This window comes from Borostomias antarcticus, assembly GCF_949987555.1.
Source record: "Borostomias antarcticus genome assembly, chromosome: 6".
NCBI lineage: Eukaryota > Metazoa > Chordata > Actinopteri > Stomiiformes > Stomiidae > Borostomias > Borostomias antarcticus.
This window is the reverse complement of record NC_140239.1, coordinates 2,417,112-2,487,111: the sequence shown is the minus strand read 5'-3', so window position 1 is coordinate 2,487,111 and position 70,000 is coordinate 2,417,112. Positions and strand designations below refer to the sequence as shown.

Sequence of the window (70,000 nt, the reverse complement as noted above, 5' to 3'; positions counted from 1 at the left end):
AGATCTGGTCCAGCGACAGACACCCAGATAGTATTATTCTTACAAGTACAAAATGTATGTATATTATATATGTTGTTTTTGTTATCAATACCTTAAATCTGATTGATGAAAACAACCGTTTAGCGGCCGAAAATAGATTTTGAGAAACTGCATTCTCGGTGCCCCGATCACCGTCATTACATGGATATACTGGCTCGCGCTGGATTTTAAATTTCTTCTACAGGCCTCCGAACTACACAAAAGTGATCTCGGTGAGTCAAACTTCTTATAATATGTCGTAAATAAGGTCCAGGTTGTCAAAAACGAGCATTGCCCTTTAATAGGCTACATTTTGCAATGTGGAGAAATGCGGAGCACATTTGCCATTATCAGGTACATGAATGTGTTTTTTATTTTATTTGGATTATTAGGCCCACAATAAAGATGATTATGATAAAATAAAATGTTGTACCTAATGGAAGTGCATGCAATTAAATCATCATTTGGATGGATGGATGGGCCTGAAAAGGGCTTCATTTCAGGCAAACTTTAGATCGGAGTGGAACCGGCCTAGCAGCCTACATAAAAATACAAAATTAATATATCCTGATAAAATACTATAACGAATAATTTATGCTATTTATGCCGAATAACAAAAGTTAAAGTTAAACAATAACAAAAGTTAGTTACTTTGGAAATATGCCTTTGAGGAAGGAAAAAAGATGCCCAAAACCTTTGGTGGAAAAGAATGTTGTAGGCTATGTCAGTCGACCACCATTTTCTTTGGTTTTAGACAGCCCTAACTATTTCACTCATGTTAATATTATTCAAATATAAATTTCCTTTGGGTGAATTTTGGAACTTCCAGAGGCGCCTGGAATCCCTAGTGTTCCGTGTCTTTCTCCAGACTGACCTGTCCGGTAATGTGACGGCTTCTGTTCTGTCACAACACACCCTTCCCGGATTATACTAGGTTCCTTTCCCCTGACACGGGAACTTGGCTATGCAGATTTCCTGTAAAATCCCATTCATACAGACTCTCTAACAGGTAAATTCCCTAGAGTTTAATGAGAACCCTTATGTCTGAATGGGGTTTTACAGAGCACACACCCATACTACACAGCAGGAGCAGCTTCTGGGTTAAGTGCCTTGCTCAAGGGCAATGGTCACAAGGGCGATGATCACATGGACTAATTAAACCAGAAGTTTTATCAGCAGTCATTTATTTTAATTGTTTCAATGATTTTGATATTTGTATAATATCAGGACATACTGTTTATCTGGTCAGACTGTGGAGGTGCTTGTAGGTTCCAGTTCAAGTTTCATTTTCTCGGAAGCGATTGTTTACAAGTGTTTCCTACGGGCTGGTGAATTCCCCTCAGGACTTCTCTGTCTCACTACTGCCTGTCTTTTACAGTAAACGAATAAAAGTAGACAGACAAGAAATACTGCAGGCGAGAAGAGCGTTTTGGCATGTGGCCAGTGTGTAGCAATATTGAATGTAGCGTAAGAGTGATGAGGTTATAGACCCCTAGGGGCCAATAGGGAGACCTATCCGAAATCCAGCTGCACTCTGGGAAACTCCACCGGATGCTTACTGACCTTAAGGGGTCAACATTGAGACACTTTCTGCAACTTTATGTTTGTATTGTAAACAGATAAAAAACCAGACCAGGTCCAGCCTGGCTTATGTGCTTGTTTCTGTTCATGACTGGTAGGACGGACACTAGTCATGCCACTGAAATAGCTGTGAATTGAAATGACTTTAAATAATGTCTGATAAATTAAGATAGGTCTTGTCGCCTGGACACATCAGTTCCAATGCTTCCAATGCTAATCCAGCACAAAAAAAACAAAAGAGTGAAAAGATGAACATGTGGAGGTTTGTGGTATAGTCCCATAAAATCATCCCCATCGGGTCTTGAACCCTGATCTCCAAGGTGGGAGTCCAATGCTTTCACCGCTACTCTACTTGTGCAGTGGAGATCGGCGGGTTGATTTTGGTGTCCTTGATTTTGGTGTGCTGAGACTACTGCCTCTTGTGGTGCCAACAGAGAAATGCAGGTCAAGATTCAACGGAGTGATAACCGGACAAACGCTATCCTAGGTGTGCTGGCTTACAGCCATGCACAAAAAATGCAGCCTTATATTATGAAACAAGTTTAGGATTACCAAGTACGCCTTGTAGATTACCAAGTGCCCCTTGTAACTGTGCAACTCTTCAAATGTCTTATTGTGGCAGTGTAGATTGTCATTAAATTGAATAGCTTTGCTACACTGCCTATAGTGCAGAAGCAGCGTTCAGTTTTTATGCTCCACATATCTGGAACAAACGTTCAGGAAACTGCTTTTAAATCAAGACTGAAGACTTTTCTTTTTGCCACTGCTTTTTATTAAATCAAATAATAATTAATTCATACACTGCACTGTAACTTTTATTCCTGTATTTTATTTTTCCTGCATTTTGTTTTAATTGTCCTTTTTTGCATTTCGTTTTATATGACCTTTTATGTGTTGCACTTTGTCTTAATGCTTTTAATGTCTCATGTAAAGCACTTTGAATTGCTTTGTTGCTGAAATGTGCTACAAATAAACTTGCACTGCCTGAGGATCTTTCATCTCTGGGCTGACGGTGAATGCTCAGCCCAATGCTACATGCCTCATTGCTTTTGTCTTCTGCAATGTTTATGGAAAAAGGCTAATTGAAAGGTCTTAAAATCGGTCTAAAGGAGTCTTTCATTATACTGTACACCACAAGTTCACATCCCCTAAGGAAACACTGGTTATCACCCGTTCATTATTTTGTCTGCAATCAGTAATTTAGTGACACCAACAGCATTTTTGTGTCATATTGAGAATAGAATCAGTAAAGCAGCAATACAGACTAGAATAGATAATAAAATGATTTTATTGTAAAACGTCACTTGAAATAACACTATATGGATGGTTTACATACACAGACAAACCATTAAAAAAACATTTGCTGAATAAACATTTGATAAAAGCATAAAAGCAAATCAAGAATCAATATTAGCATATCTGGACCTTATAGTTATTGCACATCCGAACACACAATGTCTACTCAGTGTATGAATTACACAATCTACCACACATCCAATCATCGACCCAAATAAATACATTGTTTTGTATAAACAACAAGTTTACCATATATAACAATTCCACTGGCATGGAATATATTAATTACAATGTACACTATGTGCTTGGGCTTTGTTTTTAAGATACCAGAGAAATTGAAATGAGTTTGACGTTTTCATTGTTGATTGTGTTTGGTGTTCCTGCTGGGTAATCTTGTTCCCGTAGATCTTGGAGCCATCATCCCTTCCGATGTTCTCTCCAGCTCTGTTCTCAACCAGCGTTTCTTCCTGGGAGATAAGGAGAGAGGAGGACAGCCATTCATACCAACAACTCTACATTACAGGGGTGGCTGTAGCTCAGTTGGTAGAGCGGGTCGTTCAATGATCGAAGGGTCAGTGGTTCGAATCCCAGCTCCGACTGTCCACATGTCGAAGTGTCCTTGAGCAAGACACCTAACCCCAAATTGCTCCCAATGAGCAGGTTAGCACCTTGCATGGCAGCTACCGCCATTGGTGTGTGAATGAGAGGCCGTTGTAAAGCGCTTTGAGTGCCGCTAAGGTGGAAAAGCGCTATATAAGTGCAGTCCATTTACATTTGGTGTCAAGGCACAGTGCCAAGGTGAGTAATAAACGTCAGCTCTGGGTTTCGAGTGAAAGATGTGAGCAGAAAAAAAAAAAGGCTCACGACAAGACACTTTTAAGGTTGGATTGAAGGTGATTGTATGAACGTTTGCTACGGGTTTGTGGGTGCTTATGCTTACCTCATTTACTTGGGAGATGCAGGCCTTCGGAGTGCGTTTCGCTCCATGCGGTTGATGTAGTCAGCCACCCACTTGCTCTGGTTGGGGTGCGGAGTGCACAGTTTCACCCCCGTCTTAGTCGTGAACCTATAAAGACATAAGCGATCGATTAGACCTGACAAAACTATTGAATTCAGGTCAATGTCACACAAAGTTGTTTACTAAGTAACCAGGTTATGCTCTCGAGTGCTGGCAGAGAAACACTATTCTCTGGAACGTTCTAGACCAGTGATGAGGTGAGTACAGATATTTGGGACTGCGGTATGCTAGCCCCTCTTGGATGTCACAATATCTTTAACATGATCCTTGTGTGGTGTTAATGTCGAATGGCTGAAGATTGACACTCACACTGTGGCGTCGATGTCACAGCCGGCCTTCGTGGTCTGGAGGTGGTAGGCGACGATCTTGTATCTCCGGGGGAAGGGCTTGTCCGTGGTGACCAGGCAGCAGTCCACTGGCACTTCGGAGAAAGCTGGAGAAGAGAAGGAGGGTGAAATATGAGGATATTTGGAGATTGAAAGAAACAGTAGAACATTGTAGGGGTGAGACAAGAGGGAGGGAAAGAGAGTGAAAATATGGTCACAGAGGAGAGAGAGAGAGATTTCCCGGGACCGTCATCAGGAATGATTAATGTTCCAATATTATCTTTGTGTCTAGTGTATTTTAAAGGCCAATTTACAAGAAATCAACTGTATCTCTGGAAGAGTTTTCCCTAGTTGCGGTTTCACATTGGTCATAGGGGAAGTGATTGACAGGCACAGGTTTTTAGTGAGAGTTTCCTCTGAAGCCAAGGTCCTGGCCCCTTCCTTCTGGCAGTTTCTATTTCTGATTCGTTTTAGAAAATGTCTCTTCTCTTTCTGCCCTTGATATCTCTGCAACTTTCAGTTGCACTCTGGATCCTGTTTTCCCATGGTCAGTGAGCAACTCAACCACAGTATTGTACAGTAACTCATTGACGAATCAGAAAACTGTACATACAGTCCAGCCTAGGTCAAAGAGTGAAATAGTGCCTGGAGTGTTAGGTGTGTGTGTGTGTGTGTCTTACCTGCTGCATAGCCCAAGCAGATTGTCGTGATGAAGAGAAGTGCAGCAACTCGAGATGCCATTCTGCCTTTGTGTGTGTTGAGTTTTAAGCCAGTTGTTCCAGGTGTGTGTGTGTGAGGAGGATGATCTGAACTCCGGTGGTGAGGCCTATATATAGGCCCAAGTACACACCCCTGGGCCCACAGGTAACTTTCACTTTCCGTCTGAGTGGGTGAAAGGGAAAGTCTCCTCCTCCATCCGGTAAACTTGAGCAATTATGTCTAACACTCCCCAGACATCAATCAATCAGTGTTCACCCACATCCACTCTCTTTCTCAATCCCTCATCTCTCACCAACGCGCTGGTCGAACTCAGACAACGGTGGGCAGGCCGGTCCACCTCCAGTGGCCTGCATATCTCTCCTCATGATTAAACATTCACGATTCCTTCATTTGTCACATGCAGCCTAATGTCCAGTCACAGTGAAATGTTGCTGCCGGCTCCAAGGTTATGGTCATTACAGATGAACTCCAATACTCAATTTATAAATGACACAATAAAGACCATTTCTATACAGTATGTAGATAAGATCAGATAAGTAGGGTAGCCTACCTATGTTTCGCAATGCGTTTTTTTGCTGTCCGATTTCACATCAGCCCATTTCTTTTTTTATTTCAGCAATTGTGCGCCCTTCTCCTGATACTATCTGCACGGGTGATCGCGTCCCATGCTTCATTCTTTTGTGTTGCTTTCTAGCCACTGCTGACACTACTGAATATGACCGCCCGTCTATTGTTGACCTCCTCCAGCAGTAGGCTACCTCCACTTTAGCACTGCTGAAGCTTTTTCTTCTTTTGGCCGGCGCCCCATCAGATTTATGCTTTGACATGATCACTATCCTGCAGAATTGTCTCACTGTTTCGCAGCACCTGTGCCAGTGGTGGCATGTCCTTATATGGAGCTTCCGGGCGGCGTTCACGCATGTTCAGTTCAAGTCAAGTAACCCAAGTCAAGTAACACTTTATTGTCTTTACAGAGATTTTGCTTGGGCTACCCGCGCTGACAGCCAAACATTTAACATCAAAACAGACAGAGACATACAATAAATAAAAAGTGTATAATACAGCAGCAGGAATAAGTCCAATCATATGAACAGTGGACAGTGAACAGTTTGAGAAGAGAAGGCAGGTCCAGCTTTCCTTAGAAACGTTCTTAGGAAGACATTTAAGAACAGAACTTAAGAAGATATTGGTGAATGAGGCCCATTGTGCTTAGAGATAGCATTACGTCATAGGTTGTGCAATGCCTTACCCGTGAAGACAGAATTATCTGGAATATTTACAGTGTCAGATATATCTGGTGACTCAGTGTGCTACTAACCGTTTTCTGCATCCCCTAGTGCCTCTCTCTCTCCCTCCTATCCTCTAACCAGGTCCAGTGTCAGCTGCGGAGCTGTGGATATCGTAATATTTAGTACACACACACACACGTACACACAGACACACATCAGTCCACATCTGGCTTAGGCCTGGACCTGATGCTCTTAGCCTTTCTTGCTCTGAAAATTTAATTTAATGTAATTTATTGTTCTTTAAATGTTCTTAGCCATTAGACAAATATATTCCAGGAGCTTGCCCCAGGTTGCCTGTTTCAATATCTGTGTGGTCTGTATGGCTCTATGTGCTACTAACCCTGTTCTGCCTTCCCTCGGCCTTCCCTCTCCCTAGTGCCTCTCTCTCTCCCTCCTATCTTCTAACCAGGTCCAGTGGATGCCCCACTGTCACCAGCAGACCTCCCGGAGTCCGATAGATACCCCCGTGTCTGCTGTGGATGTCGTAGCATGTCCGTAGAATGTTCTCTCTCCTATGATGCTTTAAGCCTCTCTTACTCTGAAATGTAATTTAATGTAATGTATTGCTTTATAAATGTTCTTAGCCGGTAGACAAACATACTCCTGGAGCTTGCTCCATCGCCTTGTTGAGAGGGGTCAGGGAAATCTTTTTACAGCTCACTTATCTGGCCCCCGGGTGATACTGTTTTTTTGCTTCCCTCTGGAATATGTAGGGGTGGGTCGTATGCCCACCTCCCTTGTTCTCTGTAAAGCGCATAGTGTTGCCTCTGGGTATGAAATGCGCTATACTAATAAAGCTTTGATTGATTGATTGATTGATTGATTGATTGAACCTCTTAACAATGTGCTAGTAGAAGCACCTAGGGCATACAGAAATTACAGCTGTGAGTCTGTTTGAGTAAGTCTTGATCAGCTTTGCACATCTGTACGCGGCAATTATCGCCCATTCTTCTTTGCAAAATTGCTCCATCAAGTTGGATGGAGCCATTTTTAAGTCTTGCCACAGATTCTCACTTGAATTGAGGTTAGGGTTAGAAGAAAATTGATTGTACAAGAGCTTATTTTAGAGTTTCACAGCAAAGGGGTGAGTACTTATGCGATCAATTATTTCCTGATTTCTAATGAATTGTCTCTTATTATAGAGTATGTTGTGTTTATCAGTGACAAAAAACAACAAGTTAAATCCATGTGAAAAAGCCCAAGGGCAAAGAAACCATACAGTCAGTCAACACTCAAAAAACTCCCTTAGTACTATCAACTGCTGAAATTCCACATTTCCCTCAGGGGTGTGATTAAAGTAGCTTATCTAGTACAGGTGGTGTTTGTTGCTGAATGGTTGGATGGTGATGGTGCATAGCTGGCTTTGATATCCTGGATTTAGACAGGACCCACACAGCCAGAACACGAGAGACTGTATATTATGTCAACCATGCATTCAGGGGGAGACTCCCTTAAAGGAGTACACGCTGTCTCTCATAGGGGCTTGTGGGTCACATGGTTTCTGCATGGCTCCTTTAATGACTGACTTCTGATGGGTATGAAAGAGCTCAGGTCTGATCATGCCCATCAATGTGTGTGTGTGTGTGTGTGTGTGTGTGTGTGTGTGTGTGTGGAGTCATGTGATTTACTGGAAATCGGGCAGAATTTCCTCGGTAGTCTCTACTGTTCACCAGAAGCTGTATATCTGTACCAGGCTGGACATCTTCAGTGCAAACAGAGTCAGTGGACCATCCTTGTGTGGACGTACGGTAGAGATGGAATAGATATTACCATCATTATCATGGATGGGTGATAATTGAAATAGTGTATTTGTGATTGAGGTGATTAATCATATTATACAGATTTTTTTTAAATAGACTATCTAATTAATAGATATTTAATTAGATACTTAATTATATCTATCTATTAATAGATATTTAATAGAATACCTAATAAATCTAGGATCCAGGTTCCATAGACAACCTCTTGATCCCGTCTCTTATAATACATGTATTTGTGAAGAGTAAGTGAACTGAGAGAACTGTACATACCATCAGCAAACCCAGATAGCAAGTGGATCTGGGCCATATACAGGCCAGATCTGGCCCTTGTGGCTTAGTTCCGGCCCATATATGGCCCAGAATCATTACACATCCGCTTGCTATCTGGGAAGCCTTCTAAAAGAACCAGTTACACCAGTCCAGTCCCAGTACTAGAACAAGGAGACTTTGTTTGTTTGTTTGTTTGTTGTTTGTTTGTTTGTTTGTGTGTTTGTTTTACACATAAACATGATGTGTTTCCGGACAAGAACCCGGTTTAGGGTAAGGATGTGGTTTTCTTGTTATTGTCTATTGTAGGGGTGTGTGTGTGTGTGTGTGTGTGTGTGTGTGTGTGTGTGTGTGTGTGTGTGTGTGTGTGTGTGTGTGTGTGTGCGTGTGTGTGCGTGTGTGTGCGTGTGTGTGTAACACACAAACATATTGGGAGGGAAAAAAAACTTTCTCAGACAGTTTATTTGTTTTTCGTCATTGTTTATGTCATCGTTTCATTATCAAACCCTTACAGTAATCTGTCTGGCATGGCATGACATGCCCAAGATATTCCAATAGAGTGCCAAGTCTCAACTGTGCCAATTGTGCTTCTGTTCTGGCATCACTTAACCAAGAACATTGTTTGACACTAGGGTTTATCTTATGTCCTGTCCTGTCCTGATACTTTCAAGCTAGGTTATTTTGTAAAATTGTTTTCACCAAATATTCAAGCTCTCTGTTTTGTACGGAAGAGCATTAGGGCCAACAGCTGAGTTGTTGTTTTTTAAGCTTCTGAGTTTAAAGTCAGAAATTCTGACTTTTTTCTCGGAAGTTATTTCTGACCTTTTTCTCAGAAATTCCGAGTTTTTTTCTCAGAAATTCTGACTTTAATCTCAGAAGTTATTTCTGACTTTTTTCTCAGAAATTCTGCCTTTAAAGTCAGAAATTCTGATTTAAACTCAAAAGCTTAAAAAAACAATAAACTCAGTTGTTGGCCCTAATGCTCTTTCGTAGTTTTGCATAGTTGCTGCTGACTCGCTGTTGCTGCTAAGTAGCTAATGTGGATAGCTATGACTGAAAGCCTAGATAGAGGTGAGTTCAGCCCCGGCAAAACATAGCAAGAAATACTAAGAAATGTCTGTCCATTCTCAAACCTCAGTCTTGAAACAAAATTCCTGGAACCCATGAAAGCATCAGTCTTTGTATTAGTGGATAATACAACACATTAAACAGTACACTTGACTACTCACTTAATGGCTGCACGTGGAACTGATGCATAATGTGTTATGCATAGAATTAGAATAAAAGGCCTTTCATATTCACCTTTTCTGGCTCCCGGGTGAAACTGTTTTTTTTGCTTCCCTCTGGAATATGTAGGGGTGGGACCTATGCCCCACCCTCCTATTGTTCTCTGTAAAGCGCATTGTGTTGCCTCTGTGGATGAAATGTGCTATACAAATAAAGTTTGATTTGATTTTATATGTATCTCTATGGTGGGTTGATACTTCCATGATACTGCTGCAGACGTTTCTCTTTCCCACTGTAGTCGCTGTGCTCGGACAGACTTAAACGGTTCTTATCTCACTATCACCAAACACTGAGGTTATTGCGGTTTTGTGGCTTGTATACTTGACAAATCCGCCTAATTGACTCTAATATAATCATTGGAGCATTGAACAGAAATGAGACCACTGCGCCATCTATTGGTTACCATATGATAGGTCTACTGAAATTTGAGGAAAACAATAATTTACTGCACATAAAATGACCCAGCTTGTTTCCTGAGATTGTCTATGATAATTACATTTAATATGGATAGCTTAGTATGCAGCCTCAACATTTTATTCCCCATAATGTTGTACAGCATGTTACATGGATCACCAGCAAATTATTTTTTTTATGAACAGCGCCCAATAGCACCATCTGGTGGTCGTGGCAGCACTGTGACTTTGAACTGAGGAATGAATAGCATCGACCGCAGTAGTCTCCCTGTCTCTTGAAATTATATCTCGACCAGTGGAGGCCTTTCATTGGCTTAGGGTTACCTCCCGACCTTGTTTTAGTAAGAGAGGGCAGGAGGTTGGTGGAAGGTCGTCAGCGGCAGTCGTCTGATTCGCTCACCAACCTCCTCAACACCCTGTGGGGAGGAGGAGCCAGGTGATGATGTCAGGGAGCATCATAATCAAGAGGGTATTTGAACCTATCTATCTATCTATCTATCTATCTATCTATCTATCTATCTATCTATCTATCTATCTATCTGTCTGTCTGTCTGTCTGTCTGTCTGTCTGTCTGTCTGTCTGTCTGTCTGTACGTACATATATCTATCTGTATATACATGTCTAACTTTCTGTCTGTCTATATCTCAACCATTTATTCCATCTCAGCTGTGTGGAAGTAATGGCAGAGGTTAGTATCTCTTCCACCCTCACCTGCCCACGCTGGCTTCCATCTTGGATCCTCTGACCTGCCAGTGTGACCACCTCTCATTAATACCCATTTAGCAATCTGCAACCTCACCACTAGATGCCTTCAAAAATCACACACTGCACATTTAAATTATGCCCCAAGTTATCTACGAAGTTATGTGACTGACGTTATCTATTAAGTTATGCTTGAAGCTTAATTCACATAATTATGAGTAGATAACATCTTATTGGTGAATGGTACAGTTTCTTCTGCGACTAGGATAGGCTAGGCTTCTCACCAAGGAAGAAATGTTAAAAGAAGAAAGCATAAGATTCACCATTTGTGTTTAATTTTAAATTATATTGTTATTTGTGAATGACATCTTATTGTTTAACATTGTTTTTATTGTTGCTGCTTGTTTTGTAATCTCGGCTACATTGAAAATGAGGGCCTGCCCATCAGTTGTATTCCTGAGAAACTAAATAAAGGTGATGAATGAATGAATGAATGAATGAATGAATGAATGAATTTACAGTACATGTCCAGAGCTACTGTGAGCCAGGATTCCATTGAAGTTTGAATCAAAGACAAGACACATGCATTACATACAAAAGATAAACGCTCAAAAACGGAGCCTGACTATTTTATTGTCCATAATGTTCATCTCTGGTTTGGCATCCTATAAGGAAACCTGCCTGTAATGCCTGCAACATAATTTTGTATTATACTATAAATATTAATTTATAATCATATAATTTTCATTCCAAGTGAGGAGTATAAGACAAAAGCAAGCCATGCAACAGTAAACATGTTGTCCCCCACCCATGATGCTTGTTCTGTTGTGGTAAAGAGTGGAAACATATTTATTTTCTTCTTGAATATGAATATATGAAATGTTTTATGCGTTATTCATGTTATGTGCATAGACATGCAGAGCTCTACACTGAAAAGTAGAAGGGCCCCTATGGACTTTTTTCAAATGTGGAAATCCAGAAAACGGCACAAATGACTCCTCATTTCTGTGGTAAAGATGTAGTGTGCATCAGTCGTGCAGGTTGTGGGGGCGGGATGAGGTCAGCCGGTCTCACTGAAGGTTCCGCTACGACCCTTCGCAAGAGCTACGAGGGTGGCCGGCTGGAACGACGTCATGACAAGTGGTTCCCCTACACTGGAACCCGACATCGCCACTGTTCTCGTGCCCGGTTCCTCCGCTTGGGGCTCGGCTAGGAAGCCGCTGAAGCCTGACAAGACGACTCTGTCCTTGGCGGACAAGAGGTACAAGCTGGCGGCACAAGCCGTTGCTGCCAGCTCATCCATTGCCATGCTAGCCATCTGCATCAGCCAGCTAGCCAAGGAGCAAAACCCCTCTTCCTTGGAAGCGGATCGGAGAGCGAAGATGAACGAAGCTGCAGGAGCCGTCGCTCTGCTGGTGAGAGTCTCCGCCTCCTGCCTGGGAGGAGTGATGGACACATCTGTTGTTCGGAAGCGTCATTTGTGTCTCTCTCTGACCGGTCTGCGTGAAGAAAACTAGGGCGTCTTCCTCAACTCACCAGTAAGCAAGGAGGGGTTGTTTGGTTCGGCTGTGTCTAATATCCTGGAGCAAGACCGGCTCCTCCTCGCTCGTCATCTCGCCTCTCCTCTCCAGCACAAGCAGAAACAACCTGCTGTGGGGTCCCGCTGTGGTCTGTTGCTCCCACACCGGCCTTCAGGACTGCAAGCACGGCCCTGGCTGGCCAATCTTTTGTTACTGGGGCCAGCAAGAGTGTATGCTGCACTCATGTAGCTCCGCTTATGCCAATAGGAGCTAACCCTGTGGGGCGGAGCTCCACGAAATAGAACGATGGTTAGGCTATGCATTGTAACCCCAGTTCTATGAGAGGAGTGGAGCCCCACAGTGAACAGACCCCGCAGTCTAACTTCAGTTTGGAGCAGTTGTGCAGGCAAGCAGTGATGCACTAGACCTGTTTGAACACAGGTACGTGTATGTTTTTTCTTCTTAAGTCAAATGTTGCTGGCTAGGTTTCACAAGCCAATGGGAGCTAGGCCTGTGGGGCTCTGCTCCACTCATAGAACTAGGGTTCCAATGCATAACCATCGTCCTTTTCTGCTCCACTCATAGAACTAGGGTTCCAATGCATAACCATCGTCCTTTTCTGCTCCACTCATAGAACTAGGGTTCCAATGCATAACCATTGTCCTTTTCTGCTCCACTCATAGAACTCGGGTTCCAATGCATAACCATCGTCCTTTTCTGCTCCACTCATAGAACTAGGGTTCCAATGCATAACCATCATCCTTTTCTGCTCCACTCATAGAACTAGGGTTCCAATGCATAACCATCGTCCTTTTCTGCTCCACTCATAGAACTAGGGTTCCAATGCATAACCATCTTCCTTTTCTGCTCCACTCATAGAACTAGGGTTCCAATGCATAACCATCTTCCTTTTCTGCTCCACTCATAGAACTAGGGTTCCAATGCATAACCATCGTCATTTTCTGCTCCACTCATAGAACTAGGGTTCCAATGCATAACCATCTTCCTTTTCTGCTCCACTCATAGAACTAGGGTTCCAATGCATAACCATCGTCCTTTTCTGCTCCACTCATAGAACTAGGGTTCCAATGCATAACCATCGTCCTTTTCTGCTCCACTCATAGAACTCGGGTTCCAATGCATAACCATCGTCCTTTTCTGCTCCACTCATAGAACTCGGGTTCCAATGCATAACCATCTTCCTTTTCTGCTCCACTCATAGAACTAGGGTTCCAATGCATAACCATCGTCCTTTTCTGCTCCACTCATAGAACTCGGGTTCCAATGCATAACCATCTTCCTTTTCTGCTCCACTCATAGAACTCGGGTTCCAATGCATAACCATCGTCCTTTTCTGCTCCACTCATAGAACTCGGGTTCCAATGCATAACCATCTTCCTTTTCTGCTCCACTCATAGAACTAGGGTTCCAATGCATAACCATCGTCCTTTTCTGCTCCACTCATAGAACTCGGGTTCCAATGCATTACCATCGTCCTTTTCTGCTCCACTCATAGAACTCGGGTTCCAATGCATAACCATCTTCCTTTTCTGCTCCACTCATAGAACTCGGGTTCCAACGCATAACCATCTTCCTTTTCTGCTCCACTCATAGAACTAGGGTTCCAATGCATAACCATCGTCCTTTTCTGCTCCACTGATAGAACTAGGGTTCCAATGCATAACCATCGTCCTTTTCTGCTCCACTCATAGAACTAGGGTTCCAATGCATAACCATCGTCCTTTTCTGCTCCACTCATAGAACTCGGGTTCCAATGCATAACCATCTTCCTTTTCTGCTCCACTCATAGAACTCGGGTTCCAACGCATAACCATCTTCCTTTCTAACTCTGCTGCAGCCGCTGTTCAGGTCAGTCAAGGCAGCTGCGCCGTACGCCGCCGCTGTGTATTCTGGGAACACACACATTAGATTCAAGATGGCGGCGAGCAGGAGGCTGCACAAGGTAAATCTTCTCATATCCCTTTTTCATATCTCTATTCACACTAAAGGCCCGTCGGGGACTTCATGTATTGGACGATTCTCGAACCCAGCTCATACAGACATGTGGGTCATGTTTAATATGCATGAGTCGCGTGGTGTAAAAAGGGGCCCCGCTAAAAGCGAGATGTCACTCTTTCGCTTTCTGGCTAGCTACCGTTAGCATGCTAAATATACAGGCTTTCTCGTTAGCATGCTAAAGATACAGGCTTTCTCGCTAGCATGCTAAATATACAGGCTTTCTCTCTAGCTCACGTTAGCATGCTAAATATACAGGCTTTCTCGTTAGCTCACGTTAGCATGCTAAATATACAGGCTTTCTCGTTAGCATGCTAAATATACAGGCTTTCTCGCTAGCTCCCGTTAGCATGCTAAATATACAGGCTTTCTCGTTAGCATGCTAAAGATACAGGCTTTCTCGCTAGCATGCTAAAGATACAGGCTTTCTCGCTAGCTACCGTTAGCATGCTAAATATACAGGCTTTCTCGTTAGCATGCTAAATATACAGGCTTTCTCGTTAGCATGCTAAAGATACAGGCTTTCTCGCTAGCATGCTAAATATACAGGCTTTCTCGCTAGCATGCTAAATATACAGGCTTTCTCGCTAGCTACCGTTAGCATGCTAAATATACAGGCTTTCTCGCTAGCTAGCGTTAGCATGCTAAATATACAGGCTTTCTCGCTAGCTAGCGTTAGCATGCTAAATATACAGGCTTTCTCGTTAGCATGCTAAAGATACAGGCTTTCTCGCTAGCTCTCGTTAGCATGCTAAAGATACAGGCTTTCTCGCTAGCTCTCGTTAGCATGCTAAAGATACAGGCTTTCTCGCTAGCTCTCGTTAGCATGCTAAATATACAGGCTGGGAAGCACCGGCAAACTAGGCCAGATACCGAGCCCGTTCCCGTTATCAAACCGGGCAGTGACCTGGCTAGTCTGTGCTTTTAGGAGATGATATTAAAACAAGTGACAACCTGGTTGCATTAAAACACGGAGCACTAGTTAGTGGTCATTTCAACCTTAATAGCCTTGATAGGCGAGGTTAGCTCAACACGTCCCGCTGTCTCGACCCTTAGCTTCGGTTCATCTCGCTTTCACAAGCTAGGATAGATGGATAGATAGATAGCCGATTAAAACTAACGTTACCCAAAATAATCAACAAACAATCAGCTAGCTACCCGTCTAGACTGGGTTGTGATTAATGTGAACGTTAGCTGGTGTGCTATCTATCTAGTGTGCTATCTATCTAGTGTGCTATCTATCTAGTGTGCTAGCCTCTACTGGTTGTTAGCTAGCTAGGTTGTAGCACTGATTGTGAGGAAGTGCTTTATCTCGTCCTCAGATATAATCTTGGGTTGGCTAACACGTGAGTGAGCTCATTAAATGAGCTAATCTAGCTAGGTGCTTGGGCATGCGGGCTAGCTCTAGAAGTGCGTTAGGGTTAGGGTTAGCCAACCCACTTGAGCCCGGTCGGATGGGGTCATTCAGGATGTAGAGTCAGAGCTAGCTAGGGAGCTATTAGCTGTCGTTTCAGAGCAAACAGAAAGGAAAGGAGGATAGGTGTGAGGAGTTGGGGATCCCATGCTGTGCTCTGATGAATGGTGGACCCATATCAGTAGGTTAATTGGACACTACCCGTGTTAGTGTGTGTTTCCTGGTCCAACTCAGAGGCAGGGCCTATCATTTGATACCATATTGGTTTGACTGGGTGAAAACCGGCCTTTCCTGCTCGACCTTAGACAGCCAGACCTGCCAATTAAGGTGACTCTTGGTTTGCTTCTTTTTTTTTCTTTCTCAGGAACTTGAAGAGATTCGCAAGTCTGGAATGAAGAACTTCCGAAACATTCAAGTTGATGAATCAAACATATTGACATGGCAAGGCCTCATTGTCCCCGTAAGTTCCTCATTGCCATCGACTAAGAAGTCTTTGTGATATTTTGCCTTGAAATGTTGTGGAATTGATCAGCGGCTGTAGCTTGAAAAATAGAAAAAACAATGTTAACTTATTCATATTCAACATCTTCAACAGACGTTTCGTGTGGGTAGTTTGCGGCGCTGATTAACCATGGTTTATTGTGTGAACTTTTAACAGGACAACCCTCCTTACGACAAAGGAGCGTTCAGGATCGAGATCATTTTCCCTGCTGAGTACCCGTTCAAGCCCCCCAAGATCACGTTCAAGACGAAGATCTATCACCCCAACATCGATGAGAAGGGACAAGTGTGCCTGCCTGTCATCAGTGCAGAGAACTGGAAGCCAGCCACCAAAACTGACCAAGGTAGGTAGACCCCTGGCACTCCTCTCGTAGAAGGACTTATGTTTCCTTTGGGTTGCTAGACGTGCCATGGACAATTTTACGTGGTGATGCAGAAGTCAGTAGTACTATGAGTAACACCGCCAAATAATGGTACATCACATTATGCCGACTTATGCCGTGATCATAACAATTGTCACGTCCAGAATTTGAATCACACTGCATCATTGTTTTCGAGTTGTATCCAAAGGCATGCCATGAAGACTTGGGCATAAATGTGTAGTAATTAATTGTGTTATTGAATTGTGTTATGACTAGGCTGTCATGTCCTCCGGGCTGTGATTGACCAGACAAGACTTTTCATAATAAAACCCCAGTGAAAGATGTCCGAACCCACAAACACTTCACATTGTCTCACTAGGTTGTGTGTGACTGTTAACTGTTATGACTGTATAACAGTTTTGGTTGCTCTCAACAGCAAGAAAGCAGGTGTCCAAAGGTGCTGCGTCTCTTGTAGAGGGGGGAGACGTCTAATTTAGCGTCCTAATTTAACTGACCTTATTTTTTTTTCCATCTCGATCTTTCAGTAATTCAGTCCCTCATCGCCCTGGTGAACGACCCCCAGCCGGAGCACCCTCTGAGGGCAGACCTAGCAGAAGAGTACTCAAAGGACCGTAAAAAATTCTTTAAGAACGCAGAAGAGTTTACAAAGAAACATGGAGAAAAGAGGCCAATGGACTGACCCCCTGAGGAGTGCGTAGCCCTCTCTCTCTTTCTCTCTCTCTCTCTGTCTCTCTCCTTCCCCCTCTCCCCTACCCAGCCAAATACCCCCCCCCCCCTCCTCCCGACCCCTTCCTCTCTTAACCCCCCCCAGCCCAACCCATCTCTCCATCCGTCCCTCACACCCAACCACCCCCTCCCCCCCCCCACACACACACCCACGTCATCCTAGCAGCCTAGGAGCAGCCCTACTGAGCGTAGGGGCCGAGTCGCCCGCCGCCTCCCTCCCCTCCTCGGCTCTCTGTGGATCAGGCAGACTCCTCCTCCTGGTCAGACAGGCTCCTCCTCCTGGTGATATAGCTTGAGGCCGTTACTAACTTTCTACTATTTTCTTAAATTAAAAAAACAGAAAAAAGTGATGGAAAAAATGGTTAGAGAATTTCCACGTTAAGATTGCGCACTAAGGATTTAAAAAAAGACGTAGAAGTAAAATGAGACACACAGCGTTTTAATCTGCTGTGTAAAAAGGGGAAACGAATCACTGCTTGAGTATAGTAGATCTCTTGTAGTCCATTTTTTTTGCAAGGAGTTTTCTCACAGAGAAGGAAAAGTTGTGGTTGTTTTATCCCTATATTCATTTTCTTTCCGCTAGTCTCATCATTTAAGCTCTGTCACACCCGAAAAGAAAATGTCTCACTAAAGAAACAAAATGGCAGACTGGCCCTCTCGGTAGCTAGGACCCGGAGGTGTGTGGTGCAATGTTTTTCCTTTTCTGACTACTTCTCTGCTTCTGGAGTTGCACTGTATTCTGTGGAACAAGCCCTCCCTCTCTCAGTTCTCCCTCCCCCCCAAGTCTGTAACCCACTAAGAAGACCAGACTCAAAATGGCAGCCTATACACCAACTCTGTTATCAATTACATTGTTTCATAAAAGATAAAAAAGAAAGGTTAAAATCATGTGTGATTGGTTGAAATCTTTACACTGTTTACGAAATGCTTATGAGATGAAAACTGTCGGACCCCATCTTGGCGTTCTATCCTCCCCTCGTTAGGCATAATGATGTAATGAACTGCATTTGTGAGATGTGCTCCTGATTGGGTTTTGCATCGTAGGCAAAGTTCTGTTCAGTCCCCAAACTCCTCAAGTCCCAGCGCCGAGCGGATGCTTGCTCACCGGTGTAAGTGGCTGTTATCTTGTGGGTTCTTCCCTCGTAACTGAAAAAAAAAAACTATTGGTCCTCCACATTAGCCTACTGGTAAAAGGAGAGACAAGTAGCTCCTATATTGCGCTAACTGAAGTCTGCTACACGTATGCACCTGTCTCCATATAGCACATAGACCTTTGGGCCCTGTCACCTTGCATCATTATCCTTCACCCCCCCCCCCCCCCCCCTCCCTAAACATGGACTTGCCTGGTTGTTAGTGGGAAGGTTGGGAGAGCCACAGTGAAGTCAGTCACCTCACGCAGGTCCTTCAGAAAGCACCTTGTACTCCGCTGGGAGAGGGCTGGCCGCCCTCCCATGTGTGGGACAGGGCCGGGAGACGAGTGTAACCGCTGTATTATTCGGCCCAGTGTTTCATAATAAAGATGGCTACCATTTGGCCTCAATGGGTGGAAGTGGCATTGTGGAGGTGTGGTGTTTGAGAGTGAATGCGTTTGGATATGTTATCCAAGGTTCAGATCCAGGATATCCAAGTCTAAGTTTGTGTGTGTGTGTGTATGGAGGGGGGGCGTTAGTCCAGAAGAGAGACTGATATTTGGCAAATGTAGCCAGACATGGTAAATATTAGGTGTGGTCTTGCTTATGAAGGAGTCACCTACCGAAGTTTATTTTGGTTTAATAATTCTTAAGGATTTATTTAAGTCATGTTGGGTGTCATGATGTCAATCCACCACTAGGTTGCACCACACACAACACAACCATTTAAGAACGTCAGACATCTTGGATTCCTATGCCAAAGGGTTGGTGTACGAGCTTATGCTTAAACCTCTCCTCTGCTTTCAAATCCACTTATAGGGTGTGGCCACCTCGTGGAAAGAATGAGAAGTGGGTGTTCACATCTGCAACCTTTTAGCAACAGAACAAACATGGGGCAAATGCTGGGTGGAACATTTGAACATGGTCAGTGGGTAGGGCAGGGCTCTGCTCTCAAAATACCAGTTACAATACCACATTTGTTCCAATATGTGTTGATGACAATGGCTAGTCATTATTAGTATGCATAGTGTGACTGAGGCAACTCAATTGAGCTTGACAGTCCTACAGTTGGGAACAGTTGTTGGCAGTTTGCCAGTTACATTGTAAAATATGATAAAAATTTGAATGTATTCTATCGTGTGTTACTCAACCATCAAAATAGCTCTTTTATTTATTTAACCTTTATTTAACCAGATAAAAAGCATTGAGATAAAATCTCTTTTACAATACTGACCTGGCCAAGAAGGCAGCAAAGTTTCACATAGAAAGACACAAGGACATATAAAGTACAGAGAACAACACAACTAAATATACAAAAGGTGTAGACCACGTGGGAACAATAAGAAATTAATTATTTTATCACACAGTAGCTCATTAATTAACGACATGTCGACCAACTCGGATGTTATAGGGTCATTAGCTGCAGATGACTTGGTGGTGGTGCACCTGCAGGTCTATAGGGGATGTCTCTGGCCCAGAGAGGTTATCACAGATACCTGCTGAAGATCAGCCACACTTCTCCACGGCCACAGCTCAGCTCCACCAGCTGCCACCGCACAGGTTGGCCTTAGGAATCATTAGCAGAGCTTATCTGACTGCATCTCATTCAGCCAGCTCTGGAAGAGGTAAATAGAAGAGCTATCGCTTCAACAAATAATCTCTGGCACCTGTGTTTGTAGAGTTGTAAATCAAGGACAGAATGCTGAACCAACAATTCTTTCCGGGCAATGGATATTTATTTATATGAATGCAATAATTAAGGCATCAGGCTTGGTCAGTTTTCATTTATTCATAGAACTATTAGCTCTTTTAGTTTTGGATTTTGAACCATTTGACAGACAATCATAGCTTGATCTTCACATATCATTTGAAAGAATGCCATTAACATAGTGTTTCAACACAAACCTTTAAGAAAATAAAATCATTTTTAAGACCTATACATGCACAGTTATATAAACATACAATACATGACACTAAAATAGGTTTTAAATATATTAGAATATCCTCCAAGGACACTATTTTGGCAGCTGTGCTTCGTGTTGACACCTAGATGTGCCGCTGATGTTGAGGTTCTGGAAGGTTCTGGAAGGTTGAGAAAAACAGAGGTGCTCTTTTGTGCTTGGCTCCCTCACCTGAGATGGCTGAGAAAAGTTTTCACCAAAATGTGTCTATATGAACGGCTCAGACACCTACACACTATAGATGTCTATATGAATGGTGCAGATATCTAGACAGTATAGATGTCTATATGAATGGTGCAGATATCTAGACAGTATAGATTATCTATATGAACAGCGCAGACACCTACACACTATAGATGTCTATATGAACGGCGCAGACACCTACACTATAGATGTCTATATGAACGGCTCAGACACCTACACTATAGATTATCTATATGAATGGCTCAGACACCTACACACTATAGATGTCTATATGAACGGCTCAGACACCTACACACTATAGATTATCTATATGAATGGCTCAGACACCTACACACTATAGATGTCTATATGAACGGCACAGACACCTACACACTATAGATGTCTATATGAACGGCTCAGACACCTACACACTATAGATGTCTATATGAACGGCTCAGACACCTACACACTATAGATTATCTATATGAATGGTGCAGATATCTACAGTATAGATGTCTATATGAACGGCACATACACCTACACACTATAGATGTCTATATGAATGGCGCAAAGATCTAGACATTATAGATGTCTATATGAATGGCGCAAAGATCTAGACATTATAGATGTCTATATGAATGGCGCAAAGATCTAGACAGTATAGATGTCTATATGAATGGCACATACACCTACAGTATAGATTATCTATATGAATGGCGCAGATATCTAGACAGTATAGATTATCTATATGAACGGTGCAGATATCTAGACAGTATAGATGTCTTGACGTCGGACTGGTGCAGTTTTGTTTTGGCTAGGGGTCGCCTCCCCGCTGACTACGCTGTGCTGAGATTTCGCTGACCTGATATGTGTGGAGTGGACAGTGGTGGGAGTGGTATAGAGAAGCGCCATCTTTAATCCGTCATGACCATTAGCTGGGTTAGGTGAGAGGAAGTCAGGGTTTGATTCTAATGCTGCTTAAGTGAGGCAGTGTGCAATATGCTTTCCATTAACTGACAGGTTGATGTTCCATAATCGACCGATCAATCGATCTATCGTTTGATCAATATCTTATCTATCTATCTATGTATGTATCTATCTATCATCATTTTAGAACACGCAGTTTGAACTTGAAATAAGCCCTTCTTTGCTTCCTTGTGTCCTTTGTCCTTGACTTCTCTAAAACGTGTGGTGGGATACAACTTTGATGTTTCTCCCCACAAACCTCCAAAGAAGCATTTTGAAAAGGCCAGGGCTGAGTTTCCCAGAGGCATCGTAGCGCTATGTTCATCGTAAGCTATGGCGTTCATCATAGCGCTACGATGAACGTAGCGCTACGATGCCTCTGGGAAACTCAGCCCAGGACAAGAGAGGAGGAGTGGAAAAAATGTACCCAAGAGATAAAACCTTTGTGCTTTGTGGAGACAAGCTGTCGCCACCCATTGGCTTGGAGGTATATGTGCACCAATGAGAAGAGCAGCAGCGACGGCCCCCGACCCCTGGCCACTCCCTCGGTGAACGGATTGGATGAGCCACACAAAGCAAATTCCAAGGGATTAAGGGAGTGGCTACGGGTTAAAAGACCTTTGGCCAATTAGGACTGGTCCTAGATCAGTCCCTTAAACCTAACCTCCTATGCACTTGTGTGAAAATTAGAGGGGATTTCACAGCTATAAGAAACATGGCCATAGCTTTCTGCCATATTGACAACACCAAAAAGTGCATAAGGGACAGCGAGACTCTGGGGTGGATTCCGGATCGTTCCGCGGGGGGACTCAGAGGTCTTTGAAGGCACACAACTGGAATCTCTCCTGGGTGTAAAAGCCCAAGAGGGCGGGGTCCTTCAGGGTGGTCAGCTCGTGCTGCCTGTCGGCCGACTGCGAGAAGTCGTCAGGCCCCTCGCCACACCCGCCCTCCTGGGGGTGACTGGGGTACCCAGGATGCACCATCAGCTCGGCGGTCACGGTGGTGGGGCGCTGCGCCATCGAGGCGCAGCTCCTGTTTTCGCCTCCAGGGGGCAGCAGACCCATCTCCATGGCGTGGCCGAAGGCTCTTTTGAGGTTGGGGACGGACATGTTGTGGCCCATGGTGGTCAGGCCCAAGTAGACATCAGGCCACCTGGAAGACAAGGAAAAGTTAGACTAAAGGTCCTGCTCGAACACAAAATGGATGTTAAATGAGAAATCAACTGCACTTAAATAGCGCTTTTATCCAAAGCGCTTTACAACGGCCTCTCATTCACACATGCACACAGCAATGGCGGCAGCTGCCATGCAAGGTGCTAGCCTGCTCATTGGGAGCAATTTGTCTATACCTTGATGCGTTTTGACAGTTTGAGTTTGTCCGTTTTAGCGCGGTTGGCATGGGTGCGTGCAGGGGCAGTAGTCATGTTGGCGCTTCATAATAAACAGCACATATCAAACCTTTACTGATCTATCTTTGAGATGAAATGGCCTCCCGCTCGTCCATTGGACAGACCCGCTAGGGGGATTCTGCTCAAAATGAAAGGACAAGTTTGACCAGTTTCACTCTGACTTTGCCTCTAGGAACCGACAGGGCCCGTCAGGAATTCAACATGATAACCAGGAAATAGAAGAAAAAAAGAAGTATTTTCCCACTGTAGAATGACCAGACCACGTGTCACAGCGTGCCTCAATAGTCTATTACCGCATCTACAGACAATATGATTTCATTACTCACTCAAGTGAAGACAGTTTTCGAAAGATGAAAGCCTTTTCTCTGGGGTGGCTACAGTTGTAGCCCCCCAACTTTTATATATAAAAATCACATTTTTGCACTTAACTACCACATATTCACCACTATCCACCAGCCTGGCTTCACGACCCTGATCACATGATCTCTCTCCGCGATATAGAAACAGCATGTGAGATCACCATGGTGACCGTGACACGGCTGCATTCAGAAAGAACGAGAAAAAAATTACAAATAAAGTGTTGATGAGGGATGTGCCGGGGTTGAGGTCCGGCCGATGACGTTTGGGAACCGATGTTCCGGGGGTGAACCCTGGATGCCCCCGGCCCAATTTAACCCCTGGTTGTCATGCTATCCGGTGCCAGCGGGTGTGACCAAATGGGACGCGGGGATCAATGCGTGTGCACTGATGACTTGTCACCTCACTTCCTTCCAAAAGTACGTAACAGGGATACAACAACAACACCGATGGCCTCAAGCTGGGTCGCCCGAGCCCCCAGGTGTCTTCTGGGAGTTCTGAGTGTAACTGGACCCGGTTCCTCGGTGTCACATCAAGCCCTGCATTCTAGCGCATGGGGAACAAATGACAAAAGACTGTCACCTGACACCTCGGCTCGAAGAGTTCTAAAAGTGTCACCACCCAGTCTGTTGTTCTCATCTGTGAGCAACGTGGTGACCGACTCACACCTGGGTCAGGTCAGGGAGATCAAATGTTCGAGATGAGTTCAACCCACTCTCTCCCCCCCCCACACACACACACACACACACACACACACACACACACACACACACACACACACACCTGATGCCATGGCGACGGAACACGGGGACCGACTCCAGCGCGTCCTTCTCGACCTGCGTGTAGAAGTCCCGGCGGAGGGGCGACAGCCATGGACACGCGTGCAAGCCCGGCTCCACGGGAACGCGGGTGTACGGGATCCCGAAATCAGACAGGACCTGGGCGAACACCTCCCGCACCTCTGACACACACACACACACACACACACACACACAGACACAGGCACACGCACACGCACACGCACACACAGACACAGGCACACGCACACACACAGACACACACACAGACACACACACATACAGACACAGACACACACACACACAGACACACACACACGCACACACACACAGACACACACACATACAGACACAGACACACACAGACACACACACACACACACACACACACAGACACAGACACAGACACAGTTCAGCTTATGGTCTGAGGCATATTTTCATACAAGGTTTGTCCTCAACTCATTTTGCTGCTGTTACTGGTGCAGCTGTGTCTCTGATAGAAGATAAGAAAAGTTCACTAGTCAAATAAGCACATTACTGGCAGTGTAGTTGGGTTACTATGGGAACCGGTTCAATACCAACATGCACAATGCTTCCTGCAGTTGGGTCGGATCGAAGTCGGATCACGACCTAACCACAAACGAGCAGTACCAGAGTTTGTTTGGGACCGGGCCGAGACCACCTCTTCAACAAGGTCTGGGTGCGGTTGTTTTGCTGCGTACCCGAGCGCCATCACCGTGTTCACACCCGCTCAGACGAACTACACCGAGGGGGAAAACGAACAGGAGTTCGATTCAACCGAACTAATGGAGGCAGCTGTGAAAGCGCCCTAAGCCTGACCCCGATGCGCTTATTCCTAGCTGCATTGTGACATGTGACACCAGTGTGAGCGTGAGTCACCAACATGAGTGAGTCAGAGTCTGTCTAGTCTTGGCTGAGCCGCATCTCAGGCCCACATACTCACACTTACACGGGTATGTGAATGTGAATAAGGGGGGCGCCCCGGTGGCTCGATGGGCTGGGACGCTTACCGCAGCGGCGTGGGTTCGAATCCGGCCCACGCCCTTTGCTGCATGTCTTCCCCTCTCTCTCTCTCGCTCTCTCTCTCCCACCTTTCCTGTCTGTCACCTACACTGTCCTATCATAATAAAGCAGAAATGCCTTAAAAAAAATCTTCAAAAATAAAAATGTGAATAAGGATGTCAGAGGCATTTCAAATGCGAGAGCAAAGTTACACACTTCGCAAAAGCTCTGACCATTACTATTTATGCACGACAATCACACGTTTTCAGGATGATTAAGATTCCGATTCTGTCTGATTTGTCACGTGTAAAAGTACAGTATATAGTACAGTATATAGTACAGTATATAGTACAGTATATAGTACAGTATGCAGTATACAAAATACAGTGAAATGTTGCTGCCGGCTCAATGATGTGCTCACTGGACATAGTGCTGCAGCTGAGCTAACACACACACACACACACACACACACACACACACACACACACACACACACACACACGTGGCCTACCTGGTTGTACATGAACGTGTTGGTGGCCATCCATGTGATAAGGCAGGTGACCCGTCAGCTCTTCAAACAGCATCACCTGGGACCTGAGCTCAAGCTCCACCTGGACACACACACACACACACACACACACACACACACACACACACACACACACACACACACACACACACACACACACACGTTCCATGTTAGGGAAAGACACACACCCTAAGGGCTAACAAACATCCGTGAGACCTTCACACGAGAGTGAGGCAACACAAACGCACACCTGATAAGGGCCTGATACCTGGAGGAGGGGTAGAAAGTCACAGCTATCTCAACTATGAGGGCAGGAATCCCGTGAGTCTACTGGCTGCCGTCTATGTAGCGCTGTGGGAAGTTACCTTGGCGAAGGGGGCGGACTCATACCGATGTGATAAAGTGACGATGTGCAGACGGATGGGTGCTTGGTCTGGTTTAGCTCAGATCTTGTAATGTGATGATAGACGGATGATGAAACGACGGGCCCCCGGGCCCAGACACGTAAAGGGCCCCCACATCCGTTTCATTTATCGCATTTTTGAATTTGCCCAATGAGACGGCACCCGATTTGCAGATGATTTGAGAAAAATCACAAAAGCAGCTTTATTCAGCTCGGTTTTGACTCGAGGGACCTCAACTCTGTGGGGACGACCTGCTTTTAGGATTTCTCCTCAAAAGAGTTGAAGGGCCCATATTGCATGGAGTACTCAGCCCCTCTAAAGTACTATAGATAAACACTCCCTTTAAAACTACAGCTATCATGATGGTTTCTTCCTTGTGACGTCTTCAAAGTGAATGTTTAGGCTATTGCTTCAGTTTTTCAGCAGGATTTTTGAGGCTTTGTTATTGAATGAATGACTAAGCCTTTTGACTATGCGACAAGAAATGCAAATGGCCCCCTGAGCTCTTGGGCCCCGTTCAGTAATATTGGTGCGTTCGTTTATAACTGGGAGGTGGCAAATTGCGACTTGCTACTAGGAATGATTAAATAAAACATTGCATGAACTCGCACTTCCTCGTCGCAAATTCGGATATGTTTCTCAGCCCCCAGTTGCTCGAATGCACTAGATATAACTAGATAACTGTGATATAATGGTATATAGATATAACTAGGTAACTGTGATATAATGGTATATAGATATAACTAGGTAACTGTGATATAATGGTATATAGCTCGAATGCACACAGGTCGGAGGTAGGTATTTTGCCACTTGCGACTTGCCACCTCCGACCACAAACGAACGCACCATATGTCTTTGAATGCGTTATACATATATATATATATATATACGAGTGTCTTCAATAAATGTTGCAGTCCAGTCTCTTGATAATCTAACACATAAATGAGCAAACCTCTGTCTGCCTGTATCTGTCTGTACTGTATATCTGTCTCCATTTTGCTCGGACGCCGTCAGCATTCATACTTGGCAAGGGTACCGGCCAACCAGGTGGTTTGCTTCCCATAACCATCTAGGATCTCTCCACTGGAAACTGTTTGTAAAAGGGCAGCCACTTTCAAAAAAATACTTGGCAGGTGATTGGATGAACCATCTATCACCATCTATCACAATGCTAGCTGTTTGTATTTCCTCTGAGAACACTGATTGGCTAGATCGTTTTCTGATCTGACACAAACGGATCTCTAAGGAGAGTATCCAGACTGAATGTGAACCCGCGAGACTAGGTACTGGCAGGGGTCCCGAGCAGACAGCAACAGGCCGGATTGTTTAATTAGGTAATAAGGGCAGACTAAATGGCCAATCAGTAATAGCACCACGCACTACCTACAGCAGCCAGCAGGTGGCACTATGCACAGGCGAGCAGTAGAGGTCTTCACAGGTTCAAAAACATGGACCTGTTCTGAAATAGACCTTTGGCCTTCTGACCCGAACCCGATCCACATACATTTTCAAAAAACAGAGACCAGTCTAAAATGGACTCAAGGATAATCAGGATATCGATTATGATAATCTGGATCAATATGTATATATGGATGGTAGAGAGTGACATATAATGAGAGAGAGGAAGAGAGAGAGGGAGAGAAAGAGAGAGAGAGAGAGTGAGAGAGAGGGGTAGTGAGAGGGAGAAAGAGGGAGAAAGAGGGAGAGAGAGAGAGTGGGGTAGTGAGAGGGAGAGAGTGAGAGGAGAGTGAGAAAGAGGGGTAGTGAGAGTGAGATAGGGAGAGAGAGTGAGAGAGAGAGTGGGAGAGAGTGAGAGAGAGTGAGATAGGGAGAGAGAGAGAGAGAGAGAGAGAGAGAGAGAGAGAGTGAGAGAGAGGGGTAGTGAGAGGGAGAGAGTGAGAGGCGAGAGGGAGAAAGAGGGGTAGTGAGAGTGAGATAGGGAGAGAGAGAGAGAGTGAGAGTGAGAGAGAAAGTGAGAGTGGGAGAGAGAGGGGTCAGTCTGGTCAGTCATCCAGTCTGCCTGGTCAGTCTCCCCCGGGTCTCTCATAACCGTAGGACCCCGTCTCATTGCCACTTGCAGCATTGATTATCAATCAATCAATCAATCAATCAATCAATCAATCAATCAATCAATCAATCAATCAATCAAAGCTTTATTTGTATAGCGCATTTCATACCCAGAGGCAACACAATGCGCTTTACAGAGAACAATTATCAACATTATCATTATAATAATTATTATTATTAACCAATTCAAGTCAGTTTCATATTTTCAGGGAAGTTCCTCGAACGACCACACCCAAGAGTCACACCCAAAGTTGACATTGCTTGGTTGTCAATGTTGACCGTGATTATTACAAAGAAGTAAGAAGTAATAGGAAGCCTACCTCTGCCATGTTCAGCTGGCCATCCTGTAGTGCCTTGCGGAAACCCATCTTCCCAAGAAAGAAGCCATCCTTATTTAGAAGAGCAGTGGATCCTCGCTTAAGACTGTGGCAGACTGGCACCCCCTCCGAGAGGTTGGCATGGAGACCGATAGGAATGTGATGCCTGCAGTGAGAACGGAAGAATTAGGCCGTTAGATATGATGGATGGGGTCAAATAATTACATGAAAAGGGGTCAAATAATTATATGAAAAGTGTCAGATACCATACTATAAAGTGAGACAACCCTGTAAGGATGTTGGTAACTTGAGGTTTTAAGAAGAGTTGTAGATATTTAAACACATATTTGATCAGTTCTCAAACTTTAACAGCTTGAAATATTAGGCACTTTAAAAGTTCACTAGCCTACTGGGCTTTAGTTGTGTTGATTTTAAAACCTTACAAGTTATAGCCTTCTGTATTAGTCTAAATCCTAGTCATAGGTTGCTGTCTACTGTAGGCTATACATAGGAGCCTAAATTAAACCCCCCCACATGGATCTATATGCCCGGGCCCCTACCTCTTGGCCAGCTCTGTGGGCCCCTACCTCTTGGCCAGCTCTGTGGCGTGTTTCGCTGCGGAGGCGTTAACCAATAGCGACACATTGGAAATCCCCCCAGCTTGGAAACAATCCACTATTCCACGATTCCTCTTCGGACAGTACCCAAAATCATCTCCCGTCACCACCAACTTGACTCTGGGCTGTGGCATTATCGCTGGACGCTGTGAGAAAAAGTGACCAAGCTGGCTGAGTGTGCCAGATAGTGATAACTCACACAGTGTATGCAGATATTATGTTAACATGGGACCTTTGTGGATGGCGTGAGGCCATGTGACATATTACTAGTTTACAGGAACACACTGGACTCATTTCCATACACAACCTACTTCATCGTTTCCTCGTCGTCAGTAAAAAGGAGCCTTTAATTCAGCTATAGTAGAAATGACAGCAACAATCTTGCACATGAGGAATTCAATTGAACGCGACTCGATGCTCGGGGGGGAATCCAAGGGCCTCATTTGTGGTTAGAGAAACTCTTGCTCAGCATAGTTTTATATCGATCTGATTACAGAACAATATAAAGATCGTCCTAATGTTACCTCCGTGGATCATAGCCAAAGGAACAGGAAGATAGGGCTAGGAAAATGATGTAGGCTAGACTACTGGGCTACGATCAAAGTGCAGCGAATTCACAGTCATCCTAAAAAAGCACCTTTTATATCCTAAAATAATAAACAGATGAGATAGATAGATAGATAGATAGATAGATAGATAGGCCTGCTTGTTCACTTGTTGCGACGAATGAAAGAGGCGAGCTCAATTAGAAAGAAAGCGCGATCTGACCCACATCTAATCACCCCGATCAGCCCCTATACAGGCTCTCTATACAGGCTCTCTCACACACCACAGTCTAAACGGGGAACAAACACACTTACCCATGTTTAAAACACGTGTTTGGCCATTTAATGGTGTAAAACCGGGGAGCACGATGAAGAAATGTTCGCTCGGTCCAGATTTCTTCCGGCTGTGCTGCTGGAACGTGCTGCCAGCTGTCTCAGGCTCACCGCGACCTCTTGTGGACATCAGATCATTTCAATCTTACTTTCCCGTTGTAGTGTCTAGCCTACATAATAAGGGACTACTTTATGTTATATAGTAACATGCTGTTGCATGCGCAAGGAGGCGCGGATTGATCTCTCTCTCTGCCTGTTCACCCTGAGTCTCGACCATTAAACATGGTTAAACTGAGTGCTCTTCCCAAGTGTTTGATTAATGTATAGTTAGGCCACATACACAACACCCGTCTAGACCTCTCAAGTAATGGCGCGTTCCAGGCAACCCGTAACTCGTGTTTTTCCGACCTCCTACACGTGAAAATGCTCTGGAATGGCAGTCGAACCCGTAACTTCCCACCCGGCAACTGGGAGTACATCGATCTGTACGAGTTCACGGGTGGGAAGTTACGGGTCTGACTGCCATTCCAGAGCATTTTCACGTGTAGGAGGTCGGAAAAACACGAGTTACGGGTTGCCTGGAACGCGCCATAAGTCTATTAGAACTAGGCTAGAGACGGATCTCCGATTGTCTGGTAGCCAATTGCGACACTACAGCCAGGTAGGTAGGTAGGTATGGGAACAGCCCAAAAAGGCATCCAAACACGCGAGACTGTGATGTAATCGACAAGAATAGCATGGTTCGAATTTTGTCGTAATTCTAATGACGCGGGCAAATGACTCTGTTACGTGAGGGCGTTCTAATTGGATACCATTATTGAACATTGCCGGTTCACAGACCACTGGCATGAGAAAGACAGCAGGGCTCTGTTTATTTGGCTAGTAGGCTACATCTAACGTCAATTAGGCTATGGAGGCCTCGGAAAGCCCGGATGTGGAGGCTATGGAGGCCTCGGAAAGCCCGGATGTGGAGCCCAACAGTTATGACAACTCTCTGCAAGTTGGGCCTACTTCTGACCTGACCGAGTCAGATTGGGACCTCTTTTGGCGCTTGAAATTGATTGAGGAAGAGGAATGGACCGAATCCGACGAAGACATGATCTTTCTCTGTGGGGCCTCAGGATCTTCAACCAAAGCACAGTCGTCGAGCGTTGGTCTGTGTGACCCAATGGCAGCATATCTGAGTGAAGAATTCAAAGCTTTCTTGGAGAAAAGAGGAACACACAAGGAGTTGGAGAGGGTTGTTTCTGGACTTCTACTGAAACTTCTCCAGGCTAAGAGGGCAGACGGAAACACGCTGTTTGTTGTCAAGCCCAATAGCACCCGAGATGAAAACATGTCCGATAAACAGACATCAGTGTCTGCATCAATTGTAGGCCAAGTTGGAGTTCCCCCCGAGAATGATATCTCTCCATCACTCACCGTGCGCTCTTTGATCGTTGTTCTTGACCGAGGTCCATCGACTACTGAGACCACAAGTAAGACCGCTTCTGAGACCACGACAGGGACATGTGATATTCCAGAGAGGGAGTGGTCATTTCACTTGCAAATGGGGCAACAGGAGACGCCATGTAGTCAAGAGAGCCCCCAGGCCAGCCTCTCAGAATGCCTGATACCCGATGATGTCAAGACCGGCCTGCGACCTGATTTTGACAACAGGAGGGTGAGTATAGCCTCTCTCTCTCTCTCTCTCTCTCACACACTCTCTCTCCTCTTCTGGCATAGACCTTGGCACACCACACATAGGCCTACACACACACGCACACACACACACACAGGAGGGTGAGTATAGCCTCTCTCTCTCTTCCTCTTGTTGATTTGTGCAGCAAACGAGTCCAAGACAAATTTCCCTGAGAGGACAATGAAGTCTATTCTATTCTATTCTATTCTCTCTCTCTCTCTCTCTCCTCTTCTGGCATAGACCTTGACACACCACACACACACACACACACACACACACACACGCACACACACACGTGTCAAAGGGACCAGCTGTGACCTGAGAGTAGGGATGAGACAGTATGGATTTTTGCATTACGGTACAGTATCTAGTTACACGGTACGGTTTACGGTATTTCACGGTAGACGGCATTTCACCTCCCCAACACACATAAAAAAAAACAAGTATTTTACTTTGAAGGAACTACAGTGCAACACATGATGGAAAATACACACTATTGTAATTAAGCTCAGTTTATTAATAGCAAGCTTATATTAAATTACAAAATGAAAGGACATGGCCAACATTTTGGGAAATAATTATAGACCCTTTTACAGCCTAGTCAGCACAAGTATGCACGCACATTCTTGAAAGTAGCAGAGGAAGACAGATGAAATCGCCATTATTAAGTGTACGGACTGGACTGAGGACATAATCAAAAATGCCAGCGTTTGCGGTGCCCATTTTATATCAGGTAAGTTATTTTGACTACCTGGTTTCACTGGAATGTCTGGTTGAAATGTCGCCCTTCTCAGTTCCGTTATCGCATTCCGCTCGCTCATGCCAGACAACAGTCCTTTGCTGGTCCATTCACTTAAATAAATCGGTGTCGGCCTAGTTAGGAGAGGCGCTCATATTTACAAGTGTCAGATAAACATGAAACTTCACTTACCTAATCAAAAGTGTCTATTTTAACAAATGCTGGGTTGAAGCTTCAAAGCACCGCCACCACCACAGAAGAAGACTACCTCGGAAAAATAATTTCACTCGGACAGAACGCGTCTAAATAAGTTATTTATTGGTAGCGCCGAGGCTTGTTAAACAAGCCAGCCAACACACATAAGCCAGGCTTGACCTGGCCTGGTTTTGTATTGGTCTTGTGCAAAATGATCTATGCAAATACGCTGCTTGTTGAATATCTCCCTCGGTGTGTTGGGATCCATGTTCAAAGCAAGTAGCCATAGTTTCGCCCGCTCCGGATCCTTTGGAAACCCATGGAACGACCCGTGATACCCTGGCCTCGACTGCCTGTTATTACAGCTCTTGACAACACAATAAACTATATTTATAAAGCTATGTACGGTGTATCTAGATACAAGCTAGTCTATTGTAGCGTCTAACTATGTGTGAGCTGATGATATCCACTTCGCTCGTTGGAACGCAGGTTTGTTTACCTTGATACCTACCTAGCAAACACACAACGTCAGGGAGACGTTCAGATCATGTCTTAATAACGTCCGTCGGTCCAGAACCCCATTTGTACGTCTGCTGGACCCCTCAATATTCACACGTCTGGCTTGGACCCCTCCAAGACATCTGTGGACATGCAGAACGGGTTCAATATCTCAACGTCTAAAAAAACTTTCATTGTGGCTCCTAATTGGATGTCTTTGGACGTCCGAAAAAGACATCTAAAAGACGTCTTTTAGACGTGTCTTTGCTCAGTGGTTAGCTAGTCACAATGCTACGCGTTTGGAGTGATGCGTGTAATCCCTACGCCTGTTTCTAAAAAAAATAGTTCAGAGTATTTCTGCTTAGAAAACGAAAATGTTTAATTAAAAATTGTGATCACTCAACGTGGTAAATACACACATTAAAAACTCTAAACAGAATAGTTTTGGAGTTGTATTGGGGGGTTATTTCGTGACATTTGGAAAGTAGGCTAATCGGTCTAACCTGGTACCAGTGAATGCCGCTAAGCTAGGCTAATCGGTCCAGGTCTTGCCACTCCATATTGCATGCACAGAGTTGAAAATGCTTCATACTGCTTGTCTAACTCCAGGGATGATGGAAAACAAGCGTATTTCCCAAAATGTTGGCCATGTCCTTTAACTGTTGCAAGCAACTTGAAATGTGAAGTTTCAGCAGCGCATTATTGTGTAATAGTGTAAACGTAATACCGTTAACACAGAGAATGTCACGGTTCTAATACCGTGGACATTTGATACCGCGGTTCACGGTTTTACGGTATACCGTCTCATCCCTACATGAGAGCTTCCATAATGATGATACATCAACATGATGATGACACACTGAACATCAACTTCTCTATTTCTCTCTCTAGAGACTCAGCCAGATCCCTCCCCGGTCCACCGGTCGTCTCCCCGCCCCCAGCGACGCCCGCGGTGTGTCCGACTCCAGCGTGACCCTGCACAGGATCCTGCAGGCCGCGCTGTCCAGCCTGAAACGCCGGATCAGGAGAGAGGTGGCGCTGTGCCAAAAATGTTCAAAGATAGGCCCTCTCCATGGCTCACGATAGTCCTGGCCTGACACCATGAATAAAATCAAATAAAAAACACATTTTTTGCAGGCGTGATATCTGGAACATACATTACATATCAGAAGCACAGGAACATGTTGTGTTTGTTAAATCTAACATCCTGTGTGGTGTTGAGAAACAAATGTGATGGGATATTGCCTGTTTGATTGGGCTACTGATAATTGGAGGATGGAGTTTGGCGTCTCTTGTTGTGATGCGCTTGTTTCCCCTGTTTGTTGCTGTTGTAGGCTACTTTCCTGCTGCTGCCAATGTCTCTTTCTGCGTCTGAGTTTGTCCTTTTGTTTTATTTGAATCCCACCCCCTGTCCCCAGGAGGTCTGTGCCTCTTGCCAAGACATTATTGTACATAAGAATGTTCTTCTCTAATTTGCCTGAAAAAGTAAAGGTAAAATCCAATAAATACAACTTGATTATTTAATATTTACTGTGGGACAGGGACAATAGCCCCTGTCTTTAACGCCTATATCTCCATGAATTTGCAAGTTGGAAACAATATAAAGTTACATCAATGTCAACAATATAAATGTACAATTACCAGAGTTGAATTACTCAATTGTACGTTGATGGGTCTCAATTATTTGAAATATATTTCAAGAAGTTTTTTTTTTTTTTTTAGAGATGACGAGGGTGAGTGGGTCGCTTTGGTTGGTCTTCCCGTTTCCTATGACGCCATACTTACTGTAGCCAATCAGAGGGCAGCATGTGTTGTGCTGTACTTCCGTGTTCTAGGACTTGTCACGATGTGATTGGTTGACATCAGCACTCACGTTTGAAAGTGGACGGCCGTCAGTCTACGTGCGAGACTCACACACGACTATGTGACAAGAGGCAACAATGGGATTAATCCACACTATCCGTGTCCTCATTCAATCTTTTTTTGTTCTACTTTTGTGGTCATCATGCGAGGGAGATCTATACGAATATGTCACCTGCGGCTCTCTGGTCAAGCTGCTCAACACGAGACACAACGTGCGTCTTCATTCCCATGATGTCAAATACGGCTCAGGTAAATCAGCGTGTGTGTGTTACATTACAACAAGAACGTGTACTATTTGCCCCACTATTTTAAGACTGTATATTTATTTGCCCAGGGACTGCGGGTGGAAATTAGCTGTCTAGCTATAACCTTGTACAGTGCATCTCTCCCTATTTTTATAGGGTAAATGTCTACTGTACCTTGTCCCTGTCTTAAAAATAAATAAAATCAATCAATCAAACCACAATGTTGTCTACACACTTTACCTGTACTAGCTCTGAATCAGGGGGCCCCAAGCTATCTGCTTGCTCTGCTTCCAGATACTGGCAGGCTGTATGCATTAGGCCTATCTGTAGTCTGTAGCCTGCAGCTGATGGTCGAACCGGTTTCATTTACTTAGTTCACAGATTGGAGAAGAACTGAGTTTGTAACAAACTGTCAATTTGAATTGTAGCAATGACGGACAGGCTTGTTGTGGATATTTGTGTCCTATATCACATTCGGATGTGACCACATCGTCGCATCACCACTCCTTAATACTTGTCTGTAGACGTTACGAGTGTTAAGGAATTTGTAAAAAATATGTAGAAACGTAATTCTCATTCTTCCATCTCGTTTCCACCTAACCCGATATTGTGACCGTACAGGCAACACGAAGTCACCCCACCGCCCCCCAACTTCCGGAGCAGGTGCCTTGTAATGTGATAGCTACTGTAGTGAAGGACCCACAGACATGGAATAGGATTCAACAGAATTTATATTCTGTGTAATGTAGGCTATCTTTTTTTCCCAGTGTTATGTATTTTCTTCCTTGCTTGGCAATAATGGTCACACAACCTTTATATGCAGTCAACATTTTTTTTTTTTTTTACTGAGTATAGTTATTTTTCTGTCCAAAAGTTGCAGGTCATGTGTAAACAACTTCTTTATCATAACAAAATGGATGCCCTGTGGAAAAGCAGGTGAAACACAAGTGTTTTTTCCTTCTCTGGTTCATCTAGGGAGCGGGCAGCAGTCTGTGACGGGTGTGGAAAATGCAGACGATGCCAACAGTTACTGGCGAATCCGAGGCGTACCCAACGTGACATGTCAACGCGGAGTACCGATCAAATGTGGGCAAAACATCCGCATCACACACATGAAGACAGGCCGCAACCTTCACACACACCACTTCAGCTCGCCGCTGTCCAACAACCAGGTAAGACCCACACACACACCTCAAGACAGCTGATACTTTCAATACTCAGGAAATGCAAACACTGTTTTGCTACTGTATTGTAACTGAGTGAAAGAGTCATCGTGAGTCCTGAGTAGGTATCGAGTTTCTGGTTAAACTCACTTCCCGGGTGTAAATAAATACCGCCCACGCTGAGGAAGAGCTAGCTTTTCATTAGTGTAGCTGGTTAAAACGGTGTCTGTCACGCTGGAGACCCGGGTTCGAATCCCACCCGGGGCATGGCGAAACGTATGAGTTACACTAGGCCCTGTGAAGATTATGTAGACATTTACAGCCCATGCACAATTGTACCTGTAGCAATTAACCAATCAGGGAACTAAGTGAGCTAAGGGCCTATATATGAGGCAGCAAAAATGTCTTTTGAAACCTGACCTGATGAAGGTCTGTTGGGATCGAAACGTTGTTTAATAAAGAAGTCGATTACCTACAGCCGGTGTGTGGGTTTTTACCCAGCATCCATTTCCTGATGTGCGTATTATATATCTCTTAATTATACTAGGCCGTGTCCCACAACTAGATAAGAACACACACAGACATAACTCCTGGTATGGTGCACCCCCCCTTCTCTCCACCCTGCTTCCCATAGGAGGTGAGCGCGTTCGGGGAGAACGGCGAGGGCGACGACCTGGATGTGTGGGTGGTGCAGTGCGACGGCGACAACTGGAAACGCGACGAGAAGGTGCGCTTCAAACACACGGGCACCAACGTCTACCTGAGCGTGACGGGGGAGCAGTTCGGCCACCCCATCCGGGGGCAGAGGGAGGTGCACGCCATGGCCGCCGTCAGCCAGCACAACTACTGGCGCGTCATGGAGGGCGTGTTCATCCAGCCCAGCCAGGAGCCGGCACGCCACGACGAGCTTTGATGACGTCATTCGTGTCAGACGCGCGTGCGTACGTGGACATGGATGAGCGCTGGTTGTGACACCAAGCAGCTGCAGTGGGGGTCAAAGGTTAGCTTGACATGGTCAGGTCAACAGCAACAGAACTGACTAGAATACCTGTTGGTGATTGGTCAGCTCATGCCATGTGCAGGGTTACACTTGAAGCATCCAGTTCGGGCATTTTCTGATGATTTGCGATGAGACAAGTAGATAAGAGGTCGTCACACACTGTTATATTAATTTTGAATGCATTGTTGCTTCATGCTGATATTTCGTGCCGTTATGGTTTACAATGGCTGGCGATTATACAAGTGATTAAAGCTATTAGTATTTAATTTAACGTTCATATACTTTTCTACACTAAACATATTTAACATAAGATAAGTAGCACTTCAGTAAAAACCACTGCAGTTAGTAGAATGCTTGTCTATCTGTCTCAAATCGTTAGCAGATGCATCGAGCCTTATTCTGTAACAAAAACAAGTCCATGGATTGGATTACTGTATTGAACAGCTGCGTTATGACAGATGCATACTAGGCTACAATATGGATTTGTCATTCTCAATACTGTTTTTCTCTGAGTGCTTTTCTCTCATGGTTAGAATGTTTCATTCATGTTCCAAGTGTCAGGGGGTGATTTGGTGTTCATGTTCTTTTATAAAGTTTATTTGAATTAGAGAGGGTTAGTTGCTGTTCCCTTTTCTAAACTTTATTTTTTATCTTGGGTTAATCTTATGTTTTTTTTAGAGCCTGTGAACCATCCGAAGCCGAGACGGTCTTCATTGAGTTTATATATTTTCCGCTGTTTATTTTCCGCTCGTTGACAGCTGCGTTTACTGTGCCTACATGGTTAGAATACCTTGTTGAGCAGGTAGAATGCAGGTCACACTAGAAGCCGACACGAATACACATACAACAACAAATTCCCCTCAGGATAAAATTCAACTATTTCTCCTCTGGGTTTAATAAAGTATCTGTCTCTATTGAAGTCTTGATTATATGTTTATAAGGGTTTCATTATTGTGAGTTTTGAGCACAATAAATACATTGTTATTTCAGTTATTTTGCAGATGTATCTGTATGTATTAAGTCCCTCCCCTTTACGGTTATTTGACTGGAGGAAGTACAGAAGCTGAAAACATTCTTGATCCTCGTGTCCTGGGTGGATACACTCACATGCTGCTGTGGATGTTTCTGCTAAACCACCTCGACTGACATGCATAATCACTATATGAAGATGCGTTGATGATGAGTAGATTAGTTGAGTAGTAGATGAGCTACTACAGTGTTGGCATGGTGAGTATACGCAATGAGCTGGTTATCTCTTGGCGCCCTCTAGCGGCTGATTGAAGTACTTGTTTGACATGTTGAAGGCCACCTTGCGCGCATCCCGTATCAAGCCCTAAACATTCCCCATTCATGTTCCCAGAGTCAAGTGGTGGATATCTGAAGGCATTGGATATCAGCAACGCGCCAACTATCTAATCAGACAATCAGAGGCCAAATTGGAACTGTTCCCAGTCTGACTAGGCTAGAGGAATAGTTTATTTGGGATGGAACCATTATGAACATTAATTTTCTCTTCATCTCCTCGCCTAAATCCCCATTATTGAGAACTTGAAATAATCGAACATGTTTGTAAAACTATCAAATGTTTTCAGATCAGTGTCGAAAGGAGATTTTAAGGAAGATGAAGATCCTACAAAAAATAGCAATACAAAGTAGGCTATCAATTGTTCTGTGTACAAACTGCTATTTTATTGGATAATGTTAAATTGTTTCATTGGTATGGGCCTAGGCTATTGATCAACATGGAGTTGCATAATATGCGATGTTTAGCTACTTCCAAAAGCATTGTCAAAATCAGAAACCAACTTGGGAAGTAAATTTGATCTCTTATACCCCATAGGCTATAGCCTAGGCCTATAGATACTAGGCTAGTAATCTATAGGCTAGGCTACTGTAGATAGGCCCTACATTGAAGATTTTGAAGTAATTTCGGACTTTGACATGTCCAATCGAGGTGCAAAAGTGTGTGTGAGAGAGAGAGAGATAGCTGACTGTGCAGCAACATTGACGCAATTCTATGACTATTCGTTTTTTGGGAAAGTTAACCCAGGAATCACAGCATTAACAGTGCATGTTGCAAATCAAGCCTTTATTTGTCGATGTCAAACAGGTGCTGAATTATTTTAAACCATTACTGCGATGAGCCGACGTAGGCTTTAGCCTAAATCTAAACTTCAATCGAAACACTTACTAATTAAACTTTATTGCGTTAATCTTTATTTCAATTGCAGACGTAAAAACGGATGCTTATAGGGCTTATTAAATTAGGCCTAGAAGGACAGAAATAGCCTATTAGTAAAATTGTCTAGCCTAAATAAAGGTCCATATAACGAGAAACTGTAGAAGGCATCTAGTAACCAATTAAGTTATAAGTTTATAAATGGTTATTGTGTTTATTTTAATAAAATATAGGCCTATAAACAAAATATAGCCTGCACTCGTAGTGTAACATCCCTTTTAGTTCCTGAAAACGTTTTTGTTGTAATTGTATAGTATCTTTAATTAGGCTAACTGTCATCTGGCCCATTGAATGGTTTTCATATGGCTACTTCCTTAAGAACGGCCGGACAACCTTTTATGATTCTATAGACAGCAGCTTTTAGTCCACGGGCCACACCAGATACCACCTGAGTGCTTCAAGTTCTAGTTGTGATTTTCTTGACCCTACATCCATAGTTTATGTTTTGATATGATAGACCTCTCAGACTGGTAGCTTTTTAGTGGATATCACCTCATGAAGTGAGCCACCCCCTAAAGAAAATTGCATAGACGCTGGTGCATATCCTGGTTTAGGCTCATGGTCAAGACACTTTTCAGTGTTTTATAATATTGTGTTTGGTATCATTTTAAAGGGGGACTTCTAAGCTTTCATTCAAGCCGATTTGTGAAGCTTTCCGGCAAATATAGAAGTCACTGGAGCTCTTCAAACCATCAAAAACACAAAATTGTCCTCAATTTCCGCCTAAACTATATACCTTCTTTTAGCCCTAAACCTAGGCTACTTTGTTTGAGTGTTTTTATCCAACAACCTGCTACCACGCGTCTCTCCATCGGTGCATCTTTAGGTAGTGGCGCTTACATTTATGATCCACCAGATGGCGACAAAACACAGTAAGATGGAATCGTGGACCAGTCAGTGTTCATCATCTGTCCGCTGTCGAACGCATCTGTCCGTGCCTGGCTGTTGCGTGGTTACTAGGCTGGTCCTAGGCTTGGCTATATGACGGTTTTATATCAACCTAGCGGTTAAAGCTTTGACTATTTTCTCTGTTGTACAATATATATCTAAGGAAATAATTCCTGGGCGGGCTAATGTTAATTAATTGTATAACCTAAAAAAGCTAAAGCTTTCAGTCTTAAAAGATGAACATAGTTGTTTCGTTTGGACTATTTATGACGGTGTTGGTAAATAGGACTTTTCTAAAATTGGCTCCTAAAACATTAACATTAGTCCTACATGTAGGCTAAGCCTAGCCTATAGGCCAGGACAGCAATTGTCTGACCGTAATTTCTTTCTCTAATAGGCTATATTATAAATAATCTCTATGTAGGCTAATTAATGCTGCAGATATTCAGAGACCAAACGACCAGTTAGACAGCGTGGGTGTTTCCTGGGCATTAGAAAAGATAACCAATTGTTTTGGATGATATGATTAAGGGCCTATAATACGTTTGGTGTAGATCATCATGGACCAGGCTACAGCCTATTGTACGCGGGTTATGGACGTGCCGTGCGAGTTCTACGGGTTTTAATATGGTTAGTCTGTTAACTAAAGACTCCATCAAGCGCTATGCATGTGCTTGTCATTTTGTCTGAGTGCGAGCTCGTAAATGTTAATTAGCAGTAAGGTCTAAAGCAGAGGAATAAGAGAGGCCACTGAGTTCAGTGAGACCCTCGTGACGTTTAACACACACACGCACAAAAGCTTACAGCGGTTTAATTATTGGAACATGCGTTTTATCCGAAGGCATCAAACCATAGCATTAAAAGCTATTGGGGCAGTTGTTTTATGAGCAGAATTAGACTAACTCCCAAATCGGCTGTAGGACATTTTCAAAGGTGTGGGCTTCCCGCCTCCATGAATTGACCACTCCATGAACTGACCACTTTTGTACCAGGTCAAGGAAAGCAAACATGTTTCTGTGTTTAGTCCCATATGCTCGGGATAACAGGGCCGTGTGTGTGTGTGTGTGTGTGTGTGTGTGTGTGTGTGTGTGTGTGTGTGTGTGTGTGTGTGTGTGTGTGTGTGTGTGTGTGTGATGACGCAGCGGGGGGGGGGTGGGGGCTGGGATGGGCACGCCCCTTCCCCCGCGCCGTGGAGAGTGGGGAGAGGAGAGGGAATTTAAATGGTGCTACCGTGCCACCCACGACGAGACGCCACATCCGAGTAGGAAGTCGGGGAGTGGAAGTGGGTTTTATATTAATTTGCCCTGTGTTCTAATGTCCTAGTTTTTTTTCATTGGCGGACTTAAAAATAACCTTAACGTCTCTACGTACAGTGTAGGCTAGTAGTCTAATGGCGGAACAAATTGTGAGTGGGCGTCTTTATAGCACACCGGGTAGGCTGTATGGATTCGTGGTGTTTAGGAACGCATTTTATTTTGTTTACTTAGGACATCAGACTGAGAGGGTACAGTCATTCATATCACACTTAAGACAGCAGGGACAGGATATTGAAATTATGTCTTAAGAAGCTATTTGAGAGACGATACTAAAACTCTTATTCATCAAAGCACTCTGCATTTACAGGACAGACTAAAGCCCATTCTTAAGCAACCACATCAGACTCATGTTTCATTTGGGTTCATACAGACCACATGTTTTAAAACAGGGCCTATATTGTCTTTCTCATCTAATCCAAACGATACATACCCATTCATTTAGTCACTACAAAACCATATTCCAAATAAAATAATGACCCTAAACAATGATTCTTTGCTCAAAAGTTATTTTATTTACAGAACCATTCATCAGCAGGATATCACTTCCAACACATTGGTCACAATTGTCTGGTAGGCTACCTGTCTGTCTGGTAGACCACCTGTCTGTCTGGTAGACCACCTGTCTGTCTGGTAGACTCACTGTCTGTCTGGTAGACCACCTGTCTGTCTTGTAGACTCACTGTCTGTCTGGTAGACCACCTGTCTGTCTGGTAGGCTACCTGTTTGTCTGGTAGACCACCTGTCTGTCTGGTAGACTCACTGTCTGTCTGGTAGGCTACCTGTCTGTCTGTCTGGTAGACCACCTCTGTTGTCTGGTAGACTACCTGCCTGTCTGTCTGGTAGACTACCTGCCTGTCTGTCTGTCTGGTAGACTACCTGTCTGTCTGGTAGACTACCTCTGTTGTCTGGTAGACCACCTGTCTGTCTGGTAGGCTACCTGTCTGTCTGGTAGACTACCTGTCTGTCTGTCTGTCTGTCTGTCTGGTAGACTACTTGTCTGTCTGTCTGTCTGGTAGACCACCTGTCTGTCTGGTAGGCTACCTGTCTGTCTGGTAGGCTACCTGTCTGTCCGTCTGGTAGACCACCTCTGTTGTCTGGTAGACTACCTGCCTGTCTGTCTGTCTGGTAGACTACCTGCCTGTCTGTCTGTCTGGTAGACTACCTGTCTGTCTGGTAGACCACCTCTGTTGTCTGGTAGACCACCTGTCTGTCTGGTAGGCTACCTGTCTGTCTGGTAGACTACCTGTCTGTCTGTCTGTCTGTCTGGTAGACCACCTCTGTTGTCTGGTAGACTACCTGCCTGTCTGTCTGTCTGGTAGACCACCTCTGTCTGTCTGGTAGACTCCCTGTCTGTCTGGTAGACCACCTGTCTGTCTGGTAGACCACCTGTCTGTCTGGTAGACCACCTGTCTGTCTGTCTGGCAGACCAGCCGTCGGTGGTGTGTGTGTGATCTCCTCAGCGGTGGTGTGTGGGTCCTCCTGTCCTCTGGGGGGAGCTGTGGGCGTGAGCTAGCCCCGCTGACCGATGCCCTTTCTTTATTGCACTGCTTGCTGCCGCTCCCACAGTAGTGCAACAGGGAAAGAGTGTCAGGCAGAGAGCGGCCCGGTCTTCCTGTGAGGTAAAGGCCCACCACATGTGACCGGGGAGGGCTTTCCTTCAGAGAGCGACCCCCCACCCCCCCCCCTGCCCCCACCACCACCACCCGGGGGAAGGGCCCCAACCCCAGTATCCAAAAGACCCCTCTGAAAAAAGGTTCCATGCAGAACTACTTTCAGGTCAGGCAGAAGTATTTAGGGTTCCAAGCAGCATGTTACAGAGCTACAAGGGCTTCTCTCTGGAACCTATTTTCAGAGGGTTCTTCTACTGTTACAAATGGTTCTACATAGCTCTTGTTTTTCTAGAGTGAAGGCTATGAAGTTTGCCATTCACAGATATTGTACTACTATTAGTGTCTAGTTCCAATCAATTATCCATTAACAATGTTAGGAATTTGATATCAGTGACTGATGGATTGATTGATTGATTGATTGATTGATTGAAATTATCACAGTAGCCTGATGCCTGACCCATAGAAACTAAATAACTAAATGATCTAACTAAAAAAACTCAAAACTATATCCACTTAGCATTTTGCTAAAAGGCTACAGTTATTTTCTCAAGTACAGTTACTCAAAAAAAGAAGAAAAAGAAAAAAAGAATGCTCTCTATAAATATTTAGCAGAAGAACCCTCTGAAAAAGATGCCTTTCATTCCCTAAAGTTTAAGACAGAACCTTTTCCAGGTCCATAAGATGAACCGGTTCTTCCTATGGCCTATACTGTTAACTGTACTATAAGAACAATACTGTTAACTATATTATTAGAGCAATACTGTTAACTGTACTATAAGAACAATACTGTTAACTATATTATTAGAGCAATACTGTTAACTGTACTATAAGAACAATACTGTTAACTGTACTATAATAACAATACTGTTAACTGTACTATAAGAACAATACTGTTAACTATATTATTAGAGCAATACTGTTAACTGTACTATAAGAACAATACTGTTAACTATATTATTAGAGCAATACTGTTAACTATATTATTAGAGCAATACTGTTAACTATATTATTAGAGCAATACTGTTAACTGTACTATAAGAACAATACTGTTAACTGTACTATAAGAGCAATACTGTTAACTGTACTATAAGAACAATACTGTTAACTGTACTATAAGAACAATACTGTTAACTGTACTATAAGAACAATACTGTTAACTATATTATTAGAGCAATACTGTTAACTGTACTATAAGAACAATACTGTTAACTGTACTATAATAACAATACTGTTAACTGTACTATAAGAACAATACTGTTAACTATATTATTAGAGCAATACTGTTAACTGTACTATAAGAACAATACTGTTAACTATATTATTAGAGCAATACTGTTAACTATATTATTAGAGCAATACTGTTAACTATATTATTAGAGCAATACTGTTAACTGTACTATAAGAACAATACTGTTAACTGTACTATAAGAGCAATACTGTTAACTGTACTATAAGAACAATACTGTTAACTGTACTATAAGAACAATACTGTTAACTGTACTATAAGAGCAATACTGTTAACTGTACTATAAGAACAATACTGTTAACTATATTATTAGAGCAATACTGTTAACTGTACTATAAGAACAATACTGTTATTTGTACTATAAGAACAATACTGTTAACTATATTATTAGAGCAATACTGTTAACTGTACTATAAGAACAATACTGTTAACTGTACTATAAGAACAATACTGTTATCTATAGTATTAGAGCAATACTGTTAACTATATTATTAGAGCAATACTGTTAACTGTACTATAAGAACAACTGACTATTGATTATGAATGAATCTACCAATCTATGCCACTCGGCTCTTAAAGCTAAATATACACTGTTTTTAACCAAAGGTTAGCCAAAGATGTATTATTCTGTACTAGACATCCCATTTCCCCTACAATGCACACACAAAGCAAAGATAAAATGAGTTCAACCAAATAACATAAACAAAGTATACTAGCTTCAGAAAGGGGAGTTTTGAGGATTCTTCACTTGTCACACTGTTATAGGTCCTCACTCACACACTATCACTGTAATAAGGCCTCACACATTATCAATCAACAGTTTGCATTAGATTGTAATTCACTCCTCTAAGATACTTGTGATTCATCATACATCTGTGTCTTTTCATAGTCACCGTAGAAATTTCACAGTATTATAATATAGTGACATTATTTATAGCTGAAAGGACTAGGAACAATTTATGACCTCACAAAAATACCCCATTTGACTGATTTCACAATGTATACACAACTTGAAATGCAATATACCTTTGCTTTTACACTGTGGACTCTGTTTTGTCAACAGTGTAGCACCTACGTGGTCATCTTTCAGCATTCTCCACCAAAAACAACAGGCCTATCTGAAATGTGATTAGTAAGAAGGAATTCTACTTCCAATTTGACTACTCTCTCGACATTCACACACTGGAAGGAAGCAAAATACCTTAGCACATGAAACGGACAATAACAGGCAGAGTCGATAGATGATTGCAAGACAACAGGTCAATGGTGAACCAGAGGACATCCCTCAAAGTCAAGACCCTATAAGCAATATTGCACTACTCCGTTCACACTCACAAAAGCAGAGGCAATATTGATAGGGTCTCGTCTGTAAGGTTTACACTGATACAACTGATGATCCCAAGCAGCAAATGAAAACCTCACAGGAGAAGGCATAAGACATGGCATAAGGCAGGAAGGGTAGGAAGGGTAGGAAGGGTAGGAAGGGGAGGCTATAGAACACACCATACCTGCGAATTCCGGGAAAAGACTGTCCAGTTTCTCTGTTTCTCTGTTTCTCTGCACATGTCTCCCCGCGACCGGGCTGGTCACGTGTCGGGTGTGCTGACGTCGTGTGAATCCCAGACCGTGCGCGGCCCTGGCGGTGGGCACGGGTACTGCACGCTCCCGAGGATCCCAATTCAGCTATTTGTTCGGTTCGTTCTCTTCCATTTTCTGATTATTAATCCTCTGTTTCCTCTCCTGCATTCTCTGTTCACGCATCGTGAAAATACTCTCCCCCGTGCTGTCCTCTGTAGCCTGGTCAACCTATAGGCTAGTGTGTCTCAGTCCAGCAGACTACCGATTCACGGCAGAGACACCTCATCTGACATTTGCGGGAAAACGTCTAATGGCAAAAATAATCAAGATAGCCTACCTGATATCAGCTGTTCCTATGGACGTGGATCATAGAAGACGTGGGCCCTTGGTTTCTCCCTAAACACGTGAAAAGACTCTCTCACTCAAACACAAACCGTCCGTGCTGTGTCCCCCGTAGTCTAATTCTAGTCAACCAATTCCGGTCAAAGTGAAAAAATATATATTTCCGTTTGAACTTCACTGACTTTAATGATATCCAATAGTCCCATCTCGTATAGGCGAGGCTACTGAACATGGAAGCTCGTTTCTGGTGCACTTGCCTATAGAGTGAGACGGAGAGAGAGAGAGGGGGAGAGAGGGAGGGGTGCTTTAACATTGCCTAGCCTATTCAAAAATGTACTTGGAGGGGTTTATCTGAAATATTAAAAGAAGGCTGATAGCCTATTAATTTTGTGGAAGGCTGCCTAGCAACAGATTAGGCCTAAACATTTCTGCAACCAATTAATTCATTTTAAAACAGATAAATGAGCTATTCAATAGTGTCTATCAAAACCAAACCAAGTCATTTTTGTAACTCGTAGGCCCATGGTTGCTATGTGTATAGTGATTCAATTCTATATACATCTATTAAATTAACCTAAAATGGAGGAGAATCAGACAACCCCGAGATGTTTTCAATGGCAGCATTTCTGTGGGACATTTGAGCTGAAAATCCATAGGCCTCACGATGTTTCCATTTATCAAGAATGAGGAAACGTTTGGGTCATTTTAAACAGAAACAGCTTCCAAAGAGGCACTATTATTTTCAGTGGCAGAAACGCCGAACTTTGACCCCCATTAAAGCAGAGACTTTTGAGACAACAGATGTGAGAAATTCCCCTGTTTCTTTTTTCTTAGAATTTCTGAGGGGCCCCTGAAATGTTCCGAAAACATCCCACACGGATGCAGGGCTATATCCTACTGCCTTTCAGTTCCAACGGCGTGTTTTGAGAATAACATAAAATCATATCACTAGCAATGGACTAGTAGGCCTACTGTTTTGAATAACAAAACGTTTTTTTCGAACAAGATGTTTTTATATGTAATAGTCGAGCCTAGGCTACTTGAAATGTAGCATATAGCCCAAGAGCTCTGACCAAACATTGCCGAATACATAGGTTGACGCATTTCTGAACAGACATGTCAAGCACCATCATGTACAGCTAGTGGTCAGTGCTATCAAGACCTCTAGTCCCACCTTCATGCGTCCCCCCTCTTGGCTTACGTCCATGTATTCCGGTATTTGCCTGTCAGCATATAAAACAGGCTCCTACTTGCTGTTTTTATTATTATTATTATTATTATTGTTATTATTGTTATTATTGTTATTATTAAATAGGGGACTCCTATCGACTAGAAATCTTTGACCTGCCACAAACTCTCGCCTTGTGCTCATCCATTCACAATCTTCAAAATCTACAAAAACGTCACCCAAATGGCGTTGTGAACTAAGCATGCTGAGGGTCGTGCTGTGGCAGCCATCCTGTTCTTGTAGGCCTCAAACGCAGACCTGATAGAGAGTGAGAGCACTATCATAATTCAGCCCTGGTGAAGCGCAACAGGGCCTGCAAACACACACAACACACAAACACACACAACACACAATCTGACGAGCTACACCCCTATCAGGACCACGCGCAGTCATATGTCCACTTCCGTTTATTCCCACGACACATTCTAACGATTTAGCCTGCTAAACATTTGTGAAAATTTAGCAAAATCCAACATTAGGTGACGTGCGCAATTTCTGTGCTTAACGCCACGTGAAAAACAATAAAGCCATTTAGGAAAGGATGAGCGCGAGCACTGTGGGGAATAAGAGAATAGTGCACATCTGAAACATGAATAAGAGAATAGTGCACATCTGAAACATGACACACACAGGCCCATAGATGGAGGGAACGCACACAGTCAGGCCGGCCATATTCAACTCTATACCCACAGCAGTGCAGTTACCAAGGATGAAACTTATCCCAAGCTGTGCCCCCCTCCCCTCCCCCTAGAATGGGACCTGCCCTCCGCATTCCTCAAAGGGAGCCCCATCCCCCCTACGATCTGCCACAAATAGGAAACTTAGTCTCTTTTCCCACCCACACCGTAACGTTTAGATCTGCTGTGGAATGAAATTATGCCTTCAAAAGAAGACATATTTACAAAATTCCTCTCAATTTAATAGGGATTGTGACCCCCGTGTAGCTCAATGCAAGTAGCCTACCAAAACAAATGGCGTGGATTTCATTGTTATGCCTATTGGCCTAGCCTCCTCCAAAAATAGGCAAAGAATATAGGCTAGGCCTATTATTCTTTTTTAACTTGCTTTTTTTCAGTCTACCAAAAAGGAATGCAAGCATCAGGTAAATAATGACAACGATAGCTGTCTTTAACATGTAAGCTACAGTGGAGTTGTCCCAATGCACATTGTATGTACAAAATAGAGAAAGCGACACGTCATTCAGGAAATGGAATAAGCCTGATTTTAACACTAATAGCCTACTTTACGGTATGCTGACTCATTGGCATTGGAGCATCTTGGGCTATAAAAAAGATTAGAGATTTGAAAATCAAAATATCCTTTATGGTCATTTAAGCATAATAATGTAGCTCTAATGTTTGAGGGATTTGAGTATCAAGGGCTCACATTCCCCTGGGCCTGCTCGTTTAAACACACCCTTTCTCTAGATTTGCACGTAAATGATTTATTTAATTATTTGGGAGATAGTTGTTATTATTTTATTTGAGTTTGCCTAAATCAAAGCCCTTATAGGCCTACAAGCTGACACCACGAGGCGCAGTGGGTTGGGGTAGTGTAACCAATGTGTACATTACACCATTTCACAAAACGTGTGAAAAGTTGGGAGACTGACTTCAAAGCATTGTTTGAATGTTACTTAATCTGACACGTGGTTTCCAATGCAAACGAAGACGACCTCTGAAGTTCTGTTGAACAAAATGTTCTTTTTTCGGAGGCGTGGTCAATAGAGGCCCTATCTACTTGGGTAAAAAAAAGAAGAAGAAGAAAAAAAAAAAGCAAGTTTGGTTGAATACAAGACCATTGACTGATTCCATGGCGTGATTTTGGTGTCATGGGGAGGCTATGCAACGAGTAGCAGACATGTTCTTGCTTGGTGACACACAAGCGACAGCGTGAGAGGAGTGTGGATATAGAAGCGGTATAAACCTATGTCCTATGGTTGGTTCATGGTATAAACCTATGTCCTATGGTTGGTTCATGGTATAAACCTATGTCCTATGGTTGGTTCATGGTATAAACCTATGTCCTATGGTTGGTTCATGGCTGTCGATGTGGTGGGGAAGGAGGGAGGACCCGGAGCCGGAAGGCTCGCAATATTAGCGAAGGCGCTCAGAGGAACCTGGCTTATGCTTTATATTTATTCCTCAGTCCGAGCCTACAGCACCCGCTTCCACGGAGGCGCAGGCGGAGGGCGAATGCTATGACAATACTATTGCACTGCTTCAGCGGATGGAACAGTAGTGCAACATCGTCAAAGCAGCTGACCTCAGCGCACGGGGAGGTGGCGTGCTCTCTCTCTCTCTCTCTCTCTCTCTCTCTCTCTCGCACACACACACACACACACACACACACACACACACACACACACACACACACACACACACACACACACACACACAGGGCCTACTCAACAAATACACGAATAGCCCACAAATAGTCTACAAAATAGCAGTAGGCCTAGCCAACACTTTCACCCTCTTATTGAATAGGCCTCCACAGTAGGCTATAGTGCTGCTAATTGTAAAACACACTATAGGCTACAGTTTCCGTCAATAGTTCTGAATGCAGAACTATTGTTAAATGCATATAAATGCTTCAAATTAGGATTTAACACGAGGTCCATGCAGCAATCCAGGTGCAACGATGACTAAAACACAGAAATCAATAGTATATAACAGTATAATTTAGGTTCTAACAATCGAGTCAAACAAAAATAAAACCCATGAAGTGTATTGTCAAGAGGAAAACTATTGTTTCTGTTTCCTTTCCGTGATGAGAGCATTTGTGTAACCGGAGATAACTTGTCATATCCACAGAGAAGTGGGACGTTCAGGAAGTTGGGGAGAAGTAGGGGGGTTCAGGAAGTTGGAGTGGGGTGGGGGGCTTTTATGTCAGCCAATGCCCTTTAGATATTGCACTACTCATCTCATTTCACAGTAGTACAACAGAAAAAGGGCTTTGGACAACAACATTTACGCGGTGACGTTAAATCCATTCAATTTATCTCCAAATCCCTGAATGCAAGCCGTCAACTATATCAACAATGCACATTGTGACAGTATGGGCCCAGAGCCTACGTGTAATTTGCACGTACTTCAATTTCACACGTAGCATTCCACGTGTCAACAAACTCTACCATCATAGTTTGGATTTAGATCGGCCTGTGGTAGGTCTATTGTGAACACCCTACCCAAGATATAGCCTACAAATAAATCCTTTAATAATACAAACAACGAAATATTGAAATGAAATCACCATGGTCAGTGTGTAGCCTATATGCATTCTAGGAGCTCACAACGATATATCACAAGAAGTCCTATGGTCAGGTAAATTTCAACAATAGGCTATTAAACCATTTAACCTGCTACACCGCTTATCTTCAATTGCAATAGCCTATGTGCGTGACCCTCTTTTAAGAATAAATGGTCCATTAAATGAAATAGCACTGCATCTAACCACACTGAAATTCGCTGTAGCCCAATCAAGAGACATGCAGCCTATTGAAACCAGGATGTCCAAAAGTGGTAAAACAAATGTAATGAGAATAAACCAATCTGTCAGGTTAAAGTAAGCACAGTAGCCTACTTAGTCTAAAGGGACGGAGGAGGAGAAAACATATGTAGGGCAAAGAGCACATTCCGCGATACTATACTAGAAACCTTCATTTAATACGGACTATTCTTGTCCCCTTAGCCAAAGTAGCAATTTGAAACCCTCCTCGTTTCAGAGGGGAAGGGGCGGGGGCCGAAGGGCTTGTTATTTCCAATGTTCAGATGAGGTTTGAATAACACAAAAAAAAAATGTCGTCAACAAAGCGGCATTCAAAAAAGCGTCAAGGCTACAAAACTTTGCATATAGCCTACTGTAACAACCGCACACTTCTGACTTAAGGTGTAGGCTCCAACATTTCAAACTTTCTAACAATTCTCAATGCTGCTTCACCTAACACCATAGGCTATCTCCCCTCTGTCATTTTAGAGGAAAGAGGCAGAATTGTAAACCTTAGTAAGGGCCTATATGGAGAGTGAATTCGTTTGGAGACTATTTTCTTATTTCTTAAGAAATTGTAACACTTTAATTGTAAAACTCGTGTTGTAAGCACCAGGAAGCGTATCACATACAGTGTTAGGCTACAAATACCATAATAAACTGTTTTGACAATGTGAACCTGTTTTTCCCACTTTTTTAGCACTTAGTCTACATGTCTTGACAAACAGGAGAACTACTGCACAATTTCTTTGGCAGAGAAGTCAGACCATCGTAGCCCACTGCACAGCCACGCTGCGGCCCAAAAGGATTTTTTTGAACGCGTGTGAAAATACATTTCATTTGGAGGTGGGGAATCTTCGGTCCACGCTGGTCTACAGTCTTACAATCTAGGCCACATGTTTCAAACTTTACAAACACTGATGTTTAATTTGTAATTTCGATGTCAGAAAAATGCACTTCGGACTTGACATATCGTATGCATGTCAACAGTCATGACCACCAGTGCGTTCACACTTAATGCATGCGTCCACTTGTCAATCACACCCCTAACCCTAATCCACCCATCCCTGTATCACAGCACGCGTGTGTAGCCTACACACACACACACACACACACACACACACACACACACACACACACACACACACACACACACACACACACACACACACACACACACACACACACACTCAATTTCAAATGACTTCAGCCTACTTCGGCCGAGTGCGTACCCCCGTACTCCTCCTACCCGACCCACCATCCCCAGTACCGCCGCGAGCTCCCGCCATTTCCGCCCCTTCACAAGGATGCTACTCACAGAGAGGGGCCACACATTTCATGAATGGTACCTGGCCAAGGGAGGGACAATCCTTGAGAGGCAGAAAAAGAGAACGACAAAATGAAGAAAGTTGCTAATATGCTAGTGAATAAATGTTTCCGACGTATTCCCCAAAGAACCATCCATTGCATTGTAAAGATGATCCATGAGGCATGGCAGGTTGCCGCCTGCATTGTCTCCAAAATATAAATTCTATTTCGTCCATGGCCAGCCTCACGGCCTCCAAGCTCCAGACTCCATCTTTGACTAGTTGACATTCAGCTCTCGCTGAGGCAAATTCCTTATTTGCATGCCTGTTTCCGATTGGGCCGTTTCTGCGCTAGTCTTTGCCGCGTGATGCGCCATTGGTCAAATCTTTAGGTATTTAACTATCTTATCACCTTCATGATTGGTCGCATACCAAGGAACGTCACCGTATAGTTTTATTTTAACAATGAACACACATATTCTGTCTTCCATTCACAAATTTCTGATTACCCGCCTGGAGGCTGCGAGATAGTCTTATAACTTCCATAAGGGTTTGACAAAAAGAGCTATTGGTTACTCTGGCTGCAAACATACGCCCGAGAAAGCCACATCTGCGCACTTGAGAATAGAATCGTTTTGGGAGATCTATTATCGAGTGTATCTACATTTCATGTTGCATGAAGTGTAGCCTACAGCATATGAGGCAAAATTGCAGGAATAACACCATGAAATTCACTTCAGTTGTAGACTACTGAGTACTGAAAATAAGAAATACACGAATACTGGATTTGCGTAATTACGCAAAAAATAAATATATGCTATATTACGCATAGCAAAAAGTCCTGTGATTATTCCAGGCCCTATATGGGGTATTTACTTAAACGTGGGTTACTCATCACAAAATAAATATATCTCGCGAGAAGCCGTATTTTTTAGTTTTTGCAAAACTTGTTGTTTTTTTGATAACGTTATTGTCACCTGGGTTTTTAGACTGAAGCAAACGTGCTGACAGTCAACGTTTTTTTTTGCGTGGAGGTAGCCCATGTAAAGAGTAAAAATCAAAGGTAGGCTATAGGTCGCAACAACAGCTTTGGGGAGGAACCAGTGCTCAGGGTGGCTAGGCTGGAAAAAGCTCCAAGGCGACTGGTTCACTGGAGGCGCTTTGGTCGACGCTTGGAGGAGAGCAGCGGGCTGTGAAATCGGGCATTCCTGACCAATGGAGCTGAAATAATAGCATTGTCCAGCGGAAAAGAACCCGCCTTTCGCTACCACAATTCCGCCCCCCTCCCTGTGCTGCGGGGACCTGATTGTGCAGCTAATCGGCGGAGAGCGTTTGATGTCAGACAGACAGAGAGAGAGAGAGACAGACAGACAGACAGACAGACAGACAGACAGACAGACAGACAGAGAGAGAGAGAGAGAGACAGACAGACAGACAGACAGACAGACAGACAGACAGACAGAGAGACAGACAGACAGACAGACAGACAGACAGACAGACAGACAGACAGACAGACAGACAGACAGACAGACAGACAGACAGACAGAGAGGGAATTCCAAATGCAGCGAGAGGAGCTCGAGAGCTGAGGGACACCTCTATCTGTGCCTTCGATCTCTCTCTCTCTCTCTTCTCTCTTCTCTCTCTTCTCTCTCTCTCTCACACACACACACACACACACACACACTGAATCTGTCTTTTATTAAAAGTTTTGTCTTTCTTTATAAAAAAACAAATAAATGACATTTCGCCTAAAGCTCTCTCCCTCCACTCAACGCACATAGGCTACAGATGAAACTCAACTGCTATGATGTGTTTGATACGCTATGTAAGGAATGTGTGTGTGTGTGTGTGCGTGTGTGTGTGTGTGCGCGCGCGCGTGCATGTACGCACGCACACGGAAGATAGGGTTGGTGCCTGCACAGGGGGATGAATGTGTGTGCGCGTGCGTGCGCGGGGTATGTAGAATGAGGGCGGGGCTTAGTGAATAAATCACAGTCGGAGGTATGTGGGGCAGAGGAAGTTGGCTGAAGATGCCCATATTTTGTGATGACGGTCCCTTCTGTCTAATTCTGTTGACATGCTGTATCATCACCATTTAAGAATGGATACGTCAACTGCACCAGACATGTAATTATAGGCTACAAGTTGCTTCTCACAGGACCAAACAAGAGCTCGCGCTGGAGGACAACCGATTTTGCATAAGACGTGAGAGGAGTAGCCTGAAAAGTTGTTTTCAGCAGCATGATAATCCATAATAAATGTGTTGTGCAAGCAGAGAATATACATACACACAAATTGCATACTCGGAACTGAATTCTTAGTATAGGCTAGATGTTAATTAAAAATGTAGTGGTCTTTCTTTGATGGACTGATAAAAAGCAAGAAGACGATGAATAATATGAATCCAATTAAGAATAAACTAGGCTATAGATATGCATTCAAGAGGCGGGGCACCCAGACTCGGGAACAAACAAATCACATTTTGAGTTGTTAGTCTTCAATTGGCAGAAACATCACTTCAGTGGAATTCCTTGAAGATCCCGGCAGCATGTTCAGACAGTAGACAGTGTGTGTCAGTTTAGTTGATAGTCTAAAATCGCACTGAGACAAAAGTAGCTACATGTTTTGAAATGGCCATACCCACAAGAACAGACGTTTATAATATAAATAAATTAGACAATAGACTAAAGAAATCGAGAAGCCTAAGGGGGATATGATAACAAATTAACCAGGGTTAAGAATCGTAGGCTTTGGTAGTCTTAAAGCTCAGCTACACGCAACCAACTTTACCCCATAGGCTACACACCCATCAGCTCTTTGGCCCCTGTGGCAACTGCACATTGGCCCGGGTGTGAGACCTCATACCCCCGCCCTCCTGCAGCCAGCCTACTGTATGCTAGGCTAGGCAAGCTTGTCACATGCTTGAGTTGTCATATGCGTGCGTATCCATCCAGAAGCTACTGACAGTCACTTTATCTTCACAGTCATCAGATCACTTGAGGGATTATGCTTCTCAAACCTAGCCTATAAATTAATTTTAGGCCAACCCTATATTCCAAGTGATAGATTGAGGAATTGGTAATCTCCTACACGAGAATACTCGTGGCCTTGAATATGGGCTGTATCAGTCAAACCGTGTCCGTTTGTTCTGTATTTTTGTAGTAAAAAAAAACACAAAAAAACAATGTTGACTATCAGGCGCCAACGTGTCATATTGTGTCTCAGCCAATCAGAATGGAAAGAATGCAGACGGAAGGTTTTTCTGTACATACTTGTCCCCGCCCCTACGCAGACCACGTGACCAGGCAAGAGCGACGACGTGACACACCTCCGCCGATCTCTGGCCCTCTGCTCAGTCAGGCGCGGGGCTGCAGCAGGGGAACCCTATTTTGAGGGTTCTAGTGTATTCAGAGGAACCCTATTTTGAGGGTTCTAGTGTATTCAGGCTGCCTTTAGTTCAGCCTCATGCAATGGAATCCTTTACCCTTCTCAAGGACACTGTCTATTTCCACACATTATACTCCCCCAGCTTTAAACACATTATTGTGTCATAAATGTCTATCATTAGCCTACATTTGAGAGTATGCTGCAGAGGTCATTACAGGCAGAGTAGTAGTTTTCCAGTCCAACAGTCACAATTATTTTCATTTGATTAAGGATTTTAAAATCAATTGTAAATTATAAGCCTACTTAATTCACTCAAATGATTTTGGTTCATAAGATGTATGAGTTTTAGTAACCCCCATTGAAAGTATATGTTCAACTGTACTAAATATTTTGCTGATATTGGTTTTATTATATATATATATATATATATATATTCCTTGTTTGAGCCTCCTTAGTTTAGTTGTAGTTAACTTCCTTTCAATTATATGATTTTCCATAGACAATGTGATAGTTTAAGCATAATTTACAACTTATGGCTGAAAAAAATAATAATAATTGTGATTGACCTATGGTAAACGAAATGTCATCTAAATCTTTAGACAAATGTGTCTTTATCAAAGTAATTAGTGAATTAGTGAATTAGTTCATAAAAACCTGCATCCAATGTAACCTGGCATGGCATGGCATGTACAGTATACTGTCCTTTTTACATCAGGGAAAAGAGGTTGCCGTAAAGGTTTAAACCTACCGTACTCTGACTCAAACTACAACCAATGAAGATAAGTTGTTAGATTAAATGAATGAATACATTTTGGTTGTTTTAAGATACTTTTGTATATGAGTGTCAGAATAACAATTGAAAGTGTCTCTTCTTAACTATAATTCTCCACCTTCTAGAGACTATACTTTATTCTTTGTCCAAAATGTCATAACACACAGATAGTCAATACAATGTGCACCACAACAATTTCCTATATCTGTATTAAATCAATAGCATTTGTTAGCCTATGCATTTTACAGTGACTTTTACAGTGACAGTCATTTTCAAAGCTGGAGTTTGTGAATGTTGTCAGGGCTTTCTTTGAACTGGCTACGCGATGAGCTCACTGGTGACATAGATAGGGTGAATGTGAATGAAGCCCTGGCAGCTGTTTGCGTTCAGGTCCTTGTGCAACACCGGTTCCACCAGAGATTAACAGTTTTTCCGACACCCTGGAGCAAAGGCAGCCATCTTGGATCTTGGTGGATCATTGGCAGGTAAGTGTTCGCATGTTGCACCTATTTCTAATAATCTGTACAAAATCTTTCATCAGTCAAGAAGAGAGAGATACCAGCCTGACAAAGAGGTGTGTTAGAGAGAGAGACCAGCCTGACAATGAGGTATGCTAGAGAGAGATACCAGCCTGATAATGAGGTGTGTTAGAGAGAAACCAGCCTGATAATGAGAGAGAAACCAGCCTAACAATGAGGTGTGTTAGAGAGAGACCAGCCTGACAATGAGGTATGCTAGAGAGAGATACCAGCCTGACAATGAGGTGTGTTAGAGAGAGATACCAGCCTGACAAAGAGGTATGTTAGAGAGAGATACCAGCCTGATAATGAGAGAGAAACCAGCCTAACAATGAGGTGTGTTAGAGAGAGAAACCAGCCTGATAATGAGGTGTGTTAGAGAGAGATACCAGCCTGATAATGAGGTAAGAGAGACCAGCCTGACAATGAAGTGTGTTAGAGAGAGAGACCAGCCTGATAATGAGAGAGAAACCAGCCTGATAATGAGAGAGAAACCAGCCTAACAATGAGGTGTGTTAGAGAGAGAAACCAGCCTGATAATGAGAGAGAGACCAGCCTGACAATGAGGTGTGTTAGAGAGAGAGACCAGCCTGATAATGAGGTGTATTAGAGAGAGAGACCAGCCTGACAGTGAGGTGTGTTAGAGAGAGAGACCAGCCTGACAGTGAGGTGTGTTAGAGAGAGACCAGCCTGACAGTGAGGTGTGTTAGAGAGAGAGACCAGCCTGATAATGAGGTGTGTTAGAGAGAGAGACCAGCCTGACAGTAAGGTGTGTTAGAGAGAGACCAGCCTGACAGTGAGGTGTGTTAGAGAGAGACCAGCCTGACAGTGAGGTGTGTTGGAGAGAGACCAGCCTGATAGTGAGGTGTGTTAGAGAGAGAAACCAGCCTGACAGTGAGGTGTGTTAGAGAGAGACCAGCCTGACAGTGAGGTGTGTTGGAGAGAGACCAGCCTGATAGTGAGGTGTGTTAGAGAGAGACCAGCCTGATAGTGAGGTGTGTTAGAGAGAGAGACCAGCCTGATAATGAGGTGTGTTAGAGAGAGACCAGCCTGACAGTGAGGTGTGTTAGAGAGAGAGACCAGCCTGATAATGAGGTGTGTTAGAGAGAGACCAGCCTGACAGTGAGGTGTGTTAGAGAGAGAGACCAGCCTGATAATGAGGTGTGTTAGAGAGAGACCAGCCTGACAGTGAGGTGTGTTAGAGAGAGACCAGCCTGACAGTGAGGTGTGTTAGAGAGAGAGACCAGCCTGACAGTGAGGTGTGTTAGAGAGAGACCAGCCTGATAGTGAGGTGTGTTAGAGAGAGAGACCAGCCTGACAGTGAGGTGTGTTAGAGAGAGACCAGCCTGACAGTGAGGTGTGTTAGAGAGAGAGACCAGCCTGACAGTGAGGTGTGTTAGAGAGAGACCAGCCTGATAGTGAGGTGTGTTAGAGAGAGAGACCAGCCTGATAGTGAGGTGTGTTAGAGAGAGACCAGCCTGATAATGAGGTGTGTTAGAGAGAGACCAGCCTGATAGTGAGGTGTGTTAGAGAGAGACCAGCCTGATAATGAGGTGTGTTAGAGAGAGAGACCAGCCTGACAGTGAGGTGTGTTAGAGAGAGACCAGCCTGACAGTGAGGTGTGTTAGAGAGAGACCAGCCTGATAATGAGGTGTGTTAGAGAGAGAGACCAGCCTGACAGTGAGGTGTGTTAGAGAGAGACCAGCCTGATAATGAGGTGTGTTAGAGAGAGACCAGCCTGATAGTGAGGTGTGTTAGAGAGAGACCAGCCTGATAGTGAGGCGTGTTAGAGAGAGACCAGCCTGACAGTGAGGTGTGTTAGAGAGAGAGACCAGCCTGATAGTGAGGTGTGTTAGAGAGAGACCAGCCTGATAGTGAGGTGTGTTAGAGAGAGACCAGCCTGATAGTGAGGCGTGTTAGAGAGAGACCAGCCTGATAGTGAGGTGTGTTAGAGAGAGAGACCAGCCTGATAGTGAGGTGTGTTAGAGAGAGACCAGCCTGACAGTGAGGTGTGTTTCTCTCAGCTCACATCCTGCCCCTGTTTATCAACCCGTGTCATGATCTTCCACACCTAAACATGCTCCTCCCCCTCCCTCCCACCCCTCCACACAAACACACCCCTCCACACAAACACACCAATACACAAACACACCCATACACACCCCTCCACACAAACACACCCCTCCACACAAACACACCCCAACACACAAACACACCAATACACAAACACACCCCAACACACAGACCCCAACACACAAACACACCAATACACAAACACACCCCTCCACACAAACACCCCAACACACAAACACACCAATACACAAACACACCCCAACACACAGACCCCAACACACAAACACCCCAATACACAAACACACCCTAATACACAAACACACCCCAACACACAAACACACCCCTCCACACAAACACCCCAATACACAAACACACCCAACACACAAACACACCCCAACACACAAACAGACCCCAACACACAAACACACCCCTCCACACAAACACACCCCTCCACACAAACACACCAATACACAAACACACCCCAACACACAAACACACCCCAACACACAGACCCCAACACACAAACACACCCCAACACACAGACCCCAACACACAAACACACCCCAACACACAGACCCCAACACACAAACACACCCCAACACACAGACCCCAACACACAAACACACCCCAACACACAGACCCCAACACACAAACACACCCCAACACACAGACCCCAACACACAAACACACCCCAACACACAGACCCCAACACACAAACACACCCCAACACACAGACCCCAACACACAGACACCAATACACAAACAGACCCCAACACACAAACACCCCAACACACAAACACCCCAATACACAAACACACCCCAACACACAAACACCCCAACACACAAACACACCCCAACACACAAACACCCCAACACACAAACACACCCCAACACACAAACACCCCAACACACAAACACACCCTAATACACAAACACACCCCTCCACACAAACACACCCCTACACACAAACAGACCCCAACACACAAACACACCCCAATACACAAACACACCCCAACACACAAACACACCCCAACACACAAACAGACCCCAACACACAAACACCCCAATACACAAACACACCCCAACACACAAACACACCCCAACACACAAACACACCCCAACACACAAACAGACCCCAACACACAAACACCCCAATACACAAACACACCCCAACACACAAACACACCCCAACACACAAACACCCCAATACACAAACACACCCAACACACCCTAATACACAAACACACCCCAACGCACAAAGACACCCTAATACACAAACACACCCTAATACACAAACACACCCCAACACACCCCAATACACAAACACACCCCAACACACAAACACACCCCAACACATAAACACAACCCAATACACAAACACATCCCAACACACAAACACACCCCAATACACACTGCCCCTCCCTCCCCCTGCCTCCCCCTCCCTCCCTCCTTCCTTCCCCCAACCCCCCCCCCCCCCCACCCCCCCTCCTCCCATCAGGGCTAATTGCATGCATGGCATTCCAGTCAGGTGGGTGGCAGGACACTCCCCTGCAGGAAGAGTGTCCCAGGGACCAGGGAGTGTTCCGCCAGCGCTGCACACACACACACACACACACGCACACACACACACACACACACACACACACACACACACACACACACACACACACACACACACACACACACACACACAGCTATTGTGTGCTTAGACACACCAGGCCTTCCTTCTCATGTGTACTGTATATATAGGCCTACACACACAAACACACACACACACACACTCACACACACACACACACACACACACCTTCAGGCACATGCACACAGACATGACCAGGCCCACATCCACAGATCCACCCTTCCGTCCAGATAAACACACAAATACTGTGCACACACATGAGCGTGAGGGCGTGGCCGTGCACACATGCATGCAAACATGGAGACACCACCGCCACACACACACACACACACACACACACACACACACAAACTCACCCTCCCGTAAACCCTAGTTTAGGAGGTTTGCAGGGCGACCCTGACGTGTCTATCTGCGGGCGTTTTATGGTGTGTTTAGCCCTGGTTTACACGCCGTGTTATTCACTGGCTTTGTTCACGGACTTGTGTGAGACACCCTGTAAACAGTAGTGAACTCATCCACAGTGAGACCCTATAAGCACACAAACACACCGCTCACACACACGCACGCGCGCACGCACACACACACATACACACACACACACACACACATACAAGCACGTGCACACAAGCACACACAAACATATGCACCCATGCACTCATCTATCTATATATTCATCCTATCTATCTATCTATCTATCTATCTATCTATCTATCTATCTATCTATCTATCTATCTATCTATCTATCTATCTATCTATCTATCTATCTATCTATCTATCTATCTATCTATCGATCGATCGATCGGTCGATCGGTCTGTCTGTCTGTCTGTCTGTCTGTCTGTCTGTCTGTCTGTCTGTCTGTCTGTCTGTCTGTCTGTCTGTCTGTCTGTCTGTCGGTCTGTCGGTCGGTCTGTCTGTCTGTCTGTCTGTCTGTCTCTCTGTCTGTCTGTCTGTTGATCTATCTATCTATCTATCTATCTATCTATCTATCTATCTATCTATCTATCTATCTATCTATCTATCTATCTATCTATCTATCTATCTATCTATCTATCTATCTATCTATCTATCAAACTACCCCTATCTATGTTCTCTTGTCTTTTGTCACAAAAATGACCCCCCCCCCCCTAAAAAACTCCAGTGAGGAGATTCAGAGCGTCCCACCAGATTCAACTGAGCTTCTACTCATCCATGATCGAGAGCATCCTGACTGGGAATATCCCCACCTGGTACAGGAACAACAGCTCTCAGGATCCAAGGCCCTACAGAGAGGGGTACGGTCAGCTGAACGTACCTTAGGGGGGTGTCCTCACCTCGAGGACATCTATTCTACAAGACCAGGGCCAACAGCCTCCTGAAGGACCCCAGACACCCAGGCAACGGACTGTTCTCTCTGCTACGGTCAGGGAAGAGATACCTACACACATGGCGAGCACGGAGAGACTCAGGAAGAGCTTCTTCCCCCAGGCCATCAAGCACCTGAACGACTAGCTAGTGTAAACAGTGTCACTATGTCTAGTATATATACCATCACCATACATATGAATGCAGATGAGATGACAGTATATCTCACCCCCGGGATTATTTATCTATATATTTATCTCTCTCTCTCTCTCTCTCTCTCTATATATATATATATATATATATATAGAGAGAGAGAAATATAAATATATATATACACACACAATACACCCATGCCCCCCCCAAAAAAAATCCATCCATACTGGTAGCTTATCTTTATAATGTATAGATTTATATTTCTGTTTAATTTGTAAATTGTCTATTTGTAATTATCTGTAATGAGCACATTTCAGAGCTGGCAGCAACATCTCACTGTCACTATATGTGACAAATAAAGATCTGAATCTGAATCTTAAGATCTGAGTCTGAATCTTAAGATCTGAATCTGAATCTTAAGATCTGAATCTGAATCTAGAGATCTGAGTCTGAATCTTAAGATCTGAATCTGAATCTTAAGATCTGAATCTGAATCGTGCAATGCAGGAAGTCCTCTGAAGGATGACAGATAAAAACATGACCCCAGTACCTGGGAGGATACTGAAATAATCCAACCAAACAAGGACCCCCTCCTGTACCCCTCTTTCATGTCTTTGTACCCCTCTTTGGCATTGAAAGAGGAAACCAACCCCCCATTCCTTTCCCCCTATGTACGACCTTTGACCCCTAGGGGTCAGCACCCGCAGAATACCCAGATGTCAGGGTAGGGAGCAGCGCTGGGCGGCTCACGTTACCCCGGGCTGTGTGGCGCCAGCCAAGGAGGGAGAGGGAGAGAGAGAGAGAGAGAGAGAGAGGGAGAGAGAGAGAGAGAGAGAGAGAGAGAGAGAGAGAGGGAGAGAGAGAGAGGGAGAGAGAGAGACAGGGGAAACAGATAGAGAGAGAGAGAGAGTGGAGGGAGAGAGAGACAAGGGAAACAAATAGAGAGAGAAAGAGAGAAAGAGAGAGGGGGGGGAGAGAGAGAGAGAGAGAGGGGGAGGAGAGAGAGACAGGAAGGGAGAGGGACAGACCAGGAGAGAGAGAGAGAGAGAGAGAGAGAGAGGGAGAGAGAGGGAGAGAGAGAGAGGGAGAGAGAGGGAGAGAGAGAGAGAGGGAGAGAGAGAGACAGGGGAAACAGATAGAGAGAGAGAGAGAGTGGAGGGAGAGAGAGACAAGGGAAACAAATAGAGAGAGAGAGAGAGAGAGAAGAGAGAGAGGGGGGGGGGGAGAGAGAGAGAGAGAGAGAGAGGGAGAGAGAGGGGGGGAGAGAGAGAGAGAGAGAGAGAGAGAGGGAGAGAGAGAGAGAGAGAGAGAGAGGGAGAGAGAGAGGGAGAGAGAGAGAGAGGGAGAGAGAGGGAGAGAGGGAGTGAGGGAGAGATGGGGAGAGAGAGGGACAGAAGGGCAGAAGAGGGAATGAGACAGAAAAAGGGTGAGATAAAGAGAGAGAGGGGAGGGAGAGAGAGAGAGAGAGAGAGGAGAGAGAGGGGGAGGGGAGAGAGAGAGAGAGAGAGAGAGAGAGAGAGGGGGGGGAGAGAGAGAGAGAGAGAGGGGGGGGGAGAGAGAGAGAGAGAGAGGGGGGGGAGAGAGAGAGAGAGAGAGAGAGGGGGGAGAGAGAGAGAGAGAGAGAGAGAGAGAGAGAGAGAGAGAGACCAGTGCATACCTGAGACCCAGTTCTTCCAACAGGAGCTCCCAGGCCTCACCTCCCTGCTCACTAGTGCTTGTGTAAACCCCCCTGCAAAAAGGGTGTGCCTGGTGCATCTGAATCAATTTAACACATGTATTATCATGTTCATTTGATATTTAACTCTGGTTGATATCCCATGCAACGGTTTATTTTGCTATTCTGTTAGCGCAGGGCGAGAGGTCTTATTTTCGGTGGTGTGTGCCCCGTTCATTCGTTCATTCCTTCGTTAGCAGGACTACACAAAAACAACCAGACCGATTTTCAGATGTAGCATGGGCCGACATTTTGGAGCGGATCCGCATCACAGGGTGAGTCCAGGAGCCGCCCGAACACAGCCGGACATCCACCTCCATTCATGTTCTGGACTTACCTGCCGGCTCAGGAGCAAAAAAATCCCCCCATTCATTGTCAGTGGGGGGAAATGAAATGGACGTATAGTATCTCTACAAGGGAAGGTCCCAGACTCAGGGTTTGGACTGGGATAAAGCTCTCGACCCAACGGATGCAGAAATACCCAACATGCCCTGCTCGTCTACCTGTGCGCTCGCAAAGAGTCATGAAGTGCATTCATGGGTGGAGGGCAGTGCTTTCTGAGCACCATTTCTAGTTGTTGAATTTTAATATTAGTACAGTTGAATATTAGTACACTTTGTGATAATAGCATGCTCCACGGTAATGGTATTTCTTTTGGTGTCAGAGGGGCTCGCTGTGACATAATAATGCTACACAATGATGTCACATTGGTTCTAGGTGATTCTCTCTGACATCATAATGGTACTTTCTTTTTATGTCAGAGTGGTTCTCTGTGATGTCAAAGTATTCTGAGGCATCACAATGTGTGAGGTCATAATGACATTCTGTGTCATTCTAATATAGTAGAACACATAATCATATCAGAACAGTATTGATGGTTTCAAATTTGTTTCCTGTGATGTCACATGCTCTTTTGAATAATTGTGGTATTTTGATGTACAGTTACACTCTGATGCCATAGTGGTAACTTCTGATTAAATTAATGTGGACAGAATAGAGATTTCAGCTAGAAAAAAAATGTGTAGCAACAAAATAAATAAATAAATAAATAAATAAATAAAAGAGAATTGACAACCATAGCTCACGTCTCTCCAAACCCAAATCTCACTCCAGCAATTACAAAATAACTCCATCCACTTGTCAGCCATGTATTTTGCTACAGGCACATGCAGAAAGAGAGCAAGACTATGCAAGATCATTATGAACGGAAGATCTTACCAAGTAACTCCACTCCAATAGTGAATTCACACCCGTTTTCTAATTTGTCGCCACGCCTACAGTTTTTAAGCTACACGGACATATTATACATAGTATACTATACGGCCTGTTTCCAGGATTCCTACGGTGTCAATATCTAAGCTGTAACATTTATGTTTTTTGAGAAAGTGCTGTCTGAAGCCGACATGCCTTCCTATTGAAGTGTATGAAGGGATGTTTTGTCAGTTTGGATTTGAATAGAGGAAGAGAAAACCGCCATGGCACCTAAAATCAGAAAAATATATGAATGGTAGTGAACGGCGTGAGAAGAATTATTTTTTGATCCCGATTGAATCGTTTCATGACCATCGCCATGACCATTGTCAATTAAAAACATAAAAGTTACTAATCTCGGTTAACTCGCAAGTTAGCTTCAGAGGTCACTGCACTACCCCCGACCTGCTGTGACCCGAGTGGGAGGAGTCTCGCCACCACGCCACGGACCCCCCAACTCAGCCCTTGAGTGGGCTAGAGACACATGGTCTTCACCAGCGGGTGCATGGAGATGGCCCGGAGGTCACTGCACTATCGCCGGTGGGAGCAGGTGGGTGGCCCGGAGTGACTGTGACCCCAACTGGCTCTGACCCAAGGGGTCTCGCCACCATGCCACTATCCACACTACGGGCCCCACAGCTCAGCCCCTGAGTGGGCTAGAGACACACGGTCTCCACCGGTGGGCGTAGGTGGGTGGTCCAGGGTGGGGTACACTGCCCCTGTCCCAAGGGGGCGTAGGTGGGTGGTCCAGGGTGGGGTACACTGCCCCTGTCCCAAGGGGGCGTAGGTGGGTGGTCCAGGGTGGGGTACACTGTCCCTGTCCCAAGGGGGCGTAGGTGGGTGGTCCAGGGTGGGGTACACTGTCCCTGTCCCAAGGGGGCGTAGGTGGGTGGTCCAGGGTGGGGTACACTGTCCCTGTCCCAAGGGGGCGTAGGTGGGTGGTCCAGGGTGGGGTACACTGTCCCTGTCCCAAGGGGGCGTAGGTGGGTGGTCCAGGGTGGGGTACACTGTCCCTGTCCCAAGGGGGCGTAGGTGGGTGGTCCAGGGTGGGGTACACTGTCCCTGTCCCAAGGGGGCGTAGGTGGGTGGTCCAGGGTGGGGTACACTGTCCCTGTCCCAAGGGGGCGTAGGTGGGTGGTCCAGGGTGGGGTACACTGTCCCTGTCCCAAGGGGGCGTAGGTGGGTGGTCCAGGGTGGGGTACACTGTCCCTGTCCCAAGGGGGCCTAGGTGGGTGGTCCAGGGTGGGGTACACTGTCCCTGTCCCAAGGGGGCGGAGTCTCATCACATGCCACCATCCACGCCACAGACTCCACAGCTCCACAACTGAGCGGGTTTAAGACACAAGGTCTTCATCGGTGGGTGCATGGATATTACCCGGAGTTAATGGCACTGCCGCTCTGACCCGAGGGGGCGGAGTCTCTCCACCACGCCACTATCCACGCCATGGACCCCACAACTCAGCCCCTGAGTGGGCTAGAGACGCACGCATGTCGGTGTCCCGGAGAGGTCGAAGTGCTTAACGCCTCATCCCTTTGACATTCTTCTGAATATGCATGTTCTCTAAGGGTCAGTTAGCAGAATTTAAACAACTTGCTCATCTTTCAAACTGCAGTCTCAGTTCAAAGCTTAAACTACTCAGGTTGAAAAGGTTATTCTTTAGGTAATTCAGTTCAGCTTCCAATTCTGCCAGTTTTACAATTCTGCCAGGTTTTTCAGCTTCCAAGTTTTTCCATCATTTATTCCATCTCTCAGCTTTGACAGTATTATAGTTTATCTTCAAGCTTTTGTAGCAATGTATTTAAGTTTTCAGATTCTTAAGGTAATGCAGTTCAGCTTCCAATTCTGCCAGTTTCACATTTAAGCTTCCAGGTTTTTCAGCTGTGCATTTGAGATTTTTCACATTTATGCATTTTTAGCAACGATTTTGCCATTTCTTTCAGCTGCTCAGCAGGAAATGCAATTTTCTAGTTCTATTATTGCCAACCAGTGTTTAGATGAAATGTATTCAGAGGTGAGAGCTTTGGTTCTACCTGCTTGCAGTACTGTGTTGCACTGGACACTAAACAGTCATATGTCAAGTTTTGCTCATGACTTCCTATCATTTTCAAAAACAGCCCCACTCCACAACTTCTGATATTCCCGTCTAATTCATGGATTTAACCTTTGCAGCCATTGGTTACTTGAGACTCACAGTTTTTGTTCGAACCCTAATTCCATATCTTGTCAGTTACAGGTTTTTTGTTTGGATTTAATCAGACCTGACATTTATTTTGTCATAAGAGTGGTTGTTTACATTCGAGAAAAAAACATGGGACTAGAAAAACAAATCCAAAAAGTGTATTAACTTATCCAAAAATAATATAGCCTATAATTATATGTATTATTAGAATATAAATAAATATAGAGAAATGTTTGCTCCTAATGTATAAAGTTGAGGGGAAAAAGAGAGAACAGATAGCATAGCCTACAACAAAGAGAGACAGACAGATAGCGTACCTTTCATAGTATGTGGTATAAGTAACTGGGCTTGGGTTAAGCATTTAAATGAAAGAACCATGTTTACTTGGCCTATTGGCTAACTTTTTACACGCAGAGAGGGAAAAGCCGTGATGAAACGTTTATGGTTGTGAGTTTTTCTCTTCACAACGTTTCCCACCACGCCTCCCTCTCCCAGCCGTCTCACGCCCGCATATCTGGGTGTTTTTTGAAAGCAGCCATGAACGGTATCTTCCCAGAAGAGGCGGTCGTGTTGCCTCCTATAGCTCCGTGGTTCTATAGGCCTACTCGCATTCCAAGGGGCGGGACTACATCTGTAGCCCCGGAACCTATGTCCTGAATGGTCCACCGTAGCTAGTTAACTCAGACTATTTTGGTATTCCTTTTTCTGCCACACCAGCACGCGTCATGTACTTTTTTTGATGAGCTCTTATTTCCGCTGGTGAGTGCGCATAGATAGCCTAACAGTGAAGGTAGATAGCGGAAGTGAAATCTTTTGTAATTTCGTAAACACGTTATTTAAAGGGTTAATATTTTGAGGACACTGGGCCACCCAGGTTTTCACAGAGGCTATGACTGATCAAAACCCATTAACTTTATTATCTTGGAATTTACCTGGAGAGCGGTTGCATTGCATGGGCAAGGTTAGATATCTCTGAGATTACACAGGCCAACAATTAGAAAATAATTAGAATTTCACATTCATAGTGGATTTATTTCACTACTAATATTTCAATGTAATTTTTCTTTAACGAATTCCTAAATATGGATGGTCTACTGAAAAACATTATGGTAGAAATGGGATTTTTACTGTTGTTGTCTTGCAAAGTAAAATTAAAAAGAAGTTACGGTGTTGGTGACTCTATTCTAGTAATTGTTTCTATTTATTCAGGTGAAATACAAAATGATTTAATGTAGCCTATCCAAATATACCAATTTCTATGCCACATATTTTAATTATGTGAAAGAATGAAAGTACAAATCTATCAAATGTTTCAGTCAGTTGTTTTCTTCTATATTATGTTAAAGACAAGAAACATTTGATGTTTGTGCTGACTAGTCCTCATAAGGGTTATTATCTCAAAGGTTAAAATACTTGTAAAGCATATAAAACTACAGTTATGATATAATATAATATTATATATAGTGCTAAGGCGAGTAAACAAATTCACTTGTCTTTCCTCTTAAAATAACAAAGAGCAAACCATATTGATTGTATATTGTGTAATATTTCAAAACAAACCTATCCCTTGTTGAAACTTCTTTCATTATTCCCTGTATTTATAGCTACAAACCTGCAAAATATAACAAACAAGGTTGAAGCTAAAAGGAAATGACAAGAAAGGACAAATGAGAACTGTTCAACATCTTTATTTGTTCAGTTATTCCTGTATTTATATGAACGCATGCTGAAAGCACACAACTCACACTCATTTGCACGCCAGCGTTTACCAGTGTCATAGTCACAACTATGTCATGAATGTTTTGAAGACATATTTATGTTGAATGGTAAAGATATTGGAATAATGATTTTTCTGGATATAATTGGATTCCCAGTGCAATTCTCAACTGCATTTCTTCAAATACAACGTAACACACTCCCAGATAATAGACGTTCATTTTGAATCTTCATGTCAAGCCGTGATTGTTGTGGTTCTGAGAAAGCTCAGTTAACTAATCCATTGAGAACATGACCTCTTGGCTGGTGACCTCTTGGCTTAATTCTTTCACGTCTTCATGAAAAGTCAAAGAAACACTCCAACATTTCACAGTAAACAATCACAATAGCCTGCTGACCTACTGTGTCTTCCTGGTGTCCTCCATCTTCTTTTTCCTGGACGTTATGAGACTGCAATGGAAAGATCCGTCAGGCGCAAACCCCAGCTCCCCCAACCCAACACACACCCTCACTGAAGCACCAGCTCCCGCAACAACACACACCCTCACTGGTGAACAACACCAACATTAGTCAAGTGTTCATTGGCCTCAACACCTTCGCATAGTCAGGTTGGGAATTTGTCCCAAAACATCACTTTCAAGGGAATGTGAGAGGTTATGTGGTCAATGATGAGGTTTGTGAGCACTCCTTTGTGTAATGTGTGTGTGTGTATATGTATGTGTGTGTGTATGTATGTGTGTGCGTGTATATGTA

The 70,000-nt window shown here is 44.1% G+C and overlaps 4 protein-coding genes across 4 annotated transcripts; 2 read left to right on the top strand and 2 right to left on the bottom strand.

The window, feature by feature from the left end:
• Positions 1 to 3,840: 3,840 nt before the first annotated feature.
• LOC311310173 (C-C motif chemokine 5-like) lies at positions 3,841 to 4,980 on the bottom strand (the record flags this gene model as incomplete). Its single annotated transcript, XM_084439597.1, has 3 exons — positions 3,841 to 3,961; positions 4,223 to 4,346; positions 4,920 to 4,980. 3 exons carry the CDS (start codon positions 4,978 to 4,980, stop codon positions 3,841 to 3,843), a joined length of 306 nt encoding a protein of 101 aa, XP_084295723.1.
• Positions 4,981 to 14,096: 9,116 nt separating this feature from the next.
• On the top strand, positions 14,097 to 18,755 carry ube2l3b (ubiquitin-conjugating enzyme E2L 3b). Its single transcript, XM_084439733.1, has 4 exons — positions 14,097 to 14,160; positions 15,992 to 16,087; positions 16,286 to 16,472; positions 17,036 to 18,755. Exons 1-4 carry the CDS (start codon positions 14,134 to 14,136, stop codon positions 17,188 to 17,190), a joined length of 465 nt encoding a protein of 154 aa, XP_084295859.1. The 5' UTR covers positions 14,097 to 14,133; the 3' UTR covers positions 17,191 to 18,755.
• A 3,531-nt stretch (positions 18,756 to 22,286) lies between these two features.
• ydjc (YdjC chitooligosaccharide deacetylase homolog) lies at positions 22,287 to 29,136 on the bottom strand (the record flags this gene model as incomplete). The annotated part of the gene is made up of 5 exons (XM_084440251.1): positions 28,967 to 29,136; positions 28,383 to 28,545; positions 25,574 to 25,673; positions 24,026 to 24,203; positions 22,287 to 22,629 (listed from the first exon to the last, which is right to left on the bottom strand). Exons 1-5 carry the CDS (start codon positions 29,128 to 29,130, stop codon positions 22,287 to 22,289), a joined length of 948 nt encoding a protein of 315 aa, XP_084296377.1. The 5' UTR covers positions 29,131 to 29,136.
• A 5,774-nt stretch (positions 29,137 to 34,910) lies between these two features.
• On the top strand, positions 34,911 to 38,100 carry sdf2l1 (stromal cell-derived factor 2-like 1). The gene is made up of 3 exons (XM_084440272.1): positions 34,911 to 35,099; positions 36,071 to 36,267; positions 36,893 to 38,100. Exons 1-3 carry the CDS (start codon positions 34,928 to 34,930, stop codon positions 37,169 to 37,171), a joined length of 648 nt encoding a protein of 215 aa, XP_084296398.1. The 5' UTR covers positions 34,911 to 34,927; the 3' UTR covers positions 37,172 to 38,100.
• The last annotated feature ends 31,900 nt before the right edge of the window (positions 38,101 to 70,000 follow it).

What these genes read in the sequence shown, in the direction of transcription:
- ube2l3b (XM_084439733.1), top strand. Translation starts at nt 14,134, where the DNA reads ATGGCGGCGAGCAGGAGGCTGCACAAG. An exon ending in GGCAAGGCCTCATTGTCCCC is followed by an intron (nt 16,088 to 16,285) that starts GTAAGTTCCTCA and finishes AACTTTTAACAG; the next exon opens with GACAACCCTCCTTACGACAA. An exon ending in AGCCACCAAAACTGACCAAG is followed by an intron (nt 16,473 to 17,035) that starts GTAGGTAGACCC and finishes TCGATCTTTCAG; the next exon opens with TAATTCAGTCCCTCATCGCC.
- sdf2l1 (XM_084440272.1), top strand. Translation starts at nt 34,928, where the DNA reads ATGGGATTAATCCACACTATCCGTGTCCTCATTCAATCTTTTTTTGTT. An exon ending in TGATGTCAAATACGGCTCAG is followed by an intron (nt 35,100 to 36,070) that starts GTAAATCAGCGT and finishes TGGTTCATCTAG; the next exon opens with GGAGCGGGCAGCAGTCTGTG. An exon ending in CGCCGCTGTCCAACAACCAG is followed by an intron (nt 36,268 to 36,892) that starts GTAAGACCCACA and finishes TGCTTCCCATAG; the next exon opens with GAGGTGAGCGCGTTCGGGGA.